Here is a 72,089-nt window from a genome sequence, read left to right as displayed (position 1 = left end):
AGGCTTGACCGGTTTTATTAGTGATGATTTTTAAAACAGCTTGCAACTGTATGATTTGGTTGAGCATGTAAATGGGAATCCAGTATCCCCATGAGCCGTTTTGTGTCTAAGTGGCAAGCCTATAGTATTGTATAATTTTTTAGGAGGTCATTTATCATCTTTTTAATTACCTATGGCTATGCTTCCTTTTCCATGGGAAGCATAGATAGGGAAGCCCAGGAGATCACCTGTTTTTATGGGCAGTAGGAAGAAAGATGATTTAATAGTGCCAATAACATAACTACCTGTCCACTGGTCAGGCAGCTTAGCATAGGTTCCATGTCTACTTATCCAGTATAACCTGGTGGGGGCAGTCCAGTCCCAATGGAATTCTGGGTGGGCCCAGACAGTCTGTAACCTTGGAAATTTACTGAATGGATCCCTTTCTGTGTAATTGGCACTCCACCATGTAACTGTTTTGTTCAGTACCATTATACAGTTTTTGCCCCAGACAACTAAGTCATCCTATAGAATGAGTGAATTTTTTTCCTTTTTCTAGCTATGCAATACTGTCCAATAATTGAGCCTTTTAGAACCTAGAGATGATTAGGGTGATTCTTTTGGACCAGGAATTCATCAGGAACTGGGTCTGTAGGCACTAATTCTCAGGCTTCTTATGGTCATTGATCTCTTATCATAGTTTCTTCACAAACATAACATGAAGTGACATTTAGAGACTGGACTACATGCTCAGCTAATTGCAAAAACATATTTCTGGTTTTTCCTGGAGTCTCCAGTACTGGCACATTTAGTTTATCATAGAAAGTCTGAAATACTGGTTCTGGAGAGAGTTTATGAACCTCCTCTTTTACTAAGATATTTACTCTAGGACCTAGTCCTTTTCTATTGATGCCCAGAGATACATTTTCTCCTTTTTTTTTTTTTTGCCTTGGGTTTAAGGGATTTGTAATTATTAATTTTAAGGGGTTGCAGCTTCCACTTGTACAAGAGGGGCTGCCTTCTCCTTTTTGGAGCTAAACAGGATCTTTTTCATCCTTTTTTAAAGTAGTCTAGATGACACAAGACCAGTAATTATACACCTTTTCACATGAGCTTAATTAATGGCAGATATACTTATTTCCTGCTGTGTAACCTTTTTTTTCTTTTTAATTTAAAGAACTGCATGTTATTCTATGCCGATTGCTATTGATAGTGGCACAGGCATTAAATTTTAGGTATATATGCTTGGAGACCCCTCTTTCTTCTGTCCTAGCTATTACTTTATTTGTGTTGCCTCGAAAAGGATCCGTCCTTAAATTTATTTTAAAAACTGTGATCATGGGAGGCTTAAAATGGGTCATAACACACATCAAGTTGGTTATTTCCTGGGCTATATACCTTGGATAGAAGAGCATTATACAAACAAGTTCCTTTTAGAATCCTGGTACACTTATAATAACCATAAAAGGACTGTAGCAATCTTTTGTCCTACCTCAGTGCCTTGATGTATATACTGGCAACAGCCCTCAGTCTGATGAAGGTCAGTTGAAGTCCTTACTGTACTGTACAAGTCCAAATTTTAAGGAAAATGAATTCCGCAGTGAGTTGCCTCATGTTTCGGCAGTGCGTGGACCAGTCAGCTTCCGGGTATGACCGGAGCAGGGCTTGTCGTCTTCTTCAGAGTCACTTTGCAGCGGTTGGCGAAGCTGTTCCCACCCACATACAGCTCCCAGTCAACTGATGTTTAAGGATGGTCTTGGCGGTTGGGATCACTAGAATAAACTGAGTCCAGTAATTTTACACAGTTATATTTAACTGGGCTCTCTGATACCAGGAGCAAGGTGGCAGTGTTTAGGGTGATGCAAACTTCAATGGTTATGTGGGGATTTTTACAGAGCAAGTTTTGGAATCTAGTTAGTCTAGCACTCATGAGCTAATGATGTCCTCTGGTATTTATTAAAATTACCACAGCATGGGAGGACTTTATGTTTAGGTTTCGCCTAAGAGTTAGCTTATGCCTAAGAGTTAGCTTATCTGCTTCTTGTGCTAACAGAGCCGTTGCTGCCAGGGCCCTTGGATATGGGAGCCAGCCTTTGCAAACCCTGTCTAGTTGTTTTGAGAGACAGGCCACTGGCCTTGGCCAGGGCCCTACAGTCTGGGTTAAAACTCCAACTGCTATTTTTTCTCTTTCTGACATACAGAGTGTAAAGAGTTTTGTCAGGTCAGGTAGCCTCAGGGCTGGGGCCGACATGAGTTTTCTTTTTAACTCATGAAAAGCTCATTGCTGTTGGTTGTAATAGGTGTAGTTAATCTAATCTACACTTTTATTGACTGTCATCTACTAAAATATTGACTTAAATCCTCTAACTATTTGATTTCAAGCTTTAAATTGATCTGGTATTCCTTGCAGGGCTCCAATTGCATCTAAATAGATGTGAGAGTTGAAAGACCTATAAGGAGCTTCTCTCGCTTTACGATGTCTTATTATTTTTTTTTCCCACTGGTTGACGAAATGCCAGGGTGAAAGGGATAGCCACATGGACTAAAGCACAAGTGCCACTCTAGTTATTTGGCAGAGTACCCAGTAAAGGTCCACCACAATACCACCACACATCCACTCGGGATGAACAAGGCTGACTGATGGATAAGCTCTTGAAAATTCTTAAGCTCACTGCATCCCTTCAGGTCTCCAAGGAATGCTAAGTTTCCTCCCTGCCGTGAGAGACACGAAGTGAACTTAGTGTTGGGAGACAGAAGCTGGATGACCCTAGGGGGCTGACCCACAGGGACTTTGGGATATAGCAGAGAGAGCTTGGCATGACTTATTACTCCAGGCTGTAGAATCCTGGAAAAGAGCTACTATGCAGCCCATGCCTGGTCGACTGGAGGACCGCCTTAGTGGAAGGGGGACAATCAGGACCTCTAGCCTGCCATGTGCACAAGCATAACAATTGCTTTTGTTTACCATGCAGATGGACTATTTGATCCATTTTAACCAGGCATTTGCATCTTGGTATGCTGTCTTAATTGCCAAAGTTTGTTTTAAGTCTTTAACTTCTATGATCCTCTAGCAAAATGAGTATTTCCTTTAGCACCTATCTTTATTAGTTTTTAGACCAAAGAAAACTAAACACTATTTTATATTTAATAATGCTTCTTGTATGATTTTTATACCAGAGAAGCTAAATTTTACCTTTATATTAGTGTGTTATTAAGGTTAAATTTAATTTTAATAAAACCTTTTAGACAGATTTATCCAATTTTTCATATTTGACCATAAGATTTTATAGACTCTTTTTAACCTTTTATAATTTTTGTTAAAGAGCAGGTTGATGCTTTAAGAAAAACATGTTGCATTTTTACTCTAATGTCCAGTTCGCAGAAAAACTGTATGATACCTTTTTAACTTTAACTAATATGTTTACACACTGAATTTTCTTTACAATTAACGTTTTAAAACTTGCTTAAACGTTCAAAACAATAATTTTTTTAACCTTTTAATGTAGGTAAAAATCCACATTCTTAGGCCTCCCTGTAATCTTTTTACCAAAGGCATATTTTACTTTTGTTATACACCTTGCACATAAACTGTTTCTTCAATAGAACTCAGGAGGCCTTATTACTTTTAAATTATACAACATTTTTTGCATAAATTTTTTTTATAACTTTTTTTCTTTTATGACTTTCATAGACAATTTTTCGACATGTCGCAACTTTCTGACTTATTACAAACATTTTTTTTAAACCAGTTAATTTATTTCAGGACAAGAATTTACCATATAACATTCTTTTTATACAAATTCTGCCTCCCCCCTTTTCCCTTTCTTGAAATTTTTTAACATAGTTCCTAGTGGGGTGGGCTTATTTGTGCCTGACCCATGCTTCTTCAAGACAAAACACCACGCTCACACCACACGCACACCACAAAACAAAAAACAGGTAAAAAGGGCACACACACACTTCTGCAGTTTACACCAAACCAAAATCAAAACCAAAATCAGATTATCCAGAAATCCAAGCCAGGTGAAAACCAAAACCAAAGTATCAAGCAATCTAAGTCAAGTCATAAACGAAAACCAAAGTGCTGGTACGGGCACACCGTGGATGATCAGGCCACGCTTCAACTCAAATGGAGTAGGCAAGTTCCCAAGACCAGTCCTGTCTAGCAATTTAAACCAAGTCAAAACCAAAACCAACACCAAAGTGCCAATAAAGGCATGCTGTGGGTGATTCAGGCCTTGCTTCCACTCAGATGGAGTGGGCAAGTTCCAAAGACTAGTCTTACCGAGTTTCAGATGTCCGGACTCCCAGTGCCAAGTGCCAGTTCCTTCCAGGTGTTCAGCCACTGTGCTAATCCTCAGCGGGGGCCTGCTACATGCTGCTCTGGCGAGGCATTCCACCAGGTCAATTGCCTCCCTGAGAGTGCTCTTTGTCACTCAGGCTGGCCGGAGTACCCCGCAGGGATGCTCCACAGGGCAGGCCTAAGCCGCCTCTAAGGGGTGCCTCGGTCGTTAGTCAGTCACCTCGCTTCCTGGTCAGGGAACCAAGAAATGTAGTAGGACGAGCCTCAGACAAAAACTCTCAGACATCCAGTTGTAGAAGGAAGGGCTTTTTCAGCTGGAAGCATCGGCAGGCTACCGCCTTAAAATCCGAGCTCCCCGAATGCAAAATTTCTGTCCCTTTTAAGGGCTCACAACACTAAAGATTTCACATGAAAGGGTCCTGATTGATTTGAGCGAGCAGGGGGTACATGACAGGGGCTGCATGCACTGGTGGTCAGAGTGAAACAGAACAGAGCAGGGAGTTTCACAATATTCTTTTATACAATGTCGGGAATCCATGGATAACATCAGTTTCTAAGTCATGAGTTGATTTTTAACTACTAGGTTTAGGCCAGGCAGGCCCAGGCCTGGTTTTGGGCCTGGCACCAGGCTGCCTGTCTTTGGTTTCAATTTCTTGTTTTTTCTTAAAACAGGTACTGAGTATAAAACAATGTAAACAAATATGAGAGGGTCTCTCTCTTCCCTCACCAGAGATTTAACACTTGAGAATATAAAGTTCATGACAGTCAATAAAATATTTTTTCATATTAAAGATTGATTTATTAAGCTCATAAGTAAAGACAAATTAAAGTATAATATAATATGTGATTATAAATTTTTACTTTACTCTTTCCCCATTTGACCACAAAATGTTCCTTTCTAGTACTAGAACAGAAACATGGCTTAAAAATAAAAAATTTAAGAATCTCATAATAGAATCAGTTATTTAATTTTGAAGATACACATTTCTATTTTTCATATATGAACAAAATACATTACTGTATTTCAGATTTCTAGTATAAATGTCATTAACCTGATTTGTTTTTTTTTCCCTTAAAAATAGATCAAAAGTGATTAAAACTCTAAGCATTCAGAAAAAAAAAAACGAGCAAACAAAATATCACTATGGTGTTTTAAAAGTTTATCTTCTTGCCATTTAAAATATTACCTGCTTATAAAAGTGGAATATTCTATACTATTAAATTTTTTTTCAGGGAGAATCAATAATTTGTAGTTCATGGGCATTTTCTTCGTATAACAAGTTCTTACTAAGCACCAGATTTTTAAGAAGAAGCTCCTATGAGTCAGTCACTGTTTTGGGACTGGGGATCCTATGTTGAAGAAGATAGACAGACTTTCCATCCTAAAGGCACAAGAGTGATGTGAACTTAGATCTTACCACCCCATTCCACAGACTCTCTGTCATTCTTCTTTGCTTTACTTTCCCTTTATAGAACTTGTCATTTTCTAATATCTTCTATGATTTACTTACCGATTTTGTGTACTGTCTTCTGAAGTAATATGTAAACATTAATAGAATATATATTTCTTACTGTGATAGAGCAGTTCCAAGTACAAAGCAGGGACTCAGTAATTATTGTTAAATAAATACAATTAGAACATAATTAAAATAAATGAATGATATGAGATATAATTGAAATATTAAGCAGAGGCCAGATTGGTCCTTACAGATACATTTGAGTTTTTTTCTAGGCAATTGCATATTTTTGACATATCTAATTTATGTTTAAAAATTGCTCCATATGTTGTGTGGGGAATGTTATGGAGGAAGAGAAGTTGCCTGTCTGAACATCAAAAAGGGCCAGGCATGGTGGCTCATGACTGTAATCCCAGTACTTTAGGAGGCTGAGGTAGGTGGATCACCTGAGGTCAGGAGTTTGATTCCAGCCTGGCCAACATGATGAAATCCTGTCTCTACTAAAAATACAAAAATTAGCTGGGTGTGGTGGTGGGCACCTGTAATCCCAGTTACGTGGGAGGCTGAGGCAGGAGAATCACTTGAACCAGGAAGCGGAGGTTGCAATGAGCTGAGACTGCCCCACTGCAATCCAGCCTGGGTGACAGAGCAAGACTGTCTCCGAAAAAAAGAAAGAAAGAAAGAAAACAACAAAATAAAACAATGAAAAACATTAAAAAGATGCGCTTACAGGACCACTAAGGCAATCATTTTCAGGAGAGCAATTACAAAGAGAGGCAGAGATGTATTTTTTAGATAAAGATGACATGAGTTGCTGATGAACTGGATGTGAAAAGAGAAATTAATTTATTGAGAATGACTTCCACATATTGATACTTATTAATTGGGTAGATGAATTGGATAGGTGTAATAATTATTGAGACTGAGAAAACTGTGAGAGGGACCGTATTTGTAATAGGAAATTGGGAATTTTCTTTCTTTACACCCATTTAGGCTTGTGATGTCTATTAGGTATTAGACAATAATATCAAACAAAATTACACCTAGGAGCACATGTTGTGAAAGGAAAATAAATCTTGGGGCCACCAAATCCATAAGCTAAAGGGAAAAGTCAAGCTGGGAATTGCTTAGGGCCAACCTGCCTCCCATTCTATGTGAAGTCACCCCTCTGCTCACTGAGAAATGTGTAACTGATTGCCTCCTTTGGAGAGGCTAATCAGAAACTCAAAAGAATGGAACCATTGGTCTCTTATCTACCTATGACATGGAAACCCCCTCCCGGCTTCAAGTCTTCCTGCCTTTGCTTCGAGTTGTCCAGCCTTTCCAGATGTAATCAATGTTCATCTTGCATATGTTAATTGATATCTCATGTCTCCCTAGAATACATAAAACCAAATTGTGCTCTGACCACCTTGGACATATGTTGACAGGACCACCTAAGGCTGTGTCATGGGCACACATTCTCAACTTGGCAAAATAAACTTTCTAAATTAACTGAGGCCTGTCTCAGATTTTCAGGGTTCACAATGTCTACAATCTACAAATCCTAAAATTAGAAGTCTTTAGTCTCAGATAAACAAACAAACACACTCACTGACATGTCTATGATGATGTAATTAGGAAAAAGAAAAAGTGTCATTTGTGATAACAATTTGGGTACTGCTACAATTTAGTGGAGACAGTGACAAATCATTAATTTTCTGACAACTTTTAGTTCTCACACTAGATTCTTTTTTTTAGGACACCCTACTTGACTGGATGAATAGAATCACACAGCAGGCGTCCTGTAGCAGAGTATGTAGCATGTTTCTCTCAACTGATGGTTAATAGAGTAGAATCAGGGATGCCTATGATGACCTACCACCTATGGTCATCAACAATATTTTATAAATTAAGCATTAGCATGATGTTGAAAACAATCTCTCAATCTTTGGAGCCTGTGGTGGCACAATGGTAGTCAAGATAGCTGAAAGCTCTTAGCAGAAGCAGCAGAACTGGGTCACATTGTTGAAGAAGTTCTCTTAACCTCTGATATCCAAATAGAGATGCCAATTTGGAAGTTGTGTTTATGAGTCTAGAGCTCTCAGAAGACATCTTGATTGAAACTACAAATTTGAAATCAGTGGGTTACAGAAGGCATTTAAAGCCTTGGGAATGGATGAGGTCACAGAAGGAGCAATCAGACAGTGAAAAAGGGCCTAGAAAAATTCCTGAAGATTGTAGTATTTGGAAATTGTGTAGAAGAGAAGGAGTTAACTGTGGAAAGTGAAAAAGAACTTCCAGTGAGGTGCTGGAGAAAATATATGAAAGTATGATACACTGGAAAGTGAGATAAACAGTATTTCAAGATAAAAGGAGCGGTCACCTGTGTCCAATCCTGCTGAGAGTTACAGAAAGATGAGGAAATAAAAATATCCATTATAAATGGTAATATGGAGGTTTATTTCAGGAGAAGGAGAAGGACGAATTCTGTATCTTAGAGTGTCCAAAATTGAGCATGAGTTGACGCAAGTAGCCTGCTCATCAGGGGAGAAGAGAAATATGGACATAGCCAAAGAGAGATGAGGAGCTTGTTTGTTTGTCTTGACTTGTTTTCAGATTGGATATATGTGGGCATGACTGTGAGTTTACAGAAATAATCTAGTAGAAAGGGAGATCTTTATGAAGAAGGAGAGAAAGGGTAATCAATGAGTATTTAGTACATAGAAAGAAAGAGAATGTATATAAGAGCACAAGCAAATGAGTTTAAGAGACTTCTATAGTAACAGATGCAAATATAACTGACACTATTGAACTTTCCTGGAGTCCTGTGCTACTGGAAAACAATGCTGGTTACAAAAATCCTTCATGCTTTTGCATTTTAGGAGATAGCATACTGCAAGAAACAACCCATCCCCTTATGACTTAGATGAGACTCATCATGTCCCTCTTGTTTACCTGTGATGAGGCCAGACCATCTGAATTCCTATTTGCCTCATAAAAGATTAGTGGAACTGTTTGTCTTCCCTGATCAGTTACAATAAACTGCTAATTAGCTGATTTGACTAAATTTGCTTTTCTCCTTCCCCAGAATTCTGATTTTGACCTATCCTCACCCTGAGCCATAAAACAACCCTTCTGTATTGGCCACTCCTGAGAATTAGCTGACTAAAAGGGAAGACATTCCTTAATCAACTCTCTCATTGCAATCATGCCCACTCCCTCACACCTAGTTATTTCCAAGCTTTTTTTCTAACCCGTTTAAAGTAAAATTCTATTCTGCCTGACCTTTTAGATTCTTGCAGATCTCATGGCCTGAACATTTTCCTTATTACAATAGTCTCCCTTCACTTATCATAATAATCCCTTTTGAATAAAGCTTATCTTTACCTAAGTTGATTTTTTTTTAGTTGACAATACAAAAGATGAATAAAAATACAGATACATTATAGATTTGCTGCAGGAAGATAATTGAGCTTTTGTTTGATGACATTTTCTTAAGGAAATGGAGTAATCGAGTTTGAAAATGCATTAGTAGATATTGATAGTAAGAGAGAATACCATATGAAATAAACATTCTTAAACACGAAAACCTGATCTCACTAAAGAAATGTGGTAGGATTATAGGGTAAGTATGAGCAACATTTGTAATTTGTGAAAGTGAAAGCAAGTTTATTAGGAAAGTAAAGGAATAAAAGAATGGCTACTCCATAGACACAGCAGCCCTGAGGGCTGCTGGCTGCCTATTTTTATGGTTATTTCTTAAGTATATGCTAAACAAGGGGTAGATTACTCATGAGTTTTCCAGAAAAGAGGGGGGCAATAGGGTTCCTCCCCTTTTTAGACTATATATGGTAACTTCCCAATGTTTCTATGGCATTTGCAATTTGTCAAGGTGCTGGTGGGAGTGTCTTTTGTCATGCTAATGCATTATAATTAGCATATAATGAGCGGTAAGGACCAGAGGTCACTCTTGTTACTACCTTGGTTTTTTGGTGGGTTTTGGCTGGCTTCTTTACAGCCACCTGTTTTATCAGCAAAGTCTTTGTGACCCGTATCTTGTGCTGACTCCTATATCATTCTGTGACTAAGAATGCCTTATCCTCCTGGGAATGCAGCTCAGTAGGTCTCAGCCTTGTTTTATCCAGCCCCTAGTTAAGATGGAGTTGCTCTTGTTCAAACACCTCTGACATAATGAGGTCAAAGATTTAAAGCAGAGAAAAAGCAGAGCTATGAACCAGAAATACAGGAGATGTTTTTAGAATATAATGTTCAGAAGGATTTTAGAAGTGATAATGTTGTTTGTGACAATATGGTCTAGGATATAGTCATGGGAGTAGGTAGCTGTATTGGAGTGGAGGAAATATTGGAGAAAATGAAAAAGGCCAGAAACCAAGCGGTCAAGGTGTGGAATGAGTTATTAGCATGGATACAGTAATCACCAAAAGCAATGGCTTGATGACTTGAGTAATTGTAGAGGGGATGACATGAATCAGTTTAGTAGAATAACATAAACTTCAAAGAAGTAAGATTTACTTTCTTTTTTGTCTCTCTTCCTCTTCTTCTTCTTCTGCTTGTTTTTTTTTCTATTAAATTAGATAATTTGTTTGACTTTGAAAAGATTATCTGAAAATACAATTTTCATCAACACATAAAAAAAAGATGTTAGTAATATAGTAACTACCAGGATAAATCAATTAAATAAAAACCTTTTAAAAATATAGACCATTGAAACAACTGATGTAAAAATGTAGGCAATAGGAAAGAATGCTTAAGTAAAATTATTGAAATGGTTGATTCATTACTAGAAAGGATGTTTGTGGAAACAGCATCATTAACTAATTCCCATTTTCGAGATGGAGAGATATTGGGCTACTTAACGTAGTTAATGTTCTCCAAAAGATCAGGTTTCCTGTTTTTGATGCTAAAATAAACAACCTGCAAGCAATTATTTTAAATGGTAATTTCAATCATATAAGTTCTTTTGTGTAAAGATGACTAAAATAGATTAAATACATAATTTTCTTCTAATGGGCCTCAGATTATTTACATAGAGACATCTAGAATAATTTGAAACCTTTCCTTTTTAAAAATACATTTGTTTAATTGGGCCTTGGTTAAACCAATAAAACTTATATAAACATTATTATAAAAACAATAAAAGGGATATAAGCACCCCTTTGAAAACAGTTGTTAAAACTAACTAGTTTTACAATTTCTCCTTTTGAAAGTTATCCTTGTCACACTTTTTCTTTTATTTGTGTTTTTATATTATTGCTTAGAAAACTTACAGAATTTTAAAATGTGTCGTTATTAGCTATCAACGTACGGTATTAGTTATTCTTCAGATATTTTAATTATGTAACTTTCATAATGGCTCTAAAATGACATGCAAGTTCAGGATCAATGAGAAAGTCTACTGTAGTTCTGTTTCCTAAAATTAATGAGTGATAACTCACGCTTATCTATCAAACTCTCTAAAATTATAATTTAAATTAGATTTTAAATACATATTAGAGTCACATTCACATGAATGGGTTTATATTCTTATTTTTGTGAAGATCAGATATTCTCCTCACCTGTCCCTATTCAGATATATATATATTTTATATATCTATATCTATATCTATATATCTCCAAATAGCTCTCATCTTGTCTACTGATGACATATAAGAGAGTAATACTCATGTAAATTCATGGACTATTATCTTACTCTTTCTAAAAGAATTTGAATTAATCAAATGCTTCAAAAACCTTCCTGATTCCAAGATTTATTATTTTTCTGCTGCTTTTTTGGTAATTACCGGATAATAGCTTATTTTGCTTTAAAACTTAGTTCAGTGAGAAGAGAGGGTGCTTTATTTTGATTGTCTTTAAAAATACAAACTTTCTTTTATATTCTGTCAGTCCTTTATTTATAAATGAAGATAATTAAAAGAGAAAAAAATTCAAATGAATCTCTTGGAAGCTTTTAAGTTTCTGAAAAAGGCTAAAAGTTTCATTAGCATAGTTACTTCAAGCCTCACAATCATAGTTGACTGCTGGAATCTTATTCATTTAAGAATAATTATATTCTAAGCATAATGGCTTCCTGACAATTCTCTATGATGAGATAAAAACTCATTTTGGAGGTAAAAGCTATGCAGCTTTCATTGTGATTGTAATTAAAGGGTAGAGAAGCCCATGGAACCAATTGTTACCAACTTAAACAATTAGCTATATCAGACTGATATTAAGATTATAAAATATATAAACTCAATAATGCAAATGAAAATGTGAGTTAGGGCTCTCTATTATTTTAAAATCGTGCACATTTAATAAAATTGTAAGAATCTAAAGAAATGCATGGAAAATTATTTGCTAAGAAATAAAACAGAATTTCTCTTTGACATTTACAAATAAGACCCAGATAAGATATAATTTACTTTAAACTTTTCTAAAAAACAAAATAAAAAAAGAGAAAATAAGTTTTTCACAAGGTAAATTATAATTTGATCTCAATTACAATAATAATAAATTTAATGTGTTAGAAATAATGTAAATTTAAAAGTATTATAAAAGCATCGGTGGCTGGCAAGATGACCAAATAGGAAGAGCTCTGGTCTGCAGCTCCCAGAGAGATCAATGCAGAAGGCAGATGATTTCTGCATTTCCAACTGAGGTACCCAGCTCATCTCACTGGGATTGGTTAGACAGTGACTGCAGCCCATGGAGGGCAAGCAGAAGCAGGGTGGGCCATCGGCTCGGCTCACCTGGGAAGTGCAAGGGGTTGGGGAACTCCCTCCTCTAGCCAAGGAAAGCCCTGAGGGGCTGTGCCATGAGGAATGGTGCATTCCAGCCCAGATACTATGCTTTTCCCATGGTCCTTGCAACCCACAGACCAGGAGATCCCCTCGGGTGCCTACACCACCAGGCCCCTGGATTTCAAGCACAAAACTGGGCAGCCATTTGGGCATACACAGAACTAGCTGCAGGAGTTTGTTTTCATACCCCAGCGACACCTGAAACGTCAGCAAGACGGAACCGTTCACTCCCTGGGAAAAGGGGCTGAAGCCAGGGAGCCAAGCGGTGTAGCTCAGCAGATCCCACTCCTACAAAGCCCAGCAAGCTAAGATCAACTGGCTTCAAATTCTAGAAATTCTTGCTGCTGGCACAGCAGTCTGAAGTTGACCTGGGACACTCCAGCTTGGTGGGGGGAAGGGCGTCCACCATTACTGAGGCTTGATTAGGAGGTCTTCCCCTCACAGTGTAAACAAAGCCACCAGGAAGTTGGGACTGGGCAGAGCCCACCACAGCTCAGCAAAGCCGCTGTAGCCAGACTACCTCTCTAGATTCCTCCTCTCAGGGCAGGCCATCTCTGAAAGAAAGGCAGCAGCCCCAGTCAGGGGCTTATAGATAAAACTTCCATAGGACAGAGCACCTGGGGGAGGGGGTGGCTACGGGCGCAGCTTCAGCAGACTTAAATGTTCCTGCCTTCCAGCTCTGAAGAGAGCAGTGCATCTCCCAGCACAACGTTGGAGCTCTGCTTAGGGACAGACAGCCTCGTAAAGGGGGTCTCTGACCCCCATGCCTCCTGATGGGGCATCACCTCCCAGCAGGGGTTGACAGATACCTCATACAAGAGAATTCCAGGTGGCATCTGGTGGGTGCCTGTTTGGGACAAATCTTCCAAAGAAAGGAGCAGGCAGCAATCTTTGCGGTTCAGCAGCCTCTGCTGGTGATATCCAGGCAAACAGGGTCTGGAGTGGACACCCTGCCAACTCCAGCAGACCTGCAGCAGAGGGACCTGAGTGTTAGAAGGAAAACTAACAAACAGAAAGCAATAGCGTTAACATCAACAAAAAGGGCAGCAACACAAAAACTCCATCTAAACGTCACCAACGCCGCAGACCAAACATAGATAAACACCCAAAGATGAGGGAAAACCAGCACAAAAAGGCTGAAAATTCCAAAAACCAGAACACCTCTTCTTCTCCAAAGGATCATAACTCCTCACCAGCAAGGGAACAAAACTGGACAGTGAATGAGTTTGACGAATTGACAGAAGGAGGCTTCAGAAGGTGGGTAATAACAAATTCCCCCGAGCTAAAGGGACATGTTCTAATCCAATGCAAAGAAGTTAAGAACCTTGAAAAAAGATTAGAGAAATTGCTCAGTAGAATAACCAGTTTAGAGAAGAACATAAATTACCTGATGGAGCTGAAGAACACAGCATGAGAACTTCATGAGGCATACACAAGTATCAATAGCCGAATTGATCAAGCAGAAGAGAGGATATCAGAGATTGAAGATCGAGGATATCAGAGATTGAAGATCGACTTAATGAAATGAAGCGTGAAGACAAAATTAGAGAAAAAGAACGAAAAGAAACAAAGTCTCCATGAAATATGGGGCTATGTGAAAAGACCAAATGTATGTTTGATTGTTGTACCTGAAAGTGACGGGGAGAATGGAACCAAGCTGGAAAACACTCTTCAAAATATTATCCAGGAGAACTTGCCCAGACTAGCAAGACATGCCAACATTCAAATTCTGGATATACAGAGAACACCACAAAGTTACTCCTTGAGAAGCGTAACCCTAGGACGCATAATTCTCAGATTCACCAAGGTTGAAATAAAGGAAAAAATGTTAAGGGCAGCCAGAGAGAAAGGTAGGATTACCTACAAAAGAAAACCCATCAAACTAACAGATCTCTCTGCAGAAACCCTACAAGCCAGAAGAGAGTGGGGGCCAATATTCAACATTCTTGAAGAAAACAATTTTGAACCCAGAATTTCATATCTAGCCCAACTAAGCTTCCTAAGCAAAGGAGAAATCAAATCCCTTACAGACAAATAAATTCTGATAGATTTTGTCACCTCCAAGCCTGCCTTACAAGAGCTCCTGAAAGCAGCACTAAATATGGAAAGGAAAAACTGGTGCCAATCACTGCAAAAACACACCAAATTGCGAAGACCATTGACACTATGAAGAAACTGCATCAACTAATGGGCAAAATAACCAGCTAGCATCATAATGATAGAATCAAATTCACATATAACAATATTAAGCTTAACCACAAATAAGCTAAATGCCCCAGTTGAAAGGCACAGACTGGAAAATTGAATAAACAGTCAAGACCCATCCGTGTGCTATATTCAGAAGACCCATCTCACATGCAAAGACACACATAGGCTCAAAATAAAGGGATGGAGGAAGATTTACTAAGCAAATAGAAAGCAAAAAAACAAAAAAAGCATGGGTTGCAATCCTAGTCTCTGATAAAACAGACTTTAAACCAATGAAGATCAAAAAAGACAAAGAAGGGCATTCCATAACAGTAAAGGGATCAATGCAACAAGAAGAGCTAACTATCCTAAATATGTATGCACTCAATACAGGAGCACCCAGATTCATAAAGCAAGTAATTCTTAGAAACCTACAAAAAGACTTAAACTCTCACACAGTAATAGTGAGAAACTTTAACACCCCACTGTCAATATTAGACAGATCAACGAGACAGAGAATTAACAAAGATATTCAGGACTTGAACTCAGCTCTGGGCCAAGCAGACCTAATAGACATCTACAGAACTCTCCACCCCAAATCAACAGAATATACATTCTTCTCAGCACTACATTGCACTTATTCTAAAATTGACTACATAATTGGAAGTAAAACACTCCTCAGAAAATGAAAAAAAACAAAAACAAACCAGAAATCATAACAAACAGTGTCTCAGACCACAGTGCAATCAAATTAGAATTTAGGATTAAGAAACTCACTAAAAACTGAGCAACTACATGGAAACTGAACAACGTGTTCCTGAATGACTACTGGGTACATAATGAAATTAAGGCAGAAATAAATAAGTTATTTGAAACCAATGAGAATAAGTACACAACGTGCCAGAATCTCTAGGACACCTGCTAAAACATTGTTTAGAGAGAAATTTATATCACTAAATGCCCATAGGAGAAAATGAGAAACGTCTAAAATTGACACCCTAACATCACAATTAAAAGAACTAGAGAAGCAAGAGCAAATAAATTCAAAGGCTAGCAGAAGACAAGAAAAAACTAAGATCAGAGCAGAGCTGAAGAGACAGAGACATGAAAAACTCTTTAAAAAAAAAAATCAAGGAATCCAGGAACTGGTTTATTGGAAAGATTATCAAAATAGATAGGCTGACAAAAGGCTAATATCCAGAATCTACAAGGAACTTAAACAAATTTACAATAAAAAAGCAAACAACCCCATCAAAAAGTGGATGAAAGATATGAACAGACACTTCTCAAAAGAAAACATTTATGCGGTCAACAAACATATATGAAAAAAAGCTCATCATCACAGGTCATTAGAGAAATGCAAATCAACCCCCCCAATGAGATACCATCGCACCCCAATTAGAATGGCGATCATTAAAGTCAGGAAACAACAGATGCTGGAGAGGATGTGGAGGAATAATAATGCTTTTACACTGTTGGTGGGAGTGCAAATTATTTCGACCATTGTGGAAGACAGTGTGGTGATACCTCAAGTCTCTAGAACCAGAAATACCATTTGACCCAGCAATCCCATTACTGGATATATACCCAAAGGATTATAAATCATTCTACTTTAAAGACACATGCACACACATGTTGATTGTAGCACTAGTCACAATAGCAAAGACTTGGAACCAACCCAAATGCCTATCAATTATAGACTGGATAAAGAAAATGTGGCACAAATATACCATGGAATACTATGCAGCCATGAAAAAGGAAGAGTTCATGTCCTTTGCAGGGACATGGATGAAGCTGGAAACCGTCATTCTCAGCAAACACAGACAGGAAGAGGAAACCAAAGACCACATGTTCTAACTCATAAGTTGGAGTTGCACAATGAGAACACATGGACACAGGGAGAGGAACATCACATACTGGGGCCAGTTGGGGGCTGGGGGACTAGGGGAGGGATAGCATTAGAATCACCTAATGTAGATGATGGGTTGATGGGTGAAGCAAACCACCATGGCCCGTGTATACCTATGTAATAAACCTGCACCTTCTGCACATGTATCCCAGAACTTAAAATATAATAATAAAGTATCAATATAGGTATTTCTTCACGTAAAATTTTTAATGGCAAAAATAGAGTATTTTCAGTTGATAAAATACTATTCACAAAATCAACCAAAATACAGATGAAACCTGTAACACACGGTACCAATATGAGTGAAATATCCTGAAACTATGCAATTTCAGATATTCAAAAATATAATAAAAATTTAATAAGCCTAAGAATAAACACAATTAAAAAAATCATTTCAGAAGTGAGTATCTAAGTATAAGGTAAGAATATATTTGACCACAAGTATGATAAGGGCTATTGAAGAGGGAATTAAAATAGGTAAGAACAAAAAAAAAACTCTTTTAAAAGATAAAAATTACTAGTAATAGTATGATTGATGTAGAAGATTATCAAGAAAGATTAAAAATACCTACAATTAGAGTTTTTCAGGAAAAAAAGATGCTGCTCTGCCTGCAGTAACCGTTCTTTATTCCTTTATTTTCCTAACAAACTTGTTTTTTACATAAGAAAAAAAAAGAAAAAAAAAGGGACACTAGTGTTTAAAGCTATACTCCAAGAAAAGTATGTAGAAATAAACAAGATACAAGTCTGTATTTTACCACCACACACTCGTGAACAATCGACCGGAAAAGTCAGCTTTCAAATGTAGACTAGAGGAACTTTTGGACTTCAGTTATAAATAAAATATTTTCAGGGTACCAAAGGAAAAAAAATTTCCTCCAGAGAAAGGAAAACTCAGTTTCACTCAAACTTCTCATTAGTAACAAAGGAAGACAAAAGGAAAGAAAATATTCTGGAAATCCAAAGAAAGTAAGTGTGAGTCAAGGATTTTAAATCTGTCCAAGTGCTCTTTTCAAGACTATACAAGGATAACAGTAAGCAGCCAAACATCTAAACAAAACTAAAGATTGTTGTAATTACTAGCCCTTTGAAAGGACTCTATTAAAGGACAAACTTCACCAGTCCAAGAAATGATTAGGAAAATTGGACATGGCAAACTGAATATACTTAATAGAAGATCTAAGATTTAAAAAATGGTAGGATTATACACAGGAAAATAAAGGTTATGGACTAAGACAGAGTGGCAAAAAACATCAAAAAATTGTTGTTCTTTTAACAAGGAAAAACGAGAGAAAGAGGAGAGTAAAATCTACTCATTAATGTCTGTGCAGAGAGAATAGTTGAGAATCAAAGAATATCAGAAGCCTAATAAAATTAAAAAAAGGATTATTAACATTATACAAAGTTATTTGCATGAATGTTACCCCTAGAACAAAAAATATAAATCTTCCTCAATAACAAAATAGATTAAAAATGAAAAGACCTGGCCGGGCGCAGTGGCTCACGCCTGTAATCCCAGCACTTCGGGAGGTCAAGGTGAGCGAGTTACGAAGTCAGGAGTTAGAGACCAGCCTGATGAACATGGTGAAACCCTGTCTCTACTTTAAAAAAAAAAAAAACAAAACAAAAAAACTACAAAATTTAGGCGGGCACGGTGGTAGGTGTCTGCAATCCCAGCTACTCAGGAGGCTGAGGCAGGAGAATCACTTGAACCCCAGCAGCAGAGGTTGCAGTGAGCCAACATCACCCCTCTGCGCTCCAGCCTGGGCGACAGAAGGAGACTCCGTCTCCAAAAAAAAAAAAAAAAAAAAAAAAGACCTGAGGAAACATATTTTATAGTGGGAATAAGACACATTATAATATAAATGAAACAGTTGAGAATAAAACATCATTTATATCAACTGTTTTACATATATGTTTATCTCACATGTTAAATGAAATTATTTTTATGTTGGCTCACATTGCAAATCCTACTGTTGAAGTATATAAAAGACATTCTTAGACAAAGTGAATCAGAAGAACTAAATACAAAGGGAAAGACAAAAATTTATCAGGCAAAGGCAAACAATAAGAAACCAGCTGTTGCAATGTTAATATGGACTTAGTTGAATTTAGGCCTAAAAACAAAATAAGATGAGGAAGGGCACTCATCATGTTAAAGGTCATAATTAATAATGAATATATAAAAGGAATATCTATACACTGAACAACACTGAAGATTGCCTTCTTAATACACAAATACTAGAAACACAAGAGAAATAAACAGAAACACCTTAATATTAGATTTCAACAATACATTCTTAATCCAAGTCAGGTCAAGTGGATAAGAAGTAAGTAAAGTTATAATTGGTTGTAACTATATTATTTAAGAGTAAGGCAAATAATCACTAAGATAAATCCTATAAGTTAATTTTTATATTAACTTATATAATACACCTTCCATTCAAATACCCATAGGACATTTGTGAAACTTAATTCAACATTAGTTTACAAATAAAATTGAATTGTTAAATTCCGAGTAGAGGTAGCATATTATAACACTCAATAATTAAAATAAAATTGTAAATTTACTACAAAATAAGAAATAATTCCCAAAATGTTATTTCACATAACATTTGGGAATTGAAAACAAAACAAACCAATTACTTAACAGCTTTTGAAAAGAAGGAGTAGATGCCAATTGAAATTGCAGAATTTATATATTAAACATGTGAGTGGATATAACTAATGCAGTAATCTGAGAAAATGTTATAGTCTTAAATATTTATATCAATGTGATTAAGGTGAAAAAGTGAACAAAATACCAAACAAAAATTTAGAAAAAAAAGAGTAAATTAACATGGAACAGAACAAAAGAACTATCAAAGATTAATGTGAAAATTATCAAAAAGGAAACACAAAATAGTAAAAACCTCTACTTTTTATCTGATTTAATTCTCACAACAACCTGAGAGATANACAACCTGAAAGATAAATGTCCTTCTCATTTTCATGATCAAGGAAGCCAGGGACTCAGATGGTTAGACAATTTTCCCAAGTTTACCTAATCAGGAATTAACAGAGCTGTCCCATTCTGAAGTTTGAGCTATTCCTTTGCACTCTGCCAAGTTCATTGAAGGCTGCACATGGACTATGCTATAATTTAGGATAAAAAGGAAGTCTTTCTATTGTTTGCTTTGCTTTTCTTGTTTGTTTTGTCATTGCTATTTTGCATGAGGTCCATTTTCGGGATAAAGACAGGCTAGAGTTCTAAGGACTGGTTCAAATACATTATTACATTAAGACTTATGCTGTCAGAAGAGCTTAGGATTCTATCTGTAACCATTGTAACTGAACCATTTTCTTATTCCCCATAGTGATTAGCAAAGTTCTCTTAAGACACAAGTGAACAGTGGGCTTGTGTTCAGCAGGAACAAGAATGGAGGGCTTTGGGGAGACCAAATTCCTGCTAAAGCTGAGCACTGGGGGAAGGAAGAAAAGCAATTGCTTTAAGTTTTGAAGAAGAGTGGGAGAGCTCTTGAGGTGTGACATAAAGGAAATAATAACAAAAGTTTATGAGATGCCTACTTGACAAGGATTTACAGTTCTATATAGAATTGCTTTGATATGTTAGCTGCTGATTTTTTTAAAGAAAGATTTTGGTACATAGAAATTATTGTAAACTCAATATGTTCATTTTTCATCATTCACTCCTTCCAAGTTGTCGACAAAGTTCAATTTTCCCTTATAAATTATTATACTTATAAGTAGAACTAAGTTTTATATTAGAATAATATATAATGGAATCTTAGATTGTTTTATAGCAGGATGTGAAATGGGACTTTTCATCCTGTCTTAGAATTTTGGCTAAAACCCACAGGTTGAAAACGATGTTGGGTGAGAAGGGCTAACGACATCCACAGTGTGAAGGGAAGTGCTGGATGTATCTATGCAGATCTTGCCAAAAAGCAGCCAAAATAGCACCTGTACTAATGGCTACTGGGGAGGCTGAGGCAGGAGGATCACTTGGGCCCAAGAGTTGGAGGCTATAGTGAGCTATGATCATACCATTGAACTCCAGCCTGAACAACAGAGCAAGACTCCATCCCTTAAAAAAAAAAAAAAAAAGAAGAAGAAGAAGAAGGAAGAAAAAGAAAATTCATTTGAGTAGAAACGCGATGGTGGTGATTTTCTCTTTTCTACGGAGAGAAAGAGGGAATGACTTTACCTTACCCACTTGAAGTCATGCAAGGAAGGGGTGGGGACACTTAAGACTAGTCTTCTGGGTAATGAAAGGCTGGCTTGCATTTCACTTATTGGGTGAGGCTTGGTGGGTAACAGAGCCAGGGAGCCCTGCCTAGGGCTGCAGCTGGCATTAAAAGGGGTTCTTGGTAGAAAGATCCTGACATGTTTTCCCAGAGGTTGGAGGCACACGTGAGCAGACAGCCTCATGCCTGCTTCTCTCCTGGTGAGCTCTGAAGAAGGCAGTTGTTGCCTGGAGTTGCCCATGAGAGACAGATGGACAACAGAGGGAGGAGAGACAGACAGACAGAGGGAGCTGAGGGTCCCATGTGCTTACACACATTAGTGGATTCAGGATGTATGTGTTGGCCTGAGAGGAGTGACCCTATAGAATATGTTGAAACCAGATCCTCTTGAAACACCTCCATCCAAGAGGAATGGCTGACTGGGGAGGAAAAGTTCCAGGAAAAGGGGTCAGGCAGAAAGTGTGCTGTCAGTGTCAGTGACAGGGAAGTGGGAGGTTCTCGGGGGAAGGGTGTCTCTCAGTTTCTCTGAGGAACCCAGCAATGCTACCCATCACAGGACCAGGAGAAAGCGCTCCAACCGCAGGGATGACATAGGAAGAGAATGTGACATTTTGTCCTTGTTTCATTCCACTTTCTTCTGCTCCCAGTCCACAATAAGCAGGAAGAATCAGAGCAAGTAGAGGAGGAAGGTGGAAGAAGAATAAATGAAGGAACGTGTCGGCTTGTCTCCCTACTGCTGCTCTGCACCCTGCAGTGGAGAGAAGTGATAAAGAGGACACACATCAAAAATACTATTGGGCCTAGAAATTGTCTTTAAAAAGAGAATATTCTTAGAAGTAAAATGACCCCAAATCATTGTGATTTACCAGACTAAATTATTGGTCAATTAGCAAGGAAGGGATCTCTGACAAACTGAATTTACAGACTAAGATGGCAGAGAAATAAAGCCCACTTAAAAAACAATTTGCACTTCATTTGTTGGGAAATAATTTTAAAAAGGAAATTATCGTATCTTATTTAAGTTTACACTCTTGACAACTAGTCAAGAGTCTGATACCTAAGTAAACATTCAGTATGTTCTGTTAAAACAGAATAAATACATCGATCAATTCTCCTGGAAACTAAAATTAATCATGAAACAAAATATACATGTGCGTTATCATGCTTGCAGAAAGAGGAAAACAGCAAAGATATGTGAAGAATTAAGTGCAGCCATTTGAGAAATACTATTGTTGTTAGACTTGTGATTTCTCAGGAGGTTAATCACACTCTAGCTACCTTTGAATAATGTCTTGAATTTACTAGAAGTGAAATATATTTCTCTGGAAAATTAAAATCTCTACCAGAAACATACTGTATTTTTTTCCTGATTTTAAAAATAAGAAACTGATTTCAAGAAGAAAATAATTAGATTTTCCATCAATTGGCTTGATCACATTTTTTTTTTTCAGTAGAGGGTGCTCAATTTATTTTACCTTTTGTTTTTTAAATAAGTCACAGATTATATCATATCATCAACCTTGGGCTAAGAAAGAGAGACTCAAATTTTGATACTCAGATTTTGCTCAATGACAATTTCAGGCTTTTGCATATAAAATGGTGATAAAAAGAGGAAGTGCTAAAGAGTATAATTAGAAATGTGGAAAATAGACATTGGAAATGGAAACACTACATAAGGGCCTCCATAGTTATGGTAGACACGGAGGAAACACAATAGGGCAGAGAGAGAAGCCAAACAGGTGCGGGTACAACAAAACCTCAGCTACTCCCATGGTGGGGAGGTTGTGAACTGTGCATTGTGTGTGGCAAGTTGGTATCTCACAGTAACGGGAGATGGCCAGGCCTGTAAGACACTGTCATTATCAGTCACTGGATGTGAGCCAGCCAAGAAGATCATGCCCTTGGGCTATACAGCTGTCTGCAGCCAAGGAAAATTCTGAAAAGACTGACATTCCCAGATGCTGAGACAACTTCAATTATATTCTTGAAGTAGAATCTGGGCAGTGGTATATCTCTGTGTTCACAACACTCTATCTCTTGAGTTAATTCCTAACTGTACTTTCCAGTGCTCTTTCAGATCAACAGCTTCTATTGGTGCATATGTGACACAACCAGTGTGTCACATTATCATGGACCCACTTCTGCACCTTTTTTTGCTATAAAGAAGGACCTCTCATCTGACCAGTGCTATGTGGGATCTTCTCCTGGAGAATTGAGCACTTCATTTATCCTTAGATAGTTGTTCTAGTAATATCTTGTTGGCAGAAAGAGTAAAATCTCTCCCACATATGTATCTATTCCTGTTAAAGCAAGTTTTCATCATGCTTTCCAGCTTGAAAGGGGCCCAATGTAGTCATCAAATATCTGGTTGGTCTCTTTGATGAAAAATTCCGTTTAAGATCCCAGAATTGATCTCTCTTGCTGGCAGGTTGAACATTCACTTGTAGCAGTAGCTTTGGTAAGTGGACGCCCATGTTGTTGGGCCCATGCTTAACTTTCATTGTTTTCACTGTGGCCACTGCATTAATTAGATTTCTTAACCTTCATTGTTTTCACTGTGGCCACTGCATTAATTAGATTTATGTGCCCATTAAGCCCATGCTGGCAGGGCCAATGACATAAATTGGTTGAAGTCAAGTTTTTAAAATATACTTGCTCCTTGGTGCGTACTCACTTGTGAATGATAATAGATAATACAAAGATATTCATACTTTGTGCTTATCTCCATGTGTTCCTGTTTCTGTACACCCAGAGATCAATTCTGGAATCCTAAACTGAATTTTTAATCAAGGAGATCAGCCAGCTATTTAATATTGAATTGACTACATTGGGCCCCTTTTAACCTGGAAAGGATGAAAACTTGCTTTAACAGGAAAAGATACATATTGTGGGTGTCTAATCCGAAGTTTTCCAACCTTTCATTCAGCACTTCCTAGAGCTCTGTATGCATCCTGTATTAGTCAGGGTTCTCTAGAGGGACAGAACTAATACATAAACTATATACAGTTTATTAAGTATTAATTTACATGATCCCAAGGTCCCACAGTAGGCTGTCTGCAAGCTGAGGCATAAGGAGAGCCAGTCTGAGTCCCAAAACTGAAGAACCTGGAGTCTGATGTTCGAGGGCAGGAAGCATCCAGAGAAAGATGTAGGCTGTGAGGCTAGGCCAGTCTCTCTCCTTTTCACGTTTTCCTGCCTGCCTTATATTGGCTGGCAGCTGATTAGATTTTGCCCACCAGATTAAGGGTGGATCTGCCTTCCCCAGCCCACTGACTCAAATATTAATCTCTTTTGGGAACACCCTCACAGACACACCCAGGATGAATACTTCGTATCCTTCAATCCAATCAAGTTGACACTCAGTGTTAACCATCACACATCCCAACCTCTGGGTACACAGAGTGCATGGTCAGGTTTACCATCTGAAGCTCTGCCAAGTCTGTGGATATTTTTCTCAGTCCCTGCTGTCTTTTGAGGACTATCCTGAGTGAGGCTGCTGTGTGGTTGCTGCCATTTTCAATTTATACCCACATATCAGGTAGACCCATTTGTAAACCAAGGGCAAGATTTTGTATCTTCTGCCAGCTGGTCACACTAGATCTCTCATGTGGCAATAGATATGAGACAAAGGGAACTGACACAACATTGGGAGATGTGGGTCTGGTTTACCTGCTCAGGTGGCCTGCTTGTGCATTCTTATCTGGGTCCTGCTTGATTTTGGATATACCATTTCATCTTAATAATGAGTTATTCCTGGACTTACCTGATTTTATGACTTGGTGGGTGTGGCAAAATCAGATAGAAGGTGTCAGATGCATGACATCCATTGTCAGACGCTCTATCTCTACCAACAGCCAGTATCATGCCAGCGATTGTTTTCCCAGGATATATGATTTTTCACTGTAGATACCAGAGTCTTACTCCAGAACCCCATATGCTTGTGTTGTGATCCTCTTTTGTAGAGTGCCATATGGCGGAGTTGGTCACTACTGGTAGTTCCAACACCAGACGGCTTCTTGGTTCCATGGCTTAAGCAGCAGAATTGCTTTATCTGAAGCAAGCATCTGCAGCAGAAGTCTTTCTTTCTCTGCAGAAGCCTGTCCTTCTTTGAATGGGGACCCACTCAAAGCTGCCAAGTTTCCTTGTCTCCCAGGTATGGGCTATGCTCTTTCGAAAACACAAAGAGGTCTACCAGCCACTCTGCTTCCTTCCTTGTAGCAGGAGATGCAAAGGGTGATAATTTATCCTTTAACTTAGAGGCAATACACTTGCAGTGCCTGAATATTGGACTGCTAGTAATTATACTGCTGTGTTGAGTTGACCCCTTACTCTTTGTAGGGGGATTTATCTCTCTCTGGGATATATGTCTGATCAAGCTTCTGGTTTGTGAGTCAATTCTTGCTCAGCAACTTAATTTCCATAATTCACATAATGTTATAAACGTGGTGAATCAATGTGATATTCTGTAGGATGTCAAGGCAGTTTAGATCTCTTAAAACTATATTCTGATAGGGGAAGTGTAAGTTAGCAAAATCCTGAGGGAAAAGTAGACATATCTAATTTTTCCCATTCCATGTGAATACAAACCGTTTCTCTCATCTGTTTGATCTGACTAGAAAATAACATATTTGTCAAATCAATGTGCCAGCACCTGAAGACAGATGAATCTACTCTAGAACAATGCCACATCTGGGAAAACAGCTGCAATTAAGCTGCTATTCAGTTGAATCTGTCATACTCTGCAGTCATTTCTCAAGATTCATTTTCTTGTTTTTTTCCTTTTAGGGGACAGACTGCTGACTTAATTTAAGACATGATGGGGACCACCATTCTAGCATCCTTTAGCTCTTAAAGTCCTTAAGATTGGTAATAACTGGAAGTAGATATGCATTTTCCAAGAAGGCAGGGTGAGGGATTATTTCTGTGGCTTGCACTCAGTCTTCCTCACTAAAATACACCTTTACCTTGCAAGTCAAATGCCCTATGTAGGAGTGGCACAGTGATATGTTCAGGGACCTGGGCAGTGACCACCACTGTAAGCAAACTGATACAGGAGTTATTAAGAAATTATTTTAGGCAGATAGTAAGGGTAAAGATTCTTGGTGGAAATCATCCTTTGACAAGAAACAACCCCAAATGATCCTTTTCTAACAGAAAAGACAGCTTGAAGGGCCAGGTCAGCAAGTTTTGATATGCAAATGCCAGCTATTAGAAACTAGGTTAACTCAATATAGGGATTTTGGCTTCTTTTCCTTGTCACCAGGTATACCTAGTGTCATGGCCACCTCCAGATAACAGCATGTGTTCAGAACATTATGGTGACCTGCATTTGCATATTAAAGAGCTAAGGTCTTGGGAAGGGCAGGTTTTCCACAGGCTATGTAAATGACACACCTGGTCAAACCAATCCCCTGGGCCCTATGCAAACCAGACACCACCTCCTCTGGCATCCCGGTATAAGTAGCCACTTTTCCGACACACACAGGGTTTTCTCTTTGTTTGAATCCCCCCTGCCTCTGTCTCTGTCAGAGGGAGCTGTTTTCTCTTTCCTTCTTTCCTTCTTTCTTGGCTATTAAAATTTTGCTCCTTAAAATGACTCCATGTGTGTCTGTGTCATTTTAACTAGACCTGCGCGAGACCAAGGACCCTGGTGTTCCTCCAGTCACTGGCATCCTATCAAAACCTTGGCTCAGAATCCATCTATCCGGCCCTATGTCTCAATCCATTGGATAATGAGGGGGGTGGGGCATGGGGAATGGGATGCTCTGGTCTCTGGGTATTAATTACCATTTAGAACCTATTTCCAATTGGTGCTGTATTTCTTGTGAAATACAGATTACATTAATCATTGCCAATTATTTTGCCATGGTTAGTCGGGTTGATCCTACAATGGATTTTGGTCTGAAAATTTCCTATATCTAGATTTTAAAATGTGGATATGTTGTGGTTTAAGCAATATTATCTATACTTTTTTGTTAAGCAGAAGCATGCAAAACTGAACCTCACCATTACAATATGATTTTTTTGTAACTACATTGGTGATGTAATTTGTGAGTGATGTCTTAGGAGTTGCGCTATTTGGATATCCTGAAACACACAGTCAAGGTAAGTGTATTAACTGTGAAAGGAAAATCTTGGGGCCCTAACATTACTCAGCTGAAGGAAAAGGTCAAGTTGGGAACTGTTCAGGGCAAACCTGCCACCCAATCTATTCACAGTCATCTCTCTGCTCAGTGAGATAGATACACATCTGATTGCCTCTTGTGAAAAAGCTTCTCAGAAATGTAACATAATGAAACTATTTGTCTTTCACCTACCTGTGACCTGGAAGCTCCCTCTCTGTTTCGAGTTGTCTCTGTCTTTCTGGATGGAATCAATGTGCTTCTTAACATGTATTGATTGATGTCTCATGTCTCCCTAAAATGTGTAAAACCAACCTGTGCCCCGACCACCTTGGGCACACGTCATCAGGACTTCCTGAGGCTGTGTTGTGGCTGTGTGTTCTCAACCTTGGCAAAATAAACTTTCTAAATTAACTGAGACTTGTCTCAGACTTTTGGGGTTCACATAACATTACTGTATTACTTAAAATTTTATTGGGTTTTATTCTGTAATATAAAATCAAGGGCATAACATATTTTCTCCTTTATGTATAATGGCTGTGTGTGTGTGGTATAGTGTGGTGTGTATGTATAACTCACAAACAATTTATCTTAAGCTATTGAATTTGTGCCCTTTCAAACATTTTTTTCATCATGGAATCATTTTCTCCCTCAAACTTGAAAGTGAGAATAGATAACTTAGGTGTTTGCTGATTCAAAATACATTCAGTACAGATTTTGCATGAGAAGAGTGTGTGTGTATATTCACATTTGTGCAGGTATGCGCTTATGTTCATGCACAGGTATGTATGTATTTGGTGGGAAAAGACGAATAGAAGGAAAAACAAGACAATTTAACAGGCATTCGTTTTGCATTACGGTACCGTTGGTATTACCTAAAGATACGTAGACACTGCAGTCACTATTTACAAAACACAAATCTCAACAAATGATCTTAAATAACAAAGTCCAGCACTGCTAACTGATCGTGTAGAAGCATTAAAGGTAAGATCAGACGAACTGATATGTTTCATCTTCCCCAGGCTGGTCACAGGGAGGACAATGGTGCATATCAAAGCAGAAGCTGTGAGCTGGGATAGAGCCATCAACTACACAGGAAACAAGCAGAATAGAACAAACAGAAATAATACTTCAAAAACAGCACAAAGTAAAGCAGAGTGGGCTTGTAAGTGATAGCCATAAGCATCACAAATAGGATGACAGCTGTCTGGGAGATTCCGACTCACTGAGCTGACTCAGACACAGGCGTAGCATCAGAAACAGCAGGTGTGTGACCACATGCTCCATGCTCCTGCTAATGGCAAAAGAATTATAAAGAGGGGATTGTCCTGCGTACTCTAGCTTTACAGAAAAATTCAAATATACATAATCACAAGGTTGGTAGAGTAAGACAGTTCTGGGCTAGAAATCTAAAGGATCAAAATGTTTATTTGTGACACTGTCATCTCTCACTGACATTGCGTCACTTCAGCTATATGGGTCTCGGTTCACTCATTTATTAAATGGAAGGAGTGGGCCAAGTGCAGTGACTCATGCCTGTAATCTCAGCACTTTGGGAGGCCAAGGCGGGTGGATCACCTGGGGTCAGGAGTTTGAGAGCAGCCTGGCTAACATGGCGAAACCTGTCTCTACTGAAAATACAAAAAATTAGCTGAGTGTAGTGGCACACGCCTGTAGTCCCAGCTACTGGGGAGGCTGAGGCAGAAGAATTGCTTGAACCCAGGAGGTAGAGGTTGCAGTGAGCTGAGATCGCTCCATTACACTCCAGCCTGGGCAACAAGAGCAAAACTCTGTTTCAAAAAAAGTAAAATAAATGAAATGCAATAAAATAAGAAGAGTGAAGTAACTAAAAGAAAGCTCCTGTACAGTGCTAGCATTCTCTTGTTCTAATCTCTAAAGATAAAGGACAACAGTATGATGTTTATAGGAAACACTAAATTTAGGTGCTCAGAACCTCAGCTTAATACTTGTGTTTGGGTTATTAAAGGGCAAAAACAGAAAGACCAATTTCTAGGACACAGATCATTTAGTTTTAACAAACAGGACATTCAACAGGTTTCCAGAAAGAAGAGTGTTGATAATCAGGATACAGGGGCATCTCACCTAGCCCACCATTGGAAATGCAACTATGTGTTACTGCAACTGCAAAAAGTCAATGTGCAAATTTCTTTGTTTCTTTGTCTCTCTCTCTCTCTGTCTCTGTCACAGTCTATTTTTCTCTTGGCCATAACGTACTTTCTAATTCCATCTGTTTGATTTTATATTTGTAGGCTAGGATTTGTTTTTCCATGATTACCCTTTTGATTTTCTGTAAATCTGACTTTCATGACTCTGGCTTGCCTCAGTACCAATTTTGGCCTCAAATCCACATAAATTTATGACTTCAGTGTCTGAAATCACCAGACTTATTCAAGCTTTGGGACATGTAGTTCACAGTTTTGTGGAAAATTATGGAAAAATCTGAATGGCTAAACAAATAATATGAATAGATTCCTATTCTTTTATGTGTCCACTCTTGGTCTAATCATCTGTGCCTAATAGGGTAGAATCATGTGGTCCTGATAAGGCCATCAAGGGCCATGCCCTTAAAAGGATATCTGTGAGAAAGAGAACTTCACAAAAGAATGTGTTCTGAGGCAAATGAAATTATGGCTACGTACATTTCAGACTTGAGGTATTGTAATTAAGATGCCACGAGAAGTAAAAACTAAAAATCAGGAAGACAGACTGGCTTGATGCATAAAGCAATGGAAGAAGCTTAATTTTGCTGTGGTGTATAAGCCCTGATTGGTAAAGGCAACCATAGTAATTCCATGTGACATTATTCTGACTAACTAGATAGTCAGGAAATATGTTTAAAGGTTTCTACCAAAGGCTGTTCGTGATGCTACATAGTTACGCATGAGAGGGAATACGATCCTTTTTGCCCTGAAGAATGTTATCTGCATGTGATCCCTAAAATTGTGGCAACCATCTTTAGAGCATGCAAAGAGCCAATCCCAAAGAATAAGCCAATGCAAAGAAGGTGGCAAAATAGATGAGAAGATTCTAAACTCCTAAATTAAGCACTCTGGAATTCTTTTGCTTTGTTATTCTTGTTATGAAATAATACATTTTCTTGTTTATAAAAACTTGGGGGATGTTTTCTACAACTTACAGCATAAGGCATAGAAAGTGAGACAAGTCACAAATGGTTTACAATGTTTCAAAAAATTAGACTACTTAAAGAATCCTGAATAGAACTTTTTTATCCCCTAGTGCCTCAAGGTCATCAAAGGGAATTTAGTCCTTTTTCTATAATACTATAGAAAATATCCAGTTAACCAGTTATATTTATTCATGATAAACTAAAGCTTACAAAAATAATTCCTTTCAGTATTGTGAGCAAACGTTTTCTTCACTATTTTTTAGTTTTCTTTCTAATTTCCATTTTCAATCAAGACCTTTAATGCTCTTTTGGTTGTTATTGCTTTAATTCTGTTATTAATTTTCTCTTTAAATGCTGCTATACCTATCATAGGATTTCAAAGCTCTAGATACGTAGTTGGAAATTCTAATAGGAGCATATTCACAACACATTAACAATATCAATACATTTTTAGTTGATATATTTTAAAATTTATTATACATATATTCAGGAAATATGTCAATTTCTTTTTATGTTGATAGGAAATGTAACTTAATGTAATTAAATATTGGGTTTATAAGAAGTATAGTTCCGTATAAGCTTAAAGAAAAAATTTTACAGGGTAAAAATGATACATTTTTATTTAATTAATATACTTATTTTCTTAGGTGAAAGAGAGAAAGAGAGAGAGGGAGAATATTATGTGCCAGGTACTCATTTAGGATCAGCAAATTCCGTTCTGAATATACAAAGTCCTTGCCTTCATGCAGCTTACATGCTAAGGGAACTGACAAACGATAAGAATGTAATACACAAGGAAAATGGCTATTAATTGTGATTATTCTGTAAACAGAATTAAAATGTGTGATGACATAGAGTACAACTAGGAGAGGTCACTTGAGATAGGTGGGCATAAACAATATTCTGCTGCAGTATGTATTTTCTCTAAGCCTTGAAGTAAAAGATGCACTAGTCTGATTAAAAGGGGGAAAAGTACAACCAGCCAATGGAAGAAAAAGATTTGAGAGGTCAAGAAACAAAAGCAGATCAGGTGTTGTTGGCACAGTCAGCTTAGTCCATGGTGTGAAGAGGCACATTCAGATCACTCATCCATCCTTCCTTTCCTCCATCCGTGCCTTTTTCTCTTCCTACTCCCAATACAAATCTGTTATGCTAGGCACTATATTTGCATTATGCATTTGATTTAGATCGAAATAGATATACTGATTTCTATTACAGCATTTATAGCTCAGCATAGAATAAAGACAATTTAACATGCAAAAATAATGGACACCACAGTAGGTAAAATACAAGGTAATATGAGGGTGCATAAGAAGAATATATATATACACACACACCAGGTAAGGGATGGAGGTGTCATGAAAATTCTCTAGTGAAGGAGGGTTTAAATTTGAAACATAAAGAACGAGTGAAAGTTAGCCAGGTAAAAAAGAAAGGAGAGGTTATCATAAGCAAAAAGAAGAAGATGAACAGATTGTCATGTGTTACTTAATGACTGGGAATTGAAATGTGTCATTTGTCAATTTCATCATTGTGTGAACATCACAGAGTATACTTACATAAATATAGGTGGCACGACTTACTATACACCTGGGCTGTATGGTCTAGCCTCTTGCTCCCGAACTACAAACCTGTATAGCATGTTACCATACTGAATACTGTAGGTATTTGTAACACAGCTGTAAGTATGTGTGTATCTAAACATATCTAAGTATAGATAAGTAAAGTAAAAATATGGTATAAAAGATAAAAACAGTACACCTCTATAGGGCATTTCCCATGAATGGAGTTTGCGAGACTGGAAGTTGCTCGAGGTGAGTCAGTGAGTGAGTGGTGAGTAAATGTAAAAGTGTAAGACTTTACTGTACACTATTATAAACTTTATTTTATTTATTTATATATTTATTGAGACAGAGTTTCCCTCTTGTTGCCCAGACTGGAGTGCAAAGGTGTGATCTTGGCTCACCGCAACCTCCACTTCCTGGGTTCAAGCGATTCTCCTGCCTCAGCCTCCTGAGTAGCTGGGATTACGGGCATGCACCACCACATTCGGCTAATTTGGGATTTTTAGTAGAGACAGGGTTTCTCCATGTTGGTCAGGCTGGTCTCAAATTCTCGACCTCAAGTGATCCAATTGGCTCGGCCTCCCAAAGTGCTAGGATTATAGGAGTGAGCCACTGTGCCCGGCCTATTGATTTTATAAACACTCTACACTTAGGCTACACTAAATGTTTATAGATATTTTTCTTTTATAAATAATAAACTAACTTTAGCTTACTATAATTTTTTTACCTTATAAACTTCTAATTTTTTAAATTATCTGACTCGTGTAACAACACTTAGCTTAAAACATAAACATATTGTACAGTTGTATAAAATCTTTTCTTTCTTTATATTCTTATTCTGTAAACTTTTTCCCTTTTAAAAAATTATTTTTTGTTTTTTTTTACATTCTAAACTTTTTCATTAAAACCTGAGACACAAACACATGTGTTAGCCTAGCCCTACATGGATCAGGACCATCAATATCACTGTCTTCTACCTCCATGTCTTGTCTGGCTGGAAGGTCTACAACATACATGGAGCTTACATCTCTTCTGATAACAATGCCTTCTAATGGAATACCCATGAAAGACTTGCTTAAGCTTTCTTGAGGAAGTGCCACTCTTTTCAGAAATATGTCCATGGTAATTTGCTTTATTGATTTCTGTTTTGTTTCTTCATGGATTTGCTTGTAAGAAGATAAGGCACCACAAATATTCCTCTCTATTGATAAAAACCTTCCAGTGTTGGGGTCCATGTTTTCAGTTTTTCAGGAGCTTGTTGAGATTTGTGAAAGCTTCTGCTAGAACTTTTAATGTACATTTTCTTGAGGGATCTTCTTTTTCTTCTCCTGCAGTTTCCTTTTCTCTTGCCTCTTCTTCAGCTATGCATTTCTGTTCTAGTTCCAACAACTTCTCATTAGTCAATTCTTCAGGAATCACCTCTAAAAGTTCCTCAATGTCATTCTCATCCACATTTAGGTTAAAGTTGTTTAATATCTCAACTATAGCCTTGTTGAATTTTTCAACTTCCTCATTGTTGGCAAAGCCTTTCCAGTCATGGATAAATTCTTCAGTGTTGTCTTCCAGATGCCATCCATACACTCCGTGATGACATCACCCCGATACCAAGCAAGGTTTTTCAAAAATTGCAGATGTTAGAATTTTTTTCCCGAATTGCATCCATGTCTTCTCAGGGTGTTTCTCAGTTGCAGAAATAGCCTAGGCATTGGTCCTCCTTAGGTAACAGGCTTTAAAAGCTGCTATAACTCCTTGATCCATTTGTTGGATCAAAGAGGTGGTATTTGGAGGGAGAAGCACCACTTTAATATTGGGATGAAGGTTATTAATGAAAGAAGAATGTGAAGGAGCATTATCAGCAACAAGCAAATCTTGAAAGATATATTATTCTCCAACAACACTTCTCCTTTTTACTGGCATAGCAATTCTGGAGGGCATCTTCAAAGAAGAGCTGGGTCATTCACGACTTCTAGTGAGCCCTAGAGTGCACTTATAGCCTTATAGTGCTATAATAAGCAGTGTGTGCTTATTAATATGCTTAAAGGCCCTGGGGTTCAATTTGGAGCCTGCAATACTGCCTCCAAGCAAGATTGTTATCCTTTCCTTAAAAGCCTTAAAACATGGCATTGAACTGGCCTCCTTATGGTTGAAAGTTTTTTTCAGGCCTCCATTTCCAGAATAAGGTGTTTTGTTTTGTTTTTTCATATTGAAGATTTGCTTTGATGCATAATTTTTCTTCATATCCAGTGTATCTTATTCAAAGTTTCCAAAAATTCTTCAGTTGCTTTCACATCACCACTCACAGACTCATTACTGACTTTCACATTATGTAATGAATAATCATTCTTTATTAGTTAAACCACCCAGAAATAGCAATAAATTCAATATGCAGTTGGGTATAAATTTTTTCTTTCAACATTGCAAACAAACTTTTGCTTTGGCTGTGATTATCATTGTGCTGAGAGATACACTTGTGTGTCTGATCTTAATTTCAGGTTACTAGAAGTTTCTCCTTATCTGATATAAGCCATTCTTGAATTCTGTTAGCCTTACTGTCTCTAAGAAGCATATTCTCTAACATCTTTCTGTCATTTTGTTCTTGTTGATCATAGCAATGGTAGGACGGGATATGCCTGTCGGGCAAGCAATAACCACTGATTTTCCACCTTTGGAGTCTGTAATAACTTCTAATTTAGTTTCCAGGTCAATCACTGGAGGGGACCTCTTACTGGCAACATTAGCAGTGGATTTTGTACGTTTAGGTATGGCAATGGACAAAACAACCTGAGATTAAATCAATCACAAGGGAACATGATGCAATAATGAGACACAGTCAACGCAAGATGTTTGAGGCTGCTGCTGGCTTAACATGGCACACTGTTTTACAATGCACATTTTTATTTTTAAAGCAGAGGGAATACACTTTAACATTAAAAAGTATAGTGGAGTAAACTCATAAACCAGTAACATAGCCATTTGCTCTCATTGTTGAGTATTATGTACTGTACATAGTTTTATGTGATGTACTTTCATAGAGCTGGTAGTGCAGTAGGTTCGTTTACATCATCATCACCACAAAGACAAGAGTAATGCACTGCACTATGACTTTTTTATGGCTATGATGTCACTAGGTGATAAAAAAATTTTTAATTATGGGACCGCCGTCATATATGCAGTTCTATGTTGACCAAAATGTCCTTATGTGGCACATGACTATATGAAAGCCCTAGCTAGGGGAGAGTCAGCCATATGGGAGACAGAAAACAGCTGTGTAGTTGAAATGCAGAGGTGAAGGTGTGATGGGACCAGGTAGTATTGGAAATGCTGGTAGTGGCTCTTTCGTGAAGGTGGAAATATTCTTTAGTGAACCCAGCAGTAATTAAAAGGATTCACTTGAAACCTATGTACTTGGCTCACTGAAGATTTCGAGGAAATTTTGGAGTAAGCTAGATTTAGGCAAATTGTGAGAAAGACTTTTCTTTTTATTTTATTCTCGAAATTTCTTTTCTTTTTTAATCTGGAAATAGAATTTTTGGTCAAAAATCCAAGTGACTCAGTACCATCAACTCTCTGGATTAGCAATGCTCAAATTGCGAAGAGAAACAAGGCTGAATTGTGAGGAAATAGAGTATTAAACCTTGTTTGTGATAGAAAATATCCATTGCCCAGCTCCTTGAAAGAATTAAGCTATTTAGTCCACAAGTACCAAAAAATTTGCAATGAATTTTAACGATAGATAAATCTTCCAGAGAATAACTTAGTGGGATTTCATATTAATCACACCCACAGGGGTGATACAGATATCTGGAAACTAAGCCTATTAAATACGATGAATGGTAGCTTAAGCAAAGAGACATTTTGTATTACCAAGTAACAACAGACTAGCAGGACCCTAATAATTAGGACGCTCACCCAAAGGTGGAGGGAAGAGATCTGAGTAGGAGTATAAACCAAGGGGATTGGGAGTATAAGAAGAGGAAACCTGTAAAGACTCACTCATTTATTTATAAAATTGTTATTTTGTTTTTGGCATACTTATATGCCAGTGATTGTGGTAGGTTCTTGGAAATCAAGTCCAGAAGATATTTTCCTAGTGTGTATTTCAAATGGGATGACTCAATTTTTACCAACAAGAACCAGAATGCAGCTACAACCAGGGCCCTGGGGTTTTATAAGATCATTGTACTCATGAGAATGTGTGAGAGAAATTTTGAGGTTACTTAATTTGAAGATAATTAGAGAACCTGAAAGTAATGAGGTCATCGGGGTGAAGGCTGGCCAATGGAAATGGGATGAAAACAGCAACTAAGAGCCTGAATATAAGGTTATAGTTTAGGATTACTAACTATCCCAGTTTTCCTGGAATGAGAGGACTTCCTGAAACACAGGACTTTTAGTGATAAAATCAAGAAATTCCCAGGGAAAGCAGGAAAAGTTAATCATTCTAGAACTTGACATTAAATCCTTCAAATCTGGATTTTGAACTATTCAATATTCTTTAACTAAATGCGCAATTTTCACCAAGGCCTGGGGCAGTTGAAATTTCAAAATTTCATGGGTATGTTTTATTCTGGAAATAGAATTTTTTTGTTAAAAATCCAAGTGACTTATTACCTCTCTGGATTATCAAATTGCAGAAAGCTACTCAAAGTAGCTTAGGCAAAATTTGGGGTAGCTTGCAGAATTCAAGAAAGAATCGAAGAAATATGTCCTGTCAGGTTGAAACTGACAAATGTTGCAAATATTTATTCTCCTTAAAACAACCCCATTTTAAACTGTATACATAGACAAGTCCAGTTGCAGACTATATTTCTCAGCCATCACCCCACTTTTCCTCCTCACCTTTCCTCCTTGACTAGCTGCAGATATTTGGCTAAATTCTATTATGGAGACAATATGTTATGCACCAGATTTTACCCCTCATACAAGGGTATTTTTCCAGGGGATGCAGAGCAAATGTTAGAGGAAATACTGTTTTATGTATAACTTAGAAGAGCAGAATCTTCTTTCCCCTCTTCATTGTTTGCCTACAGCTAGGTTATTTCATTAGAGAGAAATAAACTACTATCTGGTTTGAGCAATGGCGTTTTTGTTCCTCTCTGTTACAGCAGTTCAGCCTACACATTAACTAAAACACTGAGGTCATACAGAAACAATTCTAGGAACCTACTGGAACCAGAGACTTGAATGACTGTTTCCACATTTCAGGCAACATGGCATTGGTAACTTCAAGTTTGCATATTATCACTTTGCCTCTCTTTATTCTATTTATTTTGTATTTTAAAGGTTTCAGTGAGGGGTTCCTGACTGGTCAAGCATATTGCACATGCACACCCCCATATCAGTCATTGTGACCAGGAAGGTAAGATTCTGGAATTTTCCAGTGTTGATCAGATCCTTATTATTTGACCCATTACTTTAGCTAGGGTTATATAAAATGTGATATTTAAATTGGAATTTTCATGGTGAAGGAGTTTCAAGGGGGTCGATTCCTCGTTAGAACTCAAGGGGCAGCCACGTTTTGGAAATTGGGATTTTCAAAGACCCAAATATGATCATTTTCCAGGGTACTCAAAGTAAGTGTAAACTGCCTACTTTCACCCCTTGGTATGATCAGCCTGGGATTATGAGGGAAATGTCATCAGCATATGACAGAAGACAAAGACTAACTTATGTCCCAGATGATCTGGAAATCACCAAAGCTTTATCTATTAATTAACTAAATTATTTTACATGAAGAGAAATTCTTGAGACTAATCTGGCTCATTTATTATTTCCATATCTTGATGCTTAATGGTTGGACATGACAAACTATCACCATCCAGGAAATCTTTAACCTCCAATGCAAAAAAAATTCATGAACTTTAAAATGGTAATCCAGAAACTCCTACTAGAGTATCTGTAAGAAAACCCAACTGAAAGTATCAGGGTTAGTACTTCAGTTTTGTTGCCCAGTGGTTGGTACTGGAACAAACACACTTTCCTATTAAGTTTCTTGTGTTTTTAACAAAAGAATCAGCCTCGGAACTAAACTACCAATTGAAATTCTCAACTTGTTTACATAATTTCCTGATTTTTCTGTAGTGCTAGCAGTCACTAGTCCTAAACTATGCTTAATCAAAACATATGCTTATTTTATTTGAAGAAATATATAATATATATTCAAAAATGCACTGTATATCCCTGAAAATTGGTCCAATCATGCCCATCCTTCTTGGAATGAGCCCCAAAACTATAACCAAATAATGATTTTGTTGTAGCATGGAGATTGATAGGTGACCTGGATTTTTTTTAAATCCACATTTTTAAAAATACCACATTTTAGATATTATTTTTCCACAAAATAATACCTAAAAATGATCCTGGAAAAAGTGTGCATCTTATGTGTACTAGTTTAGGAAGAATTGAATCTGACACAAACAAGGACAAAAATATCCTCTTCAATTTCATACTGAGAACATTAGTGAATGTGAATTCAAAAATCTCTCATCAGAAATCATGCTGTGATACAATATAAAAGGCTATAACGAAGAAACTAGTTTTAGCATCCATTCTGGTACTTAGAAGATTAACGGAAGGAGACCGTCTATCTCTTTGAAGGGCTTTGCAAATTATGAGTCACAGATACTGGGGCTGAGGCAATTTTCCAACCTAAGCATATTGGAAAGGTTTTGGTAAAACCACCTGACATACAAGGAGAAAGGATGGAAATTTGAGGCTTTCATATTCATTATGAATAGACATATTCAGTTGATATTGATGATATTTCTGGGATCATTCCAATAAACCTATTCTATGGGTCATTTTAGTTTGTCTGAAAGTGACAGAAAATTCTGCATAGCATTAACTTAAACAAAACTGCAATTTGTTTCCTGATCACCTAAAGGCCAAGTAGGCTGCTCTAATTTTACTTGGATCCATAGAAACCTATTTATTTTGGTTTTCTTTAATTTTTCTTGCCAGAGTACACACACACACACACACACACACACACACACACACACACAGTTTTTGCATGATGCTGATTTATTATGTTTAACACAAATAGTATTATATAATACACATATTATTCTGCAATTATTTTAATGCAATAATGTATCTTGGAAATTTAAAACATATTTTCTTACATTCTGTAGTATGAATTTACTATACAGTTCACCATTTTCTCAGTGATGCACATTTATGTTTCCAGGTTTTTTGCTATGAACATACCTGCAATCTATTTGGATGATACATGCTTAGAAGTAAACTAATTGGAGTAAAAAGTGTATTTACATTTACTTTTGTGGTGTCTATTCTGTTTGTTATATATTTCAGCATTTTAAAATATATAGTTTCTTCTTGTAGATTTTTTGGAATTGATTTTATTAATAGTTCTGTTGAAATTGTGACTGATTTTTTTTTCTATTATATTTAAAAGTTAATTATTGCTAGGGATTGGAAAATTATTGTTTTTTGTGTAAATATTGTATTTGATTACATTACTGAACTGAATTACTGTTTGAATCACTCCCAAAATGAGAGTGAAGTTTACTCAAGAAACAATTTCCATCTTGTCTAGTGGATATGAAATTTGCTTCATAGCAATCAAACAACAGAATTATTACATTCCAGTAAGTCTGTGTTCTGCTCTGAGCTCAGGTTAAATATTTAATATTCTTCATCAGTGAGACCTCCTTTCCTCACCTACAAGATTAATAAAAAATTCAAGTTTTTCTTTGGTGCCAGAAGTTGGAGTAAGAGGGGCTAAGGTGGTAGTGACTTACCCCATGGTGGTTGTCTTAATTTTTATTACACAAAAGTGTGGCTTTCTTTCACTGATATTCATTGGCAAAACAACAACAACAACATTAAAAACCCTGCTCACAATAGTGTAAACAACATATGCTTTTATATCTCAACAAATTGTCTTGTCTCACTTATTTAAAAGGCCTTTACAGTCTGGCCCACTTTACCTAATCCAGTGTACGTCACACTAATCTCCAGCAGGACCTTTATTTACCATCTTCTCTTGTTACCTTCTACTGCACATGGTCTTTTCATATTCACCATTTTGTGGTAATATTTCCTTCACTGGGAATATGGTTCTTCTTTTGCCAAGTTTTCAAAAACTCTGATCATGTTTCACACATTTTTATTCTTCTTAGTGTCTCAGGACAGCTAGACCTCATAGATTTTTCAGTGAACACTTTCTGAAGTGAATGGAAATTAGTGAATAAAAATCAGGATATTCAATGTTTGGAGCTCAGTATTCCTCAGTTCACACATTCAGCACCAAATAACTTACAGAATAGCTATCAGTGCATCTGTGTAAAGCTGTCCTGAGAAGACAGTTTCTTGTTTGTTTTTTCATGTGTGATATTGAGCTGGCCTTAAAGCAGAAGAGTGTTGAAACCCTTTGCATTCCAATATGACACTGCTACGCTCAGTCACATGGCAAGGGTTAAACATAGCCACAATATCTATTGGATTAGGGCTTCAGATTTAAAATAAGGCATAGAAAAGGTAGGGATGATATTAACAAAGTATGTTTATTAATAATAAACCTCCCTAAATCATCTGGAATATAGAAATCTATTTTCTCAGCCTCCAAGGACTATTGAAATGAAGAGCATTAAAAACTGTAACATTGCTAATTTTAATTCCTTAGACTGAATTTTACATAACAAAGAGACAATTTTCTCTTCTTTATATTTAGGTCATGAAATAACTATATGAAGCCAGATAGCAGATTGATTATGGTAAACCAGATGGCAGAATAGGAGGTTTGATTTTGGTAAACCAGATGGCAGAATAGGAGGTTATCTGAGAAAACTGTTCATAAATAAATTCTTAAAATCTCTGCTAGGATTAGTACTGTAGTGTGGAAAAGTACTTTTTTCCTGTAGACCCCTGAGTTTACGTATCATATACAAATACAGAAACATGAACAAGCACAGCTGTTGATCACATTCTAACCAGAGACCTATTAGAATTATGAGACACTTCCAAGCCAAACGCTATATTACTAGAATGAGAAGTGGTATGAAAATTGAGTTCCTTTGGCTGGATTAGAGATAATTTAGACTGTACGACAAATAAGCTCTACTGGGAACACAAAATCCTAGAAAGATGTGAGAAATTAATTCTCAACAGATACAGTAAATTAATGTCAAGCATAATTTTGAAGAAAGCAATTTAGATCAACCGAATCAGGGGTTAGGAGGCAACGCAGAAAAACTTTCTAAGTCAAGGAAAAGATAGGGAAGCTAGCTGGGTAAAAATTTATTTCCTTAAGGGTTTTTTTTTTCATAGTTTTTTTTATAATAGCCCATCCAGCTTAGCTTTGTTTTTATTTTTCAGTCACTAGACAATGTTAAATATTAATAGTGATTTGGATGTAAGCTGTACAAGCATATAATATGCAACACTTGTGAAATACTAGCAATTTAGGCTGTGTGATAGTAACATAGCACTGTGGGCTACAACATCCTGATGAATTTCAAGGAGACACAAGAGAGAAAATTTAAATTTTTTTCATTAAATGAAACACAAAATTAAACAACCTTTACTAGATTTCTAATAATGTGGTTGTGGAATACTTTCTTCTCAGGGATTTGAAACTCATATTTTTATATCTGGTAGTTGAAGGTATTCTTTCTCCTCAAAAATACAGGGAAAGTGGTATTAAGCATGTTCTTCAGGCCAGGCGTGTTGGCATGCACTTGTAGTCCCAGTCCTGGAGCAGCTGAGGTGGGAGGATTGCTTGAGATCAGGAGTTCTTTGCTAGCTGGAGCAACATAGCAAGAGTCAGTCTCAAAAAGAAAAAAAAAGAACAGAAAAGAAAAGAAAGAAAGAAAAAAATTCTCAGATGAAGATTTTTGGGGATTCAGGTTTTTAAAATTTAATATGGGACTAGGAGTAATTATTTTAAGCATGGTGTTTAGAATAGAGAAGGTACTTAATATGCACACACACACACACACATATATATAATATATGATATTGAAACAAGACAATACAAAAGCATCTTCGGTGGTGAGAATGCATTGAGGTAGGGCTTTTATTTTAATGTGCTTTTTTTTTTTTAACCACTGTAGAATTCTTAAAATAACTGCAAATCTCATGAAGATAAGTCTAGCATGTTTGCTAAGAGTCTTTATTTCTAAGGACATGGATTTAAAATATTGTTATAGGAATCCATTTTAAACTTCAGTGGCTTTCAAGAAAAAGAAATATTTATACCAAATAGGAAAGTAAATAAAAATAATGAACCTGATGTAGTATATACAGCATGGGCTAGGCAGTATGCGCCATCAAAATTATCTCATATAATCCTCACAACTCTTTGAGGTAGGCGTTGTCATTAACCTTGCTTCTCAAGTGAAGACGTTGAGTCTTAGGGAGGCAAAATATCCAAAGTCACTCACTGAAAATTTAGAACTAGGCCTGCTCATCTCCAGGGATTACACAAAATCACTCACATTCTACTACAGAAATGAAAAATATATCTGAGTGTAGGTTAAGATTTTCTTTTTTTATTTGTAACAGCCAAAACAAATTTCTGTAATTTACAGGTTCCCTAAGTTTCAATTCTGCAGCTTTTTACCTCTTTATTTGACTTAGGGTATAATTTCAATCCCTTTAGCTATACATCTCAAAGTAAGGGTATGTAACATACTGAGAAAGAACAGAAAAGTGAATGTATTTATTTTAATTTCTCCATGAGGTTTCACTTTTTTTCTCTGGTTCTAATTCCATCTCTGTCAATGGTAAGTGATTTAACCTTTCCTTGCCTTGGTGTACACAACCATAAAATGGGACCTGGGAAACAAAGATCTAAATTTCTCTCTAGGTCTATGGTGTATGTTTTTCTGAGCAATTTACTGTTTTTTGCCGAACAACTGAACATGAGATTTATATGTAAACAACATATTTAGCTTGATAGAAATATATATGCATGTATGTATATTTTATGTTGTTCAACCATGGAAAATTATGTAGCTGAGATTTGTAGAAACCATTATTTGAGGTTGTCTTAGTGCTGAAGAAAATTCTTGGGTACTTAGAAGGCTGCACAAATAATTTTACAGGCCTGGGTTCAGATAAGATTAATGGCTGGGTCAGGTATGGTGGCTTACGCCTGTAATCCCAGCGCTTTGGGAGGCCGAGACGGGCGGTTTACGAGGTCAGGAGATCCAGACTATCCTGGCTAACATTGTGAAACCCCGTCTCTACTAAAAATACAAAAAAATTAGCCGGGTGCGGTGGCGGGCGCCTGTAGTCGCAGCTACTCGGGAGACTGAGGCAGGAGAATGGCGTGAACCCGGGAGGCGGAGCTTGCAGTGAGCCGAGATCGTGCCACTGCACTCCAGCCTGTGAGACTGAGCCAGACTCTGTCTCACCAAAAAAAAAAAAAAAAAAAAAAAAAAATTAATGGCTGTACTTTAGTGGCCTGACAAAATTTATCTGTAACTAATGATTAGGTCAAGTTCATGGAGATTTGAAGCAATGGAAATCTGAAGCAGTCTTGGGTTTAACTTTTGGCTCTGTCTCTTATCAGCTGTGTGACTTTAGTCAGGCAGCCTAAACTTCTCTAAGTGATTTCCACATCTGTAAAACAAAGTAACATTATTTACCCCAGGGTTTGTTTTAATCATTAAATAAGACACAAGTAAATCACTTGACGCTGTATCTTAAATATTGTGAGCATTCAGTAAAAATTTAGTCCTGCAATGACTCTGTCTTCTTCATCTTTCATTACTCCATTTCTCTTGTTTGTATTACTCAAGCATTCTGTAAACTTCCTGCCCTTAAAAATAAGCTCCAGCTAGTACCTACAACCCTTTCACCCCTTGTTCTGCAATCTCTTAGAATAAAGCTCTTTATAAGCATTGCTCAAAACACCGTTTCCTCTTTTTTCCTCCCATTCTCTGTAACAGACCTGTAATCAAACAATCCTGCTTGTTTCTCTTCTGAAGCACTCTTGACAAGGTCACCAATGATTTCGATCTTGACCAGAATAATGACAACTTTTAGTCTTCATTTAACTTAATTTATAAGTGATGTTTAACAAATATTATTACTTTCTCCTGATGAAAACATTTTCTTTACTTGGTTTTCCTTTTGCCTTACTGGTACCTCCTTTCCAGTCACCTCTTTGAATGTCCTAACTTTTAAGTCGTTGTCATTGGATGTTTCTCTCCTCTATCTACCCTTGTGGGCTCATGACTTCAGTAGAGTTCACATGTTAATTGCTTCCTTATTTCATGTCCTGATCTCTCTCTGTCTTTCTCTCTCTGTCTCTGTTCTCTCCCAAACTCTGTTAGTCTCTATGTCTCTGTGTGTCTCTATATGTCCCTCTCTCTCACTCTCTCTGTTTCTGTCTCTCTGTGTCTGTCTGTATGTATACTTTTCTGTTTTCTCTCATGCCACATGTCTAGTTCATCACACATCTTGTTGTTTGTACAGTCAATATATATTCAGAATTTGCCCTCTTCTCACTTCAAGGGCTACCACTTAACATGAAAACTATTGTTATCTCTTACAGCACTCCTGAGATAGCCCTTTGCTTCTTTTTTCTATTAATGGTCAAGGTAATTAAAGAATAAATGATACATAGGTGCTATCATTATTACAGATTTTTTTTCTTTTTTTTTTTTTTTGAGATGGAGTTTCACTTTCATTGCCCAGGCTGGAGTGCAATGGTGTGATCTCAGCTCACTGCAACCTCCGCCTCCCAGGTTCAAGTGATTCTCCTGTCTCAGCCTTCCAAGTAGCTGGGATTACAGGCAGGTGCCACCACCCTGGCTAATTTTGTATTTTTAGTAGAGACAGGGTTTCTCCATGCTGGTCAGGCTGGTCTTGAACTCCCAACCTTAGGTGATCTGCCCACCTCAGTCTCCCAAAGTGCTGGGATTACAGGTGTGTGCCACCGCGCCCGGCCATTATTATGTTTTAATATAATAAACATTGAAGCCTAAGCATGAAGACAATTGGCACTATTGTGGAAGTCCATCCTCTGCATTTCTAATGGAATTATTTCTTCCTAGATGGAAGTGTCATTCACTTAGTCATTTAATCGACAAACTTTTATCAGGTGCTTACTATCCCATAGGTGTTGAACTTACAAGATGAAAAAAATGACTACTTCACATGTACTATCCTCTGGGGATTTTTCTCTAGTAGATAGTATGGCATCATTCAAGTACCCAGAAAACATAAGACAAGAATGTTTGTGATTTTCTTGAGGGTCTATGAGTATGGCTAAAACCAGTAGCTGGTGTAAGAAGTCCATGATCATGAATTATGACCTTTGGAGATTGCTAACTCCTGCTTTAAGTATTCAGCAAGGTGGCTCATGTGAGGAATATTGAAGCAGTTGGAAGTAGTACAAACATTATCAGCCGAGGAATAAGAGCACAGTGTTGGAGGCTTGCTCATTCAGTGACTGGGCCATTTGCTGCCAACAAAATGCAGCCCCCGGACTATAGAACAAGGCCTGGACCCCAAATCAGCAAAGACTTGGTTATAACCAGACACTGATGGTTCTCGGTTGGAGAAGGATTGCTAGTTAAATGTCTCGCCCCTCAGGAAAATTGATATCAACAGGAAGTAACTCTGTCAGAGGCAGCAATTTCAAACTCTGCAGGCAATGCTACATTTCTTTTTAAGTGTTATTTTTTAGAACATAATTCTGGAAAAATTATTGTTCCATTTTAGATATCACAACTTTGGTCTTCTTAATATATAAGCATTTCATATTTATCGTGTGAGAATCTTTCATTTTGTTAGTCTGTTCTTTGAGATAGTCTGATGTGCTTTTTGTTCATGGTGGTTTTGTGTTGTGCTCTTATAATTAGGATCACAAACAGTAGGTGCTGTGGAGCTTTGTGAACTGTCAAATTAGGTGTCTTGAGAAAATGGCAATTATTTTATTGAATACAAACAATTCAGCACTTAGAAGACTCTCTAATGGCACAGTTTCAGTTCATCTCTACACCCTCGACATAATTCACTTTATTCCCATTCCGGAAATATTACGTACTTAGTTGTGTTTAAAATAAATTTAATATTGGAAAACTAATTTCATATTGGAAAACTAATCATATTTCATATTGTAAAACTATTAAGATGTTCTATCTAAAAGTTAACAGCATGTTCTGTCATGTGGCAACCTAATTATTTTAACTTCTAAGGACAGTATAGTGGACACCTACTGATTTTCTGTTCAGACTTCTCCTTCATTCTTGGATATGGTAGAGGCTTCCATGGCTACAGTGATTGACCTAGGATGCAGTACCTGACCCAAGTTGTCCCCATTATGATGCCCAATGCTGCTGACTACTATTATTTGTCCAAAGATGGACAGCGTATTCAATTTGGACCAATTACAATACTTCCTGGGAATTTTTAGAATTTAACATCGGGCAAAGAGCATTTCAGTTCTTTGGAAGTGAACATTAGCAATATTAATAAGACCATTAGTATTCTTATTTCTAAGCCAGTGGGAAAAACCAGATTAATTAGATAAAGAGGATGCCCCCAGAAAACCAAGGGCAAGAACTGAAAGGACTGCATCCTGGCAAGTCCTTTGATTCAGTCACCTTGTGGCCCAGCTGCATTCTGACTTTGACAAAGTTAGGTTACATGTGCCAGTGAATCCTTTGCAGGAAACTGAGTTGACTAAGGTGGGTTTTATATTTGCAATTAAAATATATCTAAAAATAAGGCAAATATGATTTTTTTTCTCATATTTGTATTCTTTCACATTCTTCCCTACCCCATACCCCACACATTAACTCACATAATAGCAGCATGTATTTGGTCCTCTCTTTAGATGTGAAAATAAATGAATAGCATAATTCTGGGCTGATATTTTAGATTAGATTTTATTTTCTAGAAATAGGTTTGTTGGAAACACACTGACAATTATTTTTTCCTCATAGTTGTCCCAAATACTCTGTATGTTTTTTTCCTCAACACTTGGCACAAGTGTTTTCTATATAAAAACACACTTTAAATAATATCCTCTTTATATAGGGTAAAATGGTGCCAAATAAAGTATATATTTGTGATATGGGTAAATGAATTTAGATGTTCTAGATAATTCATGCAAAAAGACTTACATTTTTTTCAACATTTGTATATTTAGGAAAATAAATTTGGATTGACTATCTATCTAAACATTCAAGGTTTCAGAGAACTTAATTACATTAAAACTCATGAATAAAATTTTGGTTAACCAAAAAAAGAAAAGAAAAGAAAAAAAAGAGCTCACTATACAAGAGTAATTGTAGGTAGTACATATGTGCTATACTATTATTTAGAGCTAGATAGTCTCATGCATCACATAAGGTAGTTCTGGTCAACAATAAACCACTGATACGATGCTGATCCCACGAGACTATAATGGAGCTGAAAAATTCCTAACCCTTAGTGATCTTGTAGCAGTCATAAAGTCGTAGCACAAAGCATTACCTTTTCTATGTTTAGATACACAAACACCATGTTGTTACAATTGCCTACAGAATTCAGTACAGTAACAGGCTGCACAGGTTTGTAGTCTAGGAGCAATAGGCTCTACCATATAATCCACATGTGTAGTGGGCTATACCACCCTCTAGGTTTGTGTAAGTACACTCTGTGATGTTAGAAACAATGACAAAATTACCTGAAGTGCATTTCTCTGAATGTATCTCCATCATTAAGCAATGGGTGACTATGTATGATATTGCTTGTTTTGTTAATATGTACATAAACTAAAGAGGGAGAGTTTTTGATAAACCTGAACATTGCTTAAGCACTTCCATCAACAGTGTAAATGTCAATTAATTCTTGTGGAAGGATGCTTCAATTGCCCCTTACTAAAGGGTGATGATCCCCACATGAAATGACAAAGTAAAACTAATTTTTATCCTTCCTTATCTTTCTTGGTATCTCTCCTATAACAGTTTTATTTTTGCACTTTATACCATAGACATTTTTGGACATAATTTATTTTTCTAACTTGATTATCAGGACTTTAGGGAGGAATACATGTTAACATTCCTACATACTAGGAAGTAAACTATGGTGGATACATATGATGCTCAGTAAATGAAAAATGTTGTTTTACTTACACTATAAATATAGCAAGTAAAGCATATTCATATTTAATGAGATAGTACACATGGTGAACAACGGTTAGACAAGACCTGCTTGGAACTGTGCCTATCACAGAATAGGGTTCAAAAATATTTGTTAATATAATTAAGTGTGTGTGGGAGGAGGTTTGGAGAAGCCTGGGTATTGGGCTATGTCAACACAAAAATGTAACAGGAATAAAAATAGCAGTAACAATTTAAAAATTCTTTTCTATTTATTTTCCTAGTACCTTTTTCTCTAGTGTGGCTAATTTTCTAAAGAAAAAAATAACTACATTGACTTTTATGTTCCCATGCGAATTATCCCTTTTAGAGTAGTCTCCTAGGGAAACTTGTTAGATAAAATATTTTTGCAACTTCTTTTGGAATTAATACTTTCAGAATTTGTAGCACTTTAAAAAATAGAAGTCTTAATCTTCATTTTTTGAGAGTAGAACTGATTTCTTTTGGAAAATGTGAAAAGTCATTTTTAGATGAAGGCTGGCACAACTTTCAAACTAGGTAATACGATGTGGGGTTAAAAAATAAGGTATGGATAAATACAGTTAGTTTCACTTTATTATATGGCTGGAAAATTGCTCAAAGCAAGTATAAATGGTCGTTCAAATGTGTCGTGATTAATGGCAGTCACAGGACTAAATGCTTACAATGTGTATACTTCAAATATTTATTGGATTTTCACCTTGTGGTTTCCTTGTTTACGTATTTACCACACCAATTTTCAAATGGGATTTGAAGCAGTTAATTTAGGGTATATTCCTTTTTAAAAGTCAGAAGTGTCAGAGAAAATCAGTTATGGTCTGCTGATATTTAATTTCCATCTCTTGTGTTCTAACAAAAAGATCTCCTGTCACAAGAATATATTTTACAATTAGTAGAATCAGAATTAGTCTCCTAAAATGCCTCCTCTGATGATAGTTTTTTCCCTCAGAGAGAGTCTCAGTTTGCTGATTCAGTCAAGTCAAAATTGCCCTCGAAGAAATGTTCTTGGAACTCCCTGAGGGAGGTCCATAATTTCCTATGGCGATTCGTGATGTAAAGGCAACTGCAAGCAGCTGGCCGTCCACCTGGAGATGTTGACTTGTTTTCTCAGGCTGATAGGATTAATGATATTTCCTGATTTTATTGTGAAGTACAAAAATACTGCTGCTGTGTCTACAAAATATGTTTTTCTGTTTTTTGAGAACTTCTTTGTCTTTTTGTTCAGTAAATAAATGGCTAAACTGTTTCAAGTGTTAACAAGAATGCATAGATCGTGGGAAGACCGCATGTCTTTTAGAAAAGGAGATCGAGATTCTGAACTAATTTTATGTTGCAAGGATGAGAGGTGATACAAGTATTATCTATAACTTAAGAATACTTATTTTACAAGAGAGGCTTAGTTATCCTGTTTCCGTCTATCAAAGTGTGTCTGCTCATTCCGATACACCTCTGAGAATGGGGTTCAGGCATATTTTCGTTTCCAGAAATGAAGAGTTGGAAAAGATTTGTAGAAAACTTGAGATAAGCTAGTTTGATAAGAAACCAAACACACATGTAGTTTACTTCTGAAAAGGGAGTATTTCAAAGACAGAAATGAGTTGGAAAGATGTCAGTCTTGATGAAAGCTCTTATTCTCATATGTCACAAGCTCATTCTTTTTCCAAGCTATTTCCTCTCTATTGTCAGCTCCATTTGTCTCTCCCTTCTGATTGTCTTCCTAGGGGTGACATGCGGTGTTTGTGCTTATAACTTTGATTTGGGACTTACCCTTCCAGTCCCTTCCAGCTCCGGTTTTCTTTAGTAACCAAATTGATTGTCTTGGAATCACTTAATTCACATTCCAGCGGAAAAAGTGTGGCTCCGTTAAGGCTTTTTTTGTTTTGTTTTGTTTTTGTTTTTTAATGGAGTCTTGCCCTGTGGCCCAGGGTGGAGTGCAATGGCATGATCTTGGCTCACTGCAACCTCAGCCTCCCGGGTTCAAAGGATTCTCCTGCCTCAGCCTTCTGAGTATCTGGGATTACAGGTGCCTGCCCCTATGCCCAGCTAATTTTTGTATTTTTAGTAGAGACAGGGTTTCACCATGTTGGCCAGGCTGGTTTCGAACTCCTGATCTTGTGATCCACCCGCGTTGGCCTCCCAAAGTGCTGGGAGGCTCCGTTAAGGTTTTTAAGTCAGGCTGTGGATAGTGATCAGCCATGGCAGAAGGAAGTGGGCACAGGTGAGTCACGTAATAGAAAATATGTCTGCCTATAGTCAGCCTTATCTGCCGCTGTAGTGAGGATCATGTGATGGGCAGCTTCTCTCAGAAGGGATAATGGGCCACTAGGTAATAGAAACAAATGCAAAACAAAGTGCTAGTAATTTTTCAGCTATTGAGTCATATGAGATGCTGCCATTTAAAAATTGGGGTTCCAAAAATGTTCTAATTACAAAAAACCTAAATTACTTTTTAAGTAATGCTGAAAAGAAATTTGAAATGGGTAATGAAGTGAAATGGCAATACATCTAAAAGAAAATTTGGAAATGAAACAAAGTAATAAAATCTAATAAATAGCCAGGAACTAATCAAATAGGAATTTGTTGTTTTCATAAGTTTTAATAAGTAAATAAGTACATTTACATCTTAACAGGTAGAGAAATAGAAAGAAGTAAAATCTGAAAGTCATAAATATTTTAAAAAGAAAACAAAATGAATTCAACCAGTGGTTACAGCATAAAAATTAGCCTTAAAGTTTAAGCTAGAGCTTTTAAGTCAAACTTTAGGGTCATATTTGATTCCTCTTTAACTTTTCCAATTCCTCACTAATTTAATCCTAATTTCATTTGCCAATTTTTTGTGGTTTTCTTCTTTCCTCTCTTCCTTCCTTTCTTCTTCCTTCATTCTTCCCTTTCTTCCTCTCCCTCCCTTTCTGTTGTTGTTCACCACTACTATGCGAATTCAGGGATCTATTAATGCATTTTTCTTCTAATGATCTCCTTGCCTCAAGTTTTCCCCTCTTTGAAAACTGCCTCCAGAGAAATATAACAAGGCATACATATCACTTATGAAAGGTGTCAGAATTAAAACTGAGTCACTTGTGTCAAACCGTAACAAAAATAAATAAAACCCCAGGAGGTTAGGAGTGGAGGGCCCTCATACACATGCCAATGATAAGACCTATTACAAAGACTCTCTAAAGGGCTGTTACACACGTATGCCTTATAACAAAAACTTCTGGCAGTGATTTTTAAAAGTGCAGTTAGCTCAATGCGCAAGAACAGTTGCCTGACACTGTCACCACTAATGAATGGCATCAACTCCTGCGATCAGCCTCTATAACCAAGGTTGGCTTGTTTCCAAACAAAATATGTATAATTTTCCCTTTTGCCTTTAAAAGCTTCCCTTTGCCTCAACTTCTTTTGCCATGTCTACGGTCCCCAAAGCTTGCATATCCTGAATATGCAAATCACCTGCACATTCCCAAATAAACTAAATATCTTTGCAGAATTTCTTTCTGTTATTTAGGTTGTCACACCATACCAAGCTTGCATTTAAAACTATTTCATGGCTTCAGATTTTCTAGAGCCTCATTATAACTCCAAAACATATGTTTAATACTTATTCTGAATCTGACCTTGACTGACATGGGCAGTCTGATCTTCTGTTTCCACATCACTTACATATCACATGTTGCCTGAAACATAGGACACAATTTCAAGACTCCATGCGTTTGCTCCTGTTATTCTCTCTGTTCTTCCTATTTTTCAGTTGACTGAAATCCCAGTCTTCAAAGTCCAAGTCAAATTTACTTTTCTTTGTGTAATCTTCTACAAAGCTTTCCAACTCTTCTCTCCATGCCTTTTCCCAGACATAATTATTTTACTTCCTCTATTCCCACCATCTTTACACCTCCATTAAAACACTTGCTATACTCACTCTATTATACAGTTTGGTGTATGCATGTAGGTTAGATTCTGAAATACCTAACAATAGTATCTCTGTGCATAGCCAACATCTTGCACATAGTAGGTATTCAATAAAATGTTGGGTAAGTATACTAACTTGATACAAACTACAGTCAGAATGATCAACTTATTGCCAATGTCTCAGTTATATCAATTATAAGATTTTGTTTAAAAAATAAGTAAGTTTGTAGGAAAAATTAATTACTGCTCCAAAAGGAAATACTTCAATATATGTTAAAGAATTATTAATATTATATTAGTCATTCAGGTTATATAATATTCTGATAGAGTGTACTGAAACTTTATGTGGTTGTTCATAGCTTACCTAATACACATTTCCTTTTATGTATCCTTATAGACAGTATGACCATCAAAAAATATATTAAATATTTTATTCACATAAATATGCTATACAAAAAAGCTACCTAAAGATAGAACTAATACAGCTACTAGAGTAAAGAACATACATGCAATTTTGTGTGATTTTAATCTTTAGAGACAAGGAGATGTTAATTTAATAAAAGTTCTTTGAAAAAATTTTAAACTAGAGCCATTAATGTAATTATTTTTCAAAGTGATAAAAATTTTATTATGACCAGTGTGTTTAAATTAATTTTAACTTCACATTTATGTACACTGTGCACATTTATGAAGTTGGGCAACTATATCATGATTCATGTGATGAAATGGTTTTAACCGCACATTAGGTACCTTATCCCAAGTCTCTTAAAATGATCGCATTTAAATATAAATGACTTTAATAAACTCAGTTAGATTAATAAACTTAAATCCAAATTTAAATGGAAACTTGTAAAACCTCAGAAGGACTTTACTTAGATTGTGCTGGAACATTTTCTCAAAGTGTGTAACTTATCTCGCATTTGTCAGAATCACCTTGGATACTGCTAAAATGTAGATTCCTGGGCTTCCACCTCAAGATACATATAATTAGACTCTGTTAAAGGTGTCAGTCCTTTGAAACCATGTTTTTAGGAGGATCCACACGGGCTTCTCTACATTACAGTTTAAGAATCACTGATGGTGACAAGATTACAACCCCAGATTTAACACAGTTTAATACATCCAAAGCATCTTTTAAACATCTCAATGTAGTTCTTCACGTATGGATTATCCTTTCTTGGTGAAAATTACATTAATTAATAATCACTATTCAGGTGACTATTTGAATACATTTGCCTCTGTGCCAAGAAAAATAATTACTTCCAAAATAAAAAGGTAGCGAAATCTCCTCCTAACCCTACTAAGATAATCAGGATTCCCAGAATGGGATTGATTATAAGGCTCCATACAAACTCAGCATTGTCTTTTGTTTTTAAACCAGTTAGAGAAAATGCAGCTGTCTGACTTTGTGTGTGTGTTTATAAATAAAAAACTCATATCTTAGATTTGAGTAAAAGTTATCTTTATATGGTCTCTCTCTCTCTATCTCTAATTATTTAGGTTTTAATTTCCTCAGCCAAGAAGATAAACCTCATTATATTATGATATTTGTCAATTTATGAGCAGATGTAATTTTATTTTTTGTGATCTTTAAAAATTTTTCTGTGCTGGATAAACTACAAATAAACACAAACTTTCAAGAAAGGAAAATGTCTAAGATTTGTAAATATTAATTTTGAAAATGTTTTCTTTTTAATATTGCTCATTCTTACTCTTCATCCAAAGTAGTTGTTATAATATTTTTAGAGACATACAAGTTAGAAAATTGAAGTGTTTTGTGAGTTAGCATTCTAGATTTTAGTCTCATTTTTACTAATATAGTTTTGATTTTTTGCTATGGCATTACTTGGTTTTGTACTATTTCACAAAATTGAAGATTATGTCATAAGAAATGTATAGTAGTTTATTTCTGTCTTTCATATTTGATAAAAGATTCAAGTAATTCAGTTCTACCAATAATCACAACATCTTTTCATTCATACTGCTTTTTTAGCTAGCTAATCTAGTGCTGTGACTCTCAATATTTTTGGTTTCATGACCCTTTTTTACAGTTAAGAAAATAAATATTAATAATTTTATAAATTAAAACTGAAAAAATATAAAATATTTACTAAATAATAAGCCCATTATACTTTAATGTATACATAATATATTGTTATGTACAATAATAATTTATGGGTCAAAAATGTGTGAGAAGAGTGGTATTATTTTACATTTTCATAAATCCCTTAAATATCTGCCTTAATAGAAGACATTTGGATCCTCACATCTGCTTCTGCATTCACACCGTCATGATAGCACAACGCATAGCCTTTGGAAAAGTCCACATTACTCTTGTAGAGGATATGAGAGAAAAACAGCAAAAAAGTCTTATTATTACAAAAATAACTTTCACCACTGACACTCTACAAGGATCTGGGGACTACTGAGACTACACTTTAATAAATGCTGTTCTAGAAAAGCATACATTGGAGCTTAACATCTCTCATCGCCCTAGAATGTTAAGGTCTAAGTAAAAATCACTCCCATCTGTCCTGAACTCTTTTTGAATTTAACTGGCACCATAAAACATAACTCTTTCTATAGAACACATCTCTTGGGACCCTTTTAGATGTTTAGTTACTAATATTTCCAAAGGACTTCATGATTAAGACAAAGCAAGTTGGACAACTTGATCTGGTAATATTTCTTTAGGTAAATATTTTAAATGTAGAGGCCCCCATATTTTGTTGAATTGCAAAATGAAGTCTTTGAACTAAACATTCTCATTTTTCCTCCAAAGGAATATCTTTTTGATAATGTTACTTTGATGCTCTAGGAGAAGTAACTGCTATTTAAGCAAATGCAACCATAAAGAACATTGATAAAACTATTGCATCTTGAGCAAGGAAAATTCATCACACTAAACTTGGTGTGTTAGTCCAATTCTCTTTTATCTTTTATTTTTATTGGATTGTGAAAGCCATATTTTTATAGAAGCACTGACAAAAAGGAATTTGTACAGAGAACAATCATGAGAGTAAAAGGCCTAGAAATATTTTTTGAGGATAATTTAATCCTGTTCCTCCAACTATCAATCTGTCTATATTGATATAATTCATGCTTTTCTAAAAGTTAAAGCAGTAGAAAAACAAAAATTGAAAGCAAATGTATCCTCCTCCTCTAGCTTGCCATTTTCTAGATGTAATAGCTACTTAGTTTCTTGTATATTCTTATGTAAATTATACATGGGGATGTCTGTACATATACACACCTGTCCTCTCTCTCTCTCTCTCTTTCTCTGTCTACCAATCTATACATCTACCTACCTTCCTACCTAAATCTCTGTTGAGATTTTGTTTCCTTCACATAGAAGGAAAGAGACTGTGCTAGTTGCTGATGATACAATTGTGATCAAACAAACTGAACTTTTATTCTTATAGTGGTAAATTTTACAGGCAACTGGAGGTACTTAGACTAGAGAATATATAGTTGCATAAGGAAGAGAGGACTTCTGGAATGATGCTGTGAAGAATTTGATGAGCTTCTTCTCCCATAAAAACAACGCAAAAAACTGATAAAACAACTAAAATCCACCACTTCACAACTTTGAAAATTAACCAAAACCATTAAACAAACAAGATCATTTATCTGTGAGAAAGTACTGAACTTTCATAAGAAAGCAGGGCCTGTGATATTTTAAAATGTGGTTCAAGTTCTATCAATCCTCCATCTCTAGTTCAGTGGTGTGGTAGCTTATGAAAACCCAATAGCCTTGCAGCCTAAAGTGAGGAATGATCTGTTTTACTGTTATGTTAAAATTTCCATCCCCGAAGCACAGTCAGTATGTACCAGCAACTTCTTGGAAAATCTCCATTCCCAGAGTATTGTGGCTATTTGATTTGACTTACAGCTTATAGCACAGTGCAAAAACACTATCCCTTGAGAATAGTAATCTGAAAATAACATCAGTTTGTTGGAAATATCCAAGCTGCCTAAGACTGTGATTTCAGTTGGAGAAACAAGAGCCTCATACAAAATTTAAAAGAAAGCCTTAAAGAATTGAATGACCATAGGGAAACTTGGAAAAAGTTCAATATAATAGTCCTGGGAACAGGATGGCTACACTCACATGAAGGGCTTTGCGCATGATCAAGAAAGACCTGGGAAGAGGTCTCCTTTACTCAACCCTGTCTAAACTTGAGGCCCTGTGCAAATAGCAAGTAAAAAAATATAACTCTTTTGTAGGTTGCCTAAAATTTGAAGACATGCCTTCTCATACAGTTTCCCTTGGAAAGGGTTGGTAGACATTCAGACAAACTTAAGAAACTTTTTTGAGTGATCAATGGCTAACTACTAAATTATAATGACCTAGATATGAACCTGAGGAAACCAGGCTTAAAAATAAAACAAGAACTTAAAAAATGCTAGCAGGGAACTCAGTGGCCACATGCTGCAGGAAATACAGAATTGACAGAATTAGTTCAGGAAAATCATTAAAAAATAAGCAGCAACAAGAAAAGCAATAGCAACTATAACAGCAATAACAACAAACCCTCAGGGTAGGGAAAAGATACGATAAAGCTGTTACAATGTAATATCTAAAATATCCAATTATCAAAAATTATGAGATAGGAAAATATGCCATATACATAGGAAAAAAGGCAGCCAACAGAAATATCTCTGAGGATGCTCAGATATTGTACTTAGTAAATAAGGACTTTAAAGAAGTTATTATAAATATGCTCAAAGAACTAAGAGATACCATGACTAAAGAATTAAAGTATAACAATAATGTTGCACTAAATACAGAATATCAATAGATAGAAATAATAAAAAATCCAATTATATTTGAAAATAAATTTTAAATTTTATTTGAAACTGTAGAGTTGAAGACATAATAATTCAAATGGAAAATTCACCAGAAAATATTAGCAACAGATGTGAGGTGGCAGAAAAAAACAATTATTTAACTTTAATATATGTCAGTAGAGATTTTCTAGTCTGAGGAACAGAAAAAAATTAAGAAAGATTGTGAGCCCAAAAGTATCTGTGACAGGTATCAATACACTTAGAATGTTTATTTTGCCAGGGTTAAGCACATGTCCATGACACAGCCTCAGGAGGTCTTGATGACATGTGGCCAAGATTGTGGGGTACAGCTTTTTTGTGTTTTTAGGGAGACATAATGCATCAATCAATACCAGTAAGATGTACATTGGTTTAATCTGGAAAGGCAGGGCAACCTGAACGGAGGGCTTCCAGGTTATAGGCAGATTTAAAAATTTTCTGATTGACAGTTCGTTGAGAGTTAAGTAATTACCCAAAGACTTGAAATCGATAGAAAGGAATGTTGGGGTCATGATGATAAGGGGTTGTGGAGACCAAAGTTTTACTATGTAAATGAGGCCTCCAGGTTAGCAGACTTCAGAGAGAATATATCATAAATGTCTCTTATCAGACTTAAGGTCTGTGTTGATGTTATTGCTGGTAGACTTTTCCTGAATTCCAAAAGGTAAGAGGGTAAAATGAGACATACCCACTCCCCCATTCTGTCATGGCCTGAACTAATTTTTCAGGTTAATTTTGGAATGCTCTTGGTCAAGATGGCTGGTGGAGAGTGGGGGAGTGGGGAACATGGGGCTTCAAATTTTACTTTTGGTTTGCGAGATAAACAGAGAAAATGGTGAGATATTATCAAGCACACCAACATAGACATACTGGGTGTCCTCAAAGGAAAGAAAAGGGGAAAAATATTATATAAAGTAATAATGACCCAAAACTTCCCAAATGTAATGAAAAATGTGAATCTACACATCCAAGAAGCTCAATGAACTCCAAGTAGAATAAACTAAAAAAGATCTATAACCAGAGATATCATAGTCAAATTGACAAAAGTCAAAGACAATAAGAAAATCTTGAGAGCAGCAACAGTAAAATAGCTTATCACATATGAAGAATCTTCAATACACTCAACAGATAACTTCTCATAAGAGCCAGAAGACGCAGTGATGACATCTCCAAAGTGTTGAAGGAAATAAACAAAAACCCTGCAACTAAGATTTGTATATTCAGCAAAACTTTCCTATGAGAAGAAATAAAAGTATTTTTCAGATAAAACAAGATCTGGTAGAACTCACTGCTAGCAGACATGCCCTACAGCAAATGCTAAAAAGAGTTCTTTAGGCTGAAATAAAAGGACATTAAATGGTAACTTGAATCCACATGAAGAAATAAAGGGAACTAATAAAGGTAACTACATAGGTAAATATAAAAAGTAATATTAACTTTTTTTGTAACTCTTTTCTTCCCCTACATGATTTAAAAGACAATTTATAAGGCAATAATTATAAAACTGTGTTTATATGCTTATAATGTAGAAACATATAATAGCACAAAGGGTGGAGGAGGGAACAGAAGTATATTGGAGAAAAGTTTTTGTATAATATCAAAATTAAGTTAGTATTAATTGAAATATATTATTTTCTATTAAGACAATAATTGTGATCCTCAGGCATCCAGTAATAAACTAAGAGAGGCAGTGATGCATTTGAAGTCAGCCACGTTTTGAAAAATTGCCGTATATGAGACATTATGCTTTAGATCAGCAGTTTCCAACCTTTTTGCCACTAGGAACCAGTTTCATGGAAGACATTGTTTCCATAGATGGGGATGGGAGGGCATGGTTTCAAGACAAAACTGTTCCACCTCAGATCATCAGGCATTAGATTCTCATAAGAAGTATACAACCTCACATGCACAGTTCACAGTAGGGTTCACACTCCTATGAGAATCTAATGCTGCAGCTGATCTGATAGAGGTAAAGCTAGGGCAGTTATGCTCTCTTGGGTGCCGCTCACCTCCTGCTGTACAACCCAGTTCCTAACAGGCTATGAACCAGTACTGGTCCACAGCCCAGCGGTTGGGGATCCCTGCTGTAGATCACAGAAAAAAAGACTAGATGCTTGAAGTTAGAGGTGTGGCGTCCATAGGCTCTTGACCCCCTAAAGGTTCACTAAAAGTCAGTGAAATGAGGCATATTGTTTAATAAGAGAAAAGGGATACTAATTTATTTAACATGTATACATGTGAGCTTTCAGAATGAAGACCCTACTTCCCAATACGATGTAGAAACTTGCATACCATCTTGAGGCCCCAGTGAAGAATGCAGACTCAGCATGGCCAAAGCAAGTAAATCACGTTAGTGACAAGAAAGGAAGAAACTTGGTCAGTAAAGATGGGCTTATCATGTAGAGAAAGCCTCCCTCAGAGAGAATAGATACAAAAGGTTGCTTTCTAGACTTCAAAAGGTGTCAGACTCAATCTTTTCTGGATCCAGGTGAAAGGTATAGAAAGGGGAGGAAGGCTGCATTAATGGAGATTCTCTACATATGGCAGATTTTCCCCACTTAAGACAGCTTTGCAAGACCGCTTCTGTCAGGGTGGCCAAGTGACAGTCATTTCACAATATGTCAAATAAATACATTTTGCGATAAAATATTTTAATTTTCTTCACAGGAAAGCAGTTTTAACTCCATTACAAAAAGAGGTTTTTAATAATTAGAATTGTTTGCCAATGAAATGTGCTGACAAGAAAAAGATGGATAGGTTGAATGATTTAGTATTGTTTAGATTTGGAAATGGAACTTCTAATGCCAATTTCTGGTTCTTAAGATCTAAGAAAAATTTAAAAAGAATAAATGTCAGTAGAATCTCATTAAGACAGGTCTGACATTTTAAATAAAATAGGAGAAAAATCCATGAATATTAAATCCCTGTTTACTTATCTTTCTGTAATATTTGTGATATGAATTTCTTCTAGGCATCCCGTCTTTCACACATAATTTAATAGTTGCATTGCCCTACTTCCTCTAACCATGTTATCAGGAATAGTTGATTTAAGGCATATGTATTATTTTAGGCTTCCCTTTAGCACTGTGCTAGGCGATCTCTAGCTTTATCTTATCTTGACTCCTTTGTTTCCTGGATTTAAGGCATTTTTCTGTCTTATTTTATTCCAGTTTAATGGAACGTTTTCTCCTAGAGCTTCCCGAGAAAGGCTGCATGCAAGGAATTTTTGTTGTTGAGATTTTTTCATGTCTGCCAACGCTTTTATTCTGCTTTCACCTTAAATTGATAATGTGACTTAGTATAAAATTCTAATTTGAGAAATTTTTTCTTAGAGTTTGAATGCACCACTCCATTCTTTCCTAGTTTTTATTGCTGTTCTTAACAAATTTAATGCTATTATTAATTTTAGTCTTGTTCTGAAACTGAAATTTTCCTGTGGAGATTTTCAAGAACTTCTTTTTGCCCTAATATTTAAAAAATTTGCAAAGGTACTTATTAGTTTGGTTTTATATTTATCTATTTGCAGGGCCATAAGTGGGCCCTTTCTATCTACATATTCAAGTAGTCCTGAAAATGTTTCTTGCATTATTTTATTATTAACTTTCTTCCATTGTTGCTGTTATCCTAGTTTAGAATTTTTGTTTTGGTTGCCCCTAGAATGTTCTTCAATTTTTACAAGAAACTGCCTTAATTTTTTTTTTATGTCTTTTTTATTATAGTTCTGGGAGATTTCCTCAGCTTAATTTTCTGAAATTTTTTTTAGTTTTTAAAAATTATTTTCCTTTTTGGCTATTACATTTTTAATAGCTGGCACTATTTTCTTGTACTTTGAATGCCCTTTTTTTTTTTTTTTTTGAATCACATCCTTTTCTTATTTAGTAGCTGCAATAACTTTTCTCATCTCCTGAGGATATTAACTATATATGGTTTTCTAAAAGAATTTTTTCTCTTCTTTTTTCGTTTATCCTTCTCCAATTATTTCTTTTATTTTTTAATATACTCTATATTTTATGTGATAGGTTTTTTATTTTTTTACAAATATCGGGTAATTTCTTATTTTTGGTTTATATTTAAGAGTGGAACAGTAAAAAGCTTGTTTGGAAGACCTGTATGCATGCTGACTGGGTTTCCTCGAAAGGTAATCAGGCTGGATGGTTCTTTGGCTATCCCTCAACATTTCATTATGTTTAGATTCTGCTATCTTTGTTGTAGGAAAATCCAAGTTCTTATCACATGACCAGGAATGATTAGGCACGCAGACACTTTGAAGGCTGAGGGGTTATCTTTTTTGTAGGAAAATTTGGGTTCTTGTCACATGACAAGGAAAGATTAGGAACACAACTACTTTGAAGGGTGAGGAGTTATGGAATTTATTGGGTGAAAAGGAAAAACAACATAACAAAGGGAGAGGGGTTCCTGTTAACAGGCTCCCATCCACAAATTGAATCCTAGGTTACCAGCCCGGAGCAGGAGAGGCCAGACTCCTTCTCGTTGCAAATGGTTGCAAACTTCCTGCGGCTCCACCCTGTACTCCCAGTGGGCAGGCCAGTTGGGGGTTCTCCAGGGAGCCATTTTCACGTGGCTGTCTCATCAAGATGTGGTCAAATGTTCACATCTTAGACATGAAGTCCTTGCCCATGCCTATGTCCTGAATGGTATTACCTAGGTTTTCTTCTAGGGTTTTTATGGTATTAGGTCTAACATTTAAGTCTCTTATCCAACTTGAATTAATTTTCCTATAAGGAGTAAGGAAAGGATCCAGTTTCAGCTTTCTACTTATGGCTAGCCAATTTTCCCAGCACTATTTATTAAATAATGAATCCTTTCCCCATTTCTTGTTTTTCTCAGGTTTGTCAAAGATCAGATGGCTTTAGATGTGTGGTAGTATTTCTGAGGACTCTGTTCTGTTCCATTGGTCTATATCTCTGTTTTGGTACCAGTACCATGCTGTTTTGGTTACTGTAGCTTGTAGTATAGTTTGAAGTCAGGTAGCATGATCCCTCCAGCTTTGCTCTTTTGACTTAGGATTGTCTTGGCAATGCGAGCTCTTTTTTGGTTCCATATGAACTTTAAAGCAGATTTTTCCAATTCTGTGAAGAAAGTCATTGGTAGCTTGATGGGGATGGCATTGAATCTATAAATTACCCTGGGCAGTATGCCCATTTTCACAATATTGATTCATCCTATCTATGAGCATGGTATATTCTTCCATTTGTTTGTGTCCTCTTTTATTTCACTGAGCAGTGGTTTGTAGTTCTCCTTGAAGAGGTCCTTTACATCCCTTGTAAGTTGGATTCCTAGGTATTTTATTCTCTTTGAAGCGATTGTGAATGGAAGTTCATTCATGATTTGGCTGTCTGTCTGTTACTGGTATATACGAATGCTTGTGATTTTTGCACATTAATTTTGTATCCTGAGACTTTGCTGAAGTTGCTTATCAGCTTAAGGAGATTTGGGGTTGAGATGATGGGGTTTTCTAAATATACAATCATGTCATCTGCAAACAGGGATAATTTGACTTCTTCTTTTCCTAACTGAATACCCTTGATTTCTTTCTCTTGCCTGATTGCCCTAGCCAGAACTTCCAACACTATGTTGAATAGGAGTGGTGAGAGAGGGCATCCCTGTCTTGTGCCAGTTTTCAAAGGGAATTTTTCCAGTTTTTGCCCATTCAGTATGATATTGGCTGTGGGTTTGTCATAAATAGCTCTTACTATTTTGGGGCACATTCCATCAATACCGAATTTATTGAGCGTTTTTAGCATGAAGGGCTGTTGAATTTTGTCAAAAGCCTTTTCTGCATCTATTGAGATAATCATGTGGTTTTTGTCTTTGGTTCTGTTTGTATGCTGGATTACGTTTATTGATTTGCATACATTGAACCAGCCTTGCATCCCAGGGATGAAGCCCACTTGATCATGGTGGATAAGCTTTTTGATGTGCTGCTGGATTCGGTTTGCCAGTATTTTATTAAGGATTTTTGCATTGATGTTCATCAGGGATATTGGGCTAAAATTCTCTTTTTTTGTTGTGTCTCTGCCAGGCTTTGGTATCAGGATGATGTTGGCCTCATAAAATGAGTTAGGGAGGATTCCCTCTTTTTCTATTGATTGGAATAGTTTCAGAAGGAAGGGTACCAGCTCCTCTTTGTACCTCTGGTAGAATTCAGCTGTGAATCTGTCTGGTCCTGGACTTTTTTTGGTTGGTAGGCTATTAATTATTGCCTCAATTTCAGAGTCTACTATTGGTCTATTCAGGGATTCAACCAAAAGCAACGACAACAAAATCCAAAATTGACAATGGGATCTAATTAAACTAAAGAGCTGCACAGCAAAAGAAACTACCATCAGAGTGAACAGGCAACCTACAGAATGGGAGAAAATTTTTGCAATCTACTCATCTGACAAAGGGCTAATATGCAGAACCTACAAAGAACTCAAACAAATTTACAAGAAAAAAACAAACAACCCCATCAAAAAGTGGGCAAAGGATATGAACAGACAGTTCTCAAAAGAAGACATGCATACACCCAAGAGACACATGAAAAAATGCTTGTCATCACTGGCCATCAGAGAAATGCAAATCAAAACCACAATGAGATGCCATCTCACACCAGTTAGAATGGCAATGATTAAAAAGTCAGGAAACAACAGGTGCTGGAGAGGATGTGGAGAAATAGGAACACTTTTACACTGTTGGTGGGATTGTAAACTAGTTCAACCATTGTGGAAAAGAGTATGGCGATTCCTCAAGGATCTAGAACCAGAAATACCATATGACCCACCCATCCCATTACTGGGTATATACCCAAAGGATTATAAATCATGCTGCTATAAAGACACATGCACACATATGTTTATTGCAGCACTATTCACAATAGCAAAGACTTGGAATCAATCCAAATGTCCATCAGTGACAGACTGGATTAAGAAAATGTGGCACATATACACCATGGAATACTATGCAGCCATAAAAAAGGATGAGTTTGTGTCCTTTGTAGGGACATGGATGCAGCTGGAAACCATCATTCTCGGCAAACTATTGCAAGAACAGAAAACCAAACACCGCATGTTCTCACTCATAGGCGGCAATTGAACAATGAGATCACTTGGACTCGGGAAGGGGAACATCACACACCGGGGCCTATTATGGGGAGTGGGAGGGGGAAGGGATTGAATTGGGAGTTATACCTGATGTAAATGACGAGTTGATGGGTGCTGACGAGTTGATGGGTGCAGCACACCAACATGGCACAAGTATACATACGTAACAAACCTGCACGTTGTGCACATGTACCCTAGAACTTAAAGTATAATAAAGAAAAAAAATGTTCATGTCTAACTCACTGTGGTGGGTGGTACAAGATTGGTGGTCTGAGTTCTTGGTATCTAGTGTGATAATATGGGGACCAGCTCAGAACCTCAGAGTTGGTATGAAAATTATTTTTAACTGAAGATATTTGAGATTCAAGAGATGCATAATAAAGTCTACTTGGAACTTTCCTTTTCTGATGAAAAACAGCAGCTTCTGAGAAATCAAGCTTCCATAAATGCCCTCTCCAGGAGAACGTTACGACCATGATGAAGATAGAGAAACCGCTGCAGTCATATAAACAAATATAATAAAAACTTCTTATCTTCATTTGCTGTCATAAAAACCTATATATCTTTCCTAAATAAATCTATTTTTTATTTTCAAAAAAGTCTATAAGCCTCTAATTTTAACTATTTCCTGAGCTCGCTACTTTTTTTGTGGGCTTCCGTATGCATATGAATGAACCTCTTCCCCTCTTATTAATTTGTCTTTTGTCAGTTTAATTCACTTGCCACCACATGCAGAATTTAACAAAGAAGAGGAATTTTTTTTTCTCCCCAACAATAATAAAGTTGGAGCTGTCTACATTTCCTTGGTAATCTTTCATTTAATCCTTTTGTCTTCAGTGCTGTGTTCTTGCTCATCTATATCTGATAATTGCCAGTGTTGAGATTCTCTATTAAAACCGTTTTAGAAAATAACTTTTCAGGCTTCTTCCTCCGTAGGGAATGGAGGAATTTCTTCAGATGCATAAAGTAAGAAGACTACCTAGGGGTCTAAAAGCTTCTGGAGTCTTAATCCTTTCTCTTATTTTTAGTTGTTCTACTTCAGAGGTACTAATCCTGTTCAAAGTTCCATGGTACTAATGGGTTGCTTTTCAGCTTTCAACACTGTCGTCTTACAAGTTAGTCACTGCCCCTAGCTGCTTTCCAGCCATCAAAGTTGTATCCTGGGGACACATGAAAGTGCCTGGCCTTCTTCCTTTGTGAAGTGGTGGTAGCTGGTACAGGACTGCTCAGGGATCAGAAGCCTTGAGATTCCATGTAAGTCTCAGTGGTTCATGTAAGTCTCTGCACACTCTGTAGCTGGAGGCTCTCTCTCTAGAGGTCCAGGGGGCGGGGGCCAAGGAGGCTTTCCTATGTCTAGGATTGTAAAGGTCCATGATGGAGGTGTGGACCTCCAGAAATCTCTCACTTATTCACCTTTTCCCTGCGTTAGGGTGCCTCTCCCGGCTTCACGCAGGTCCCAGCTTGGTGGCTGCCTGGCTTCTCTCTTCTCTGCTTTCCATGGGTGCTGTCACTTCTCTGATGACTCTCAGTGTGCTCTGTTAGATGATTTGCTGGAAGTGTTATAGTGACTTGCTATGTTGACTCCTCTTCATGAGACAGCCATGCAGTAGCTACCACTAGCCAGCCATCTTGAATCAGAACCTCTCACTTAATTTTTATACAATTTTTCTAGGCATATGCTACCATAATCTCCATTTTTTAAAAATGAAGAAATTTAGGCCGTATGAATGTATCTGAGTCATCTGAGATCACAAATAGTGAGTAAGTGGTAGAGCTCGGATTTAAACCTCAGCAGATCAGCTACAAAATCATTGCTCTCTATCAAAATCCTTGCTCTCTATCAAATTTTACTGTTTAACAGGGCTACAAGAAGACGTAAATAAGGTACGGTCAGCTGGGATAATGTTACCTGCTGTAGCAAACAAACAAAATATATATAATGGCTTAAAAATGATATAATGGTTATTTCTTGCTTATATAAAGTCTGTAACAAGTGCAGCTGAATTATAGGCATCTCTTTTCCAAACAGTGATTGTGTCAGGCTTATTCTGTTTTATTCTTCGGCTATCTTTACACTGTGGCTTCTAAGGTTTCTATGCTTACTATAGCAAGCTGGAGGAATGAGTTAAAGACAGTGGAGAAGGCATAACTACTTTTAAACTAACTCTTTAAACATCTTAACCAAAGCATGGCACACCTCTCTTCTGTTCACATTCTGTTGTATAGGCATTTTCACATGGCCAAACTCAATCTCTGTGGATGCTGAGAAATGCAGTCTTACTCTGTGGTAGGAAGAATAAATGTGTTTGCTGAACTGTTTAACAAACTTGGTTACCATTTGCCCTTCAGTATCCGTATCTCTCTTTCTCCACACACAGTTAGAAAATGGCAGGACCATTTTAAATCCATGTCTGTGAACCCAGTGTCCATGCCAATTAACTGCTGATATCAAACTTTTTTTTCTGGTATGCAAAAGTTACATTGACTTTTACTGTCAGAATACATTTTCTTAAACTCTCTAAACCTTACCCTTGTATATATTTTTCTAAAATATATTCTGTATGTTTGTATATAAGGATTCAATGCCATTGAGAGGCAATACTGAGCACTCTGGAGTTAGACCCTCTGGGTTTGAATCTTGGCTTTGTTACAATCTGTGTGGGAGGGGCAAAGACCTTGCCTCTAGTGCATCTATGAAAGAGGAATTACAGTGCCTACCTCGCAGTGTTGTGAGTGAAAATGAGAACATAGTCAAATGCACTCTGCTTGGCATATAAAAAGCTCTCAATAAATGTTAATGACTACTACCCACTTTTAATAATTATTAACAATTTGCTTGGTATTTTAATATCAAGTTTTTTGGCCATAAGCAAAAGAATAATTTATGGTCTTGGTTGTAGTTTATTCTTTCTATCTGAATTGGTATTTTAGTATCAAGATTTTTTTGCCATAAGCAAAATAATAATTTATACACTTGCTTGTAATTCATTCTTTGTATCTGAAGGCAAGATTGCTTGGTTCATCAGGATCACACTCATGGCCTTTCAGTGAATTGTTGTCCTTATTTTGAAAAGAAAAGGAAAATTAAGGAAATGATGTTTTCTTGTTGTTGTTGTTGAGACAGAGTCTTGCTCTGTCTCCCAGGCTGGAGTGCAATGGCGTGATCTAGGCTCACTGCAACCTCTGCCTCCGGGGTTCAAGTGATTCTCCTGCGTCAGCCTCCTGAGTAGCTGGGACCACAGGTGTGCCCACCACGACTGGCTAACTTTTGTATTTTTAGTAGGGATGAAGTTTTGCCATGTTGGCCAGGCTGGTCTCGAATTCCTGACCTCAAGTGATCTACCTGCCTTGGCCTCCCAAAATGCTGGGATTACAGGAGTGAGCCACTGCGCCCAGCCGAAGGAAATGCAATATTAAAACACCAAGGTTCTTGTCTACTAGAACTTTGAAAATTCTATATGTTTTGTAAAATCGGCATGTATTAACATTTTTTACATGTATGTTGACAAAACACAAAGTTTATTTAACATTATTATATTGCTATCTAGTCAAAGTCCTCAATGGTTATTGAAATATGACAGTTTTTATTTTAGATTCTACGGATTTTAGGTATATTCATGAGCTTTTAAGAAGAGACTACAATGCCAATAACATGGGCATAAGTGAATGCCTCTCTGTCTCTCTGCGCACGTGTGTGCATGCGTGTGCGTGTGTGTGTGCATGTGTGTGCGTGTGTGTGTGTGTAGTGTCTATGTGTAAAAATAGGGGTAGAGGATTGTGAGAGTTCTGTCACAATGTTTTCTTTTATTATTTTATTTTCTTACATAAAAAACAGTGTTATCTGGCTTAGGAGAAATAAAGGACTGGACAAGAGGGCTTAATGATGCAATATTTGTTACAGATTTCTTACATAAATTATGTACTCCATTTGCTCTTATGCTCCAGGAGAAAAACAATTGCTTGCAAATTTCTACTTAGCCTTCTTTTCCATGAACTCTTTTTACTGGGAGGGGATAGACTACAAAACTTTAGATAATATGCTCTGTCCCGGGAGAGATTCTTAGTGAAGGCACCAAGATTATATTCTTTCTATGTACAGTCGATCCTTGAACAACATGGGGGTTAGAGGCACAGACCTGAGCAGACAAAGATCTGCAGATAATTTGATTCCCCTGAAACTTAACTACTACTAGTAGCCTACTATTGACCAGAAGCCTTACTAATAACATACAAAATTAACACAAATTTTGTATGTTGTATGTATTAGATACTGTATCTTACCATAAAGTAAGCTAGAGAAAAGAAAGTTATTAAGAAAATCATAGGAAGAGAACATACATTTGCTATTCATTAAATGGAAGTGGATATCATAAAGGTTTTTCTCCTTTATGGGTTCAGTAGGCTGAGGAGGAGGAAGAGGAGGAGGAGTAGGGGTTGTTCTTGCCGTCTCAGGAGTGGCAGTGGCACAAGAGGTTGAGGAGATAGAATGAGAGACACACGTACGGTAACTTTTCAGAAATACATTCTAATTTCTTTCTGGCTCTTTTGCTTCATTTCTCCAAAAATGTCTCTATATGGTACCAATCCTTCTTCCACCATTTGTTTTAGCTTCAGTGCCTGTATAATAGAAGGATCCAAGTCATAAAAGAAGTTAAAAGCAGTTTTGAATTATTAAAATCCTTCAGTCAGATTGTCTAATGTCAATTTGTTTTCTGGCACTGCTTCTTCTATGTCTTCTTCCTCATTGTCTGGTACTAGTTCAAAAACATTCATTTCCATGATGTGCTTTTCTGGTAATTTCTCTGGCGTGGTGTCCATTAACACTTTAATTTCTCTAAGATCCACATGTTTAAAATCTTTGCCCCCAGCCTTTTGCCATATCCACCATCTCTTTCATGATTTCCTTTTTGGCTCTGTCATAACTCCTGTGAAGTCGTTCATAACATCTGGACACACTTTGATCCAGCGGAAATGTATTGTTTGAGGCTTGATGGCCTTCAGAACTTTTTCCATAACAAGGATGGTATAGTCAATGGTGTAATCCTTCTTGACTCATGATGTTTCTTCTGTCGGAGGTCTCTTTCACAGAGTTCACAATCCTTTCCATAGAGTTCATGTATAACGGGCCTTAAAGGTCCTTATGACCCACTGATCTAAAGGATGGATTAGAGATGTTCTGTTTGGAGGTAAACAGACCACCAAATTTTGGGGATTACAATTCGAGATGAGATTTCAGTGTTAAACACATGAAGTTCTGGGTGGCCAGGAGCATTGCACAATATCAGAAAAACCTTAAAAAGCAGTCTCTTACTGGAAAGACACTCCCCTATTCCAAGGACAAAACACTGATGGAATCCACCTATTAAAAAAGGGTTCTCATTGTCCAGGGCTTCCAGTTGCACAATCAAAAGGTTAGCAAAAGACTGGTATAATATTTTCCCTTTAAGGCTAGGGGATTAGCAGCTTTATGGATAAAATAAGTCTTTATCATTAACTCAACTACTGCATTTCCATAAAACAGGAGAGTTAACCTATCCCTTCCTGCCTTCAATCCTGGCACTCTCTTCTCGTCCTTACTAGTAAATGTCCTTTGTGGATTTCTGGATTTCTTTTTTCTTTTTTTTTTGTTTAGAATGGAAATTGCTGGCATTCAATTCTTCAGTTTTAGAATCTTCCTTTTCTTTTTTCTTTATGTTGTCATATAATGACTGCTTCTTCTTGAATCATATTAGAGTCTATAAGTATGCCACTCTTATGGCAATCCTTCACCCAGATAAAAGCTACATTGTTAACACAAATTAAAAAGGTATTTCACAAAAATGCAAGGTTTTTGCACTTGTTGGCATAACTGCAGCAAGAGCTTCCTGGATTTTTTTTTTTTTTAATCCTTACAACATTCCTTATGCTGGATTTGTTTACCTTAAACGGCAGGAAACCATAGGGGCAGACCTCAATTTACAGTACATATCAAGCAATTCAACTTAGTCTTGTAAAGTCATGACTTTGTTTTCTGCTGTTTCAGAGAGCACTTCCAGCATCTCTAGTGGCGCTTTGTATGGGTCCTATGGTGTTATTAGATGTATACAGTATTTCACTAAACACCATGAAAAATACACAAGAACTGCAACAGACCATCTTTTATTTATTTTTTATGTATTTTTATTTTATTGTATTTTAAGAAACATCTGTAGAGATAAGATCTTGCTATGTTATCCAAGCAGGTCTTGAACTCCTGGCCTCAATTAATTCTCCCACCTTGGCCTCCCAAAATGTTGGGATTACACGAGTGAGCCACGATCCTTAGCCAGAGACCTTTTTTTTCCCTCAGATAATGTACTGGAGAGAATTGCTCAAACAGAGATGATTAGTGTCACATGGCATTTTAAGTGGACATTTGCAACACTTGAGCTCACCACAACAGCAACAGGGGTGGCTACAAAATTATTATAGTAGTATAGTATGTACTACAGTTAATTTTACGCAATTAGAATTTAATACTTCTGTTTTGTGTTTGTTTACATTTCTTATGACTATAAATGGCATCATATACAGTCAGTGTTTGTGTAAGTTTTGATAAATTTTTACTTTTTATAATGGATTTTTGTATACTTTGTGATAGGAAATGATAAAATAAACTAGTATTCACATTTATGTTATATATTCATGACACATCTAACTTAAGAAATGCGGGGTTTTTTTTTGTTTTTTTTTTTTTTTAAGAAATGCGGGTTTAAAAAAAATATTTCTAGGCTACATGTTTTTTCTGCAAGTTTTTCTAAATTGTCCCGATTCTCCAGACATTTTTCCAATATATTTATTTTAAAATCACTTTGTATGGGTTGACCGTGCAGTTCAAACCTGTGTTGTTCAAGGGTCAGTAGTGGTTTCATTCCTTAAAGTTCAGAGGAGCTAAGAGCTTCCGCCTGTATCATAAATTCACTATTCAGGGGACTAACTAGAACACTGAATAAGGATATCCCATTGACAGCTGATATTATAGTTTATATAGATGTAAATAAGAAGTGTATGCTGAGTAAGTTGAACATAGACGCTCTGAAAAAATCTTTTCTTGTTCATAGAAAATCAAAGTAAAAATCAGAGGTGTATACTACTCAATGATAATTTCTCATTGTTTATTTAAAACATTAATTCTGTACTTGAAAGGTTTTAAGTAGCAAGTAGCCTTTTAATTTTTGATGTGCCCTTTCCCTTACTCATCCACTCACCATTAATAACTATTTTCTAGATACTTCCTTCAGAAATGTTTTGCATATCTTTCCTGTCCTTTTCATTCTCATTTTTACTACTTTTGGTAGTATGACGTAGTGGTAAAGAAACCAAGTCTTGAGTTAAATAGGCATTCAAATCCTGGTTTAGCTGAATACCAACTGTTTGTCTCAAGGGGATTATTTAGCATTTCTGAATTTCAAGTCCCTTTGCTGCATATACAGTTGTTAGGATAAAATGGTCTAAAGTGTGCAAAATAATAACCAGTGTCAAACTTTGGGCTTTTCTGTTCCTCTATTAAATTTAAAGTGATAACCAAAAGCTGCTCTTCCCACCTGCTCATTTTGTAAATCATTTCTGTCTGATCAAGGCACTCTCATGAATGAGAGCTGCACTGCTTAGGGAATAAAACTTACTAGCTCAGAATTAAAAGAAATATCTTGTCTGAATAAAAATGATATTTTATCCTTATTTCCAAACTGTACCTTATGTTCAGTAAAATTAAATATTTCTCTTTTGCCTTTGCTTTTGGTGTGCTCTCTTCTTGAATGCTCAACTCCCACTCCACTTGAAGATGTACTACACACCCTTAATACCCAGCGTGGGCTCCATGTTATTCAAAAATATGTTTTCTCCTAATTGAACTTATGATCTTCTTTGTATCTTACAAACTTGCATATGGCTTGTGTTTAACTATTTATGTGCTTTCTTTATGTAATTAATTTTAGCATTTCAATACATGGTATACTAGGTTGTTCTTGCATTGGTATAAAGAAATCCCTGAGACAGCAATTTATAAAGAAGAGAGGTTTAATTGGCTTACAGTTCTGCAGGCATCTTTTCACTTCTGGTGAAGGCTTAGAGAGGTTTTTATTATGGTGGAAGACAAAGGGTAAATAGACATGTCACATGGTGAAAGCAGGAGCAAATAACAGAGGGGGGAGATGCCACACATTTTTAATGACCAGATCTCATAAAACTCACATAATATCATGAGGACAGCACTAAGTCATTCATGAGGAATCTGCATCCATGACCCAATCACCTCCCACCAGGACTCACCTTCCACATTGGGGATTACATTTCAACATGAGATTTGGGCGGGACAAATACCCAACTATAACATTCCATCCCTGCCCTTGCCTTCAAATCTCATGTCCTTCTCATGTTGCAAAATACGATCATGCCTTCTCAGTAGTTCCCCAAAGTCTTAACTTATGC

The sequence above is a fragment of the Theropithecus gelada genome, chromosome 5, assembly GCF_003255815.1.
Source record: "Theropithecus gelada isolate Dixy chromosome 5, Tgel_1.0, whole genome shotgun sequence".
Lineage (NCBI taxonomy): Eukaryota > Metazoa > Chordata > Mammalia > Primates > Cercopithecidae > Theropithecus > Theropithecus gelada.
The sequence above is the reverse complement of the archived record's forward strand: the minus strand, read 5'-3'. Positions refer to the sequence as shown.